Source organism: Phaseolus vulgaris, chromosome 5 (genome assembly GCF_000499845.2).
Source record: "Phaseolus vulgaris cultivar G19833 chromosome 5, P. vulgaris v2.0, whole genome shotgun sequence".
NCBI lineage: Eukaryota > Viridiplantae > Streptophyta > Magnoliopsida > Fabales > Fabaceae > Phaseolus > Phaseolus vulgaris.
In genome coordinates this window covers 24,057,433-24,129,521 of record NC_023755.2, presented here as the reverse complement: position 1 = coordinate 24,129,521, position 72,089 = coordinate 24,057,433, and the positions used below count along the sequence as shown (strand labels likewise).

At 32.1% G+C, this 72,089-nt stretch overlaps 2 protein-coding genes across 2 annotated transcripts; one reads left to right on the top strand and one right to left on the bottom strand.

The window, feature by feature from the left end:
• The first annotated feature begins 40,290 nt into the window (after positions 1 to 40,290).
• LOC137834459 (gibberellin 2-beta-dioxygenase 8-like) lies at positions 40,291 to 43,749 on the top strand. Its single transcript, XM_068642507.1, has 3 exons — positions 40,291 to 40,811; positions 41,556 to 41,877; positions 43,233 to 43,749. The coding sequence occupies exons 1-3, from the start codon at positions 40,354 to 40,356 to the stop codon at positions 43,461 to 43,463; spliced, it is 1,011 nt and encodes a 336-aa protein (XP_068498608.1). The 5' UTR covers positions 40,291 to 40,353; the 3' UTR covers positions 43,464 to 43,749.
• A 13,600-nt stretch (positions 43,750 to 57,349) lies between these two features.
• LOC137834165 (uncharacterized mitochondrial protein AtMg00860-like) lies at positions 57,350 to 67,818 on the bottom strand. Its single transcript, XM_068642228.1, has 3 exons — positions 67,777 to 67,818; positions 66,348 to 66,444; positions 57,350 to 57,687 (listed from the first exon to the last, which is right to left on the bottom strand). The coding sequence occupies exons 1-3, from the start codon at positions 67,816 to 67,818 to the stop codon at positions 57,350 to 57,352; spliced, it is 477 nt and encodes a 158-aa protein (XP_068498329.1).
• Between the last annotated feature and the right edge of the window lie 4,271 nt (positions 67,819 to 72,089).

The window sequence follows — 72,089 nt, the reverse complement described above, 5'->3', positions numbered from 1 at the left end:
GTCTCCAGGTGGCGTGGATTCTCTAAGGGACAACCCTCCAAGTGCCACGTCACCTCCACCTCAAACAGTCCAAGAAGAAAGAGATGAAGGGGCTGAGTCTGTTCCTCCGCCACTACCACTGCCTGAAGCAGCTACAGCTTCAGGTTCAGCCCCTCCCACGCCTGCTCTTGTTCCTTCTCCCCCTGAAATTCTGATCCCCCGCCCCGTCTTCAGGCAGTTGGCGCGGGGATTCACCGAGGGGATGTCGCCAGGAAACCCCAACAGGGGAGAAGGCATGCCCTACTACATGGCGGCCTTCCTGGCGATAGCACTCCACTGGCGCTCCCAGGCCCAGAGCGTTGTAATGGGGAGGCAGGCCCTCCAGAGGCTGAAACAGGAGGTGGGGGCACTGAAGGAGGAGAAACAGGCTTGGGGGCTTAGGGAGGAAGCCCACCAAGCTTCACTAAAGATGACCCAAGAGGCCAAAGAGGGGGCCGAAGCATACGCACATGAGGTCGAACAAGCGTATGCAGACCTGCTGGCCCACCTCACCTTCCACCAAATCCAGAACATTGGCCTCCAAGAGGTGGTTCGTGCCTCCGAAGTGCAGCAGAAAAAACTTGAAGAATTGTATGTTGCTCGGGGGCAGAAGCTGACTGAGGCTGAGGGTGCCCTGGCGGCAAAGGTCGAGGCCCTCGACCTTCTCCAAGCTGAGTGTAAGAGACTCCACACTGAAGCCAACAAGTTCCAGGTGGGGAAGGAGTTCTTGGACAAGCAGCTGGCATCCAAGGATTCCAGGATCGACGAGCTGGAGAGGGCAAACCAGGAGCTCACCAACGAGATGGCGGGCGTGTTCGATGAAGGCTTCAAGGAGGCCCTGGCTCAAGCATCTTGTGAGAACCAAGGGATTAACGTCTCGAACTGCGACCCTACCAGCCACATCGTTGATGGAAAAGTGGTGCCTCTTGATCTGGATGATTGAACTGCAGGCCCTCAGCCTCCATTTTTACCTTTTGTCTTTTCCTTTGCTTTTGTGACTTGTAAATATCTCAACGTTTGTAGCACTTGACCCTTCTATACATTTACTGGGAACGCAATCTATGCTTTACTTTCACTATTAATCTCCACTTTATTGCTTGCTCATTCCTGAGAAACCGAACGCCATTGGACTGCTATCTCTACTCTTAGAGCCTCACTAGGCTCTCGTATTTTTCTTGCCTTTGGCATCTCACACTTTCACACTTCTTCTTCTTCTTATTCTTCGAGTCTCCCCGGCCTTTTGGGCTCATGAAAGCCCTCAATTGGCTTTCTACTTGCTTGTTTCGAGCTCTCAGCCACTTACTGCTAAAGGCACGGCTGGTTCTTCCATCACTTCAAGATGGGAAAAAGGGAGAGGGGCCTCGTTTCTTCTCTGGCTTTGACGTCGCTCAAGGGCGAGGAGGGCTTATCTCATCTGTACTGAGTGTCCATGCTCGAGGAGAGACCTGCTCTGGGTGCCCTTAGCGTGTCTAAACACTTGGGACAAAGTCACGCTTTGGTGCCCACGCCCATGGAGAGGCCCGTATAACAGCACCGTATTGTCCATGGAGTGTCTCAAACACCAAGGCGACTTGTCTCTTATCTCTTGGTGCTTGGTGCCCACGCCTGAGGAGAGGCCTATTACAGCAACGCCGTATCGTCCCCAGGGTGTCTAAAAACACCAAGGCGAAGTGTTCCCATCTGATACCGGGGCTAGTTATTCATACTTGAGGAGGGGGCGTCCCAAAGGAATCCCTTAACCCCTGCTCAAGGACTAAAACTCCCGGATTTTACCTTATCGAACATCTGATACCGGGGCTAGCTATTCATACCTGAGGAGGGGGCGTCCCGAAGGAATCCCTTAACCCCTGCCCAGGGGCTAAGCTCCCGGCTTGCACCTTGTGTTGGACATACCTGTCATCTTGACCTCTAGGCACACGCATGTGTTCTTACTACTTGCTTCGAATTTCGATGTCTGCTCCCTATTTGGCGATGCCTAGGTTTGGCGACGCCTCACCTTGGCGACTCTTTATTCTAGCGATGTTCCACCTTGGCGATATCTCATTTCGGCGACGCCCCATCTTGGTTATGCCTCACCTTAGCGACGCCTCATCTTGGCGATGTTCCACCTTGGCGACATCTCATTTTAGCGACGCCCCCTCCTTGGCGATGCCTCATCCTGGCGACGCCTCATCTTGGTGACGCCTGACGCTGCCTTGAGTCTTTGTCTTTTATTTCTTTAGCCTTTGGTCTTACACTTTGAGTGGGAGGAGAAAAAATTGAGACAAAGTTTTCTTGAACTTCTTTTTTACTTGGGTGACCTCATTAAAAAACCCCCGAGAGGGAAAAAGAGTGTCCCCTTTACAACTTGCAGGGGTACTTCACGAGTCAGGCTGCCCTACACTGGTGCTATCACTATGGCCTTGAAGCCACCTTTTCCTTCTCTTTATCGCTGCCCCGGGTTATCGGGACCTGAGGCCTTCCCACGGCGTCGCTCCCTCCATGGTCTTTCCTACCCATGGGTATCGGGGAACCACACTGTGATTGCCTTGCTTTAGTACTGTTTGATCTGGCGATGCCCTGGTTGGGCGGCGCCTTCACCTAGGCGACGCCTTGCCTTGGCGACGCCTCTTCTTGACGACGCTGACACTTAGCGTCTCTTCACCTAGGCAACGCCTTGTGTTGACTTTGACTTTGACCTTGACTTAGTCAACGCCCGGGTACGGGACGGTACAGTAATAATACTGATGGTACCATCAGTGTTTTTGGTAGTAATAATACTTATGGTACCATCAGTGTTCTTGGTAGTAATAATACTAATGGTACGATCAGTGTTGTTGGTAGTAATAATACTGATGGTACCATCAGTGGTGTTGGTAGTAATAATACTGATGGTACCATCAGTCTTGTTGGTAGTAATAATACTGATGGTACCATCAGTGTTGTTGGTACTAATAATATTAATGTTACCATTAGTGTTGTTGGTAGTAATAATACTGATGGTACCATCAGTGTTGTTGGTAGTAATAATACTGATGGTACCCTCAATGTTGCTGGTAGTAATAATACTGATGGTACCATCAGTGTTGTTGGTAATAATAATATTGATGGTACCATTAGTGTTGTGGGTAGTAATAATATTGATGGTACCATCAGTGTTGTTGGAAGTTATAATATTGATAGTACCATCAATGTTGTTGGAAGTAATAATACTGATGGTACCATCAGGTGTGTTGGTGACGTTTGTTCAACTTATGCTCACCTTTCAAATATTTTAAAGACTCATGATCACTATGAATGACAAATTCTTTAGAGACTAGATAGTGTCCCAAGTCTTTTAGGCCCTCACAAGTGCATAGAGTTCTTTATCATAGGTTGGGTAGTTGAGGGTGACACCATGAAGTTTTTCACTAAAATAAGCAATTGGATGTCCACCTTTCAAAACACTACTCTTATGCCTACTCCTGATCCATCATACTCTAGCTCAAAATGTTTTGCAAAATTTGGTAAAGCTAATATGGGTGCATTAGTTAGTTGAGCTTTTAGCCTCTTGAAGGCTTGATCTTGCTTCTCGATCCAACAAAATGGAGCGTCTTTCTTCACTAACTCATTGAGTGGTGAAGCTAGACTTGAGAAGTTAGGCACAAATCTCCTATAAAAGCATTCTAATCCATGAAAACTCCTAACCTCTCCTACATTTTGTTGAATTGGCCATTCTTGGATGGCTTTGATTTTTTCGGGGTCAACATATACCCCATTTTTATTTACTATAAAAACTAAAAATACTACACTATCAACACAAAACATACATTTATCTCTATTAGCAAACAAATTATTGTTCCTAAGCACTAGGAGAACTTCCCTAAGGTGACTTAGGTGAGATTCTAGGCTTTGGCTATATATTAATATATCATCAAAATAAACTACTACATATTTACCTATACAATCCCTTAAGCCATGATTCATTAACATCATGAAAGTGTTTTGTGCATTAGTGGGTCCAAAAGGCATCACTAACCACTCATATAATCCAAATTTGGTTTTAAAAGCGGTTTTCCACTCATCACCTTCTTTAATTCTAATTTGGTGATATCCACTTTTAAGATCAATTTTAGAAAATATGGTGGACCCATGCAATTCATCAAGCATGTCATCTAGTCTTGGAATTGGATGCCTATACTTGATGGTGATGTTATTGATGGCTCTACAATCACAACACATTCTCCACTTGCCATCTTTTTTGGGCACCAACAAGATGGGTACAGCACAAGGACTTAGGCTATTTTAAACCCAACCCTTATCCAACAAATCCTGCACTTGTGATTCTATCTCCTTAGTTTCTTCAGGATTAGTTCTATAAGCTGGTTTATTGGGTAGACTAGCTCCCGGAACTAAATCTATTTGATGTTCAATTCCTCTAAAAGGGGGAAGTCCACTAGGGCCTTCCTTAGAGAATATGTCATCAAATTCTTTTAAAAGATCTTTTACTTGAGGAGGTAGAACACAAGTTTCAGTAAGTGTGGCAGTGCATGTAAGTGTTCCTTTACAAAATAGGAGGCTTGAAGGTTGTTCAAAGAGAAGTACTTTTTTCAATCTTGTTTTCAATTTTTTCTTCTTCTTTCTGAATAACCTTGTGGGAAGGAACATTCTTCTCCCACACCTCTTTTCCCTAAAGGCTTTTTCTTGGTTTTCTTTTTTTTTTTCTTTTTCTCTTCCTCTTTTTTTTTCTCATTTGCACTTGGTCCTTTATCACTTGTGAAGGTGATAAGGGATAAAGTACAAACTTCTTTTCTTTGTGAGTGAAAGTAATCTCATTGGTGAGACCATTGTGCATAGTTTTCTTAACAAATTGTCAAGGTTTTCCCAACAAAATATGACAAGCTTTCATGGGAACTATATCATATAAAACTTTATCTTTATAGTTTCCCACAGAAAACTCGACTTTCACTTGTTGATCAACAGTTAATTCCCCATCTTCATTAATCCATTGAAGTTTATAAGGTTTAGGATGTGGTATTAATTGTAGATTCAACTTCTCAACCATCTTAGCACTACAACAATTGTAGCAAGAACCACTATCCACAATGAGAGAACACACATTTTCAAAAACATTACACCTTGTGTGAAAAATGTTCTCCCTTTGTGTCTCTTGGTTTGTACTAGGTTGGTTATTGAGGGTTCTACATATCATCATTAACTCACCCTCACATGGATAAGCCCCTTCTCTATTTTGTTTTTCTTCTTCCCCACTAGCTTCATCACTTTGGCTACTATATACATCCTTACCTCTTAGGAATATGGTTCCCCTTTTTGGGCATTGGGCAGCTATATGACCTCTTCCAAAGCATTTAAAACATTTGGTATCTCTGTTACGGGGTTGTGGGGTTATCACTTCTTTATCTATATTTTTGGGAGTTTCCTTAGATTTCTCCTTTGTGGTTTCCTCCCTTTTATACTCTCTCTTGGGATATGAGTTAGAATATGAACTTTCCCTACGACTTGAAGTTTTCCTTAAATTTTGTTGTTCAACTTTGATACAAAGTTGAATTAAATCATTCAAGTCTCTATAGGGTAAAAGTTCAACTCTATCTCTAATCTCAAGATTGAGTCCACTCAAAAACCTTGCTATGGTGGTGGGCTCAGACTCCCTAATTGAGGCTCTCATCATATATAACTCCATTTCTGCCTATATTCCTCTATGCTCATAGTCTTTTGTTGGAGTCTTTGGAGCTTGTCCATTAACTCCCTATTATAATATGAAAGAATATGGTGGCGTCTTAAGGCTCCCCTAAAATCATTTCAATATTCTATGGGAGGGTCCTTATGAAGTCGCCTATCTTGCTCAAGGGCAGTCCTCCAATACATAACATTACCTTGAAAGCTTAGGGTGGCTAGGGGTACCTATCTTTCCTCACTTACTCTATGGCAAACAAATAATTGTTCTACCTTCATTTCCCAATCTAAGTAAGCGTCTACATTTTCTTTCCCATGGAAATAAGGTAGATCTACCCTAACCTCCTTAGTTCTTTCTTGTCTTTCTCTCCTAGCTCTCCTAGGGGGTGGTTGATAATAGTCATTAATTCTAAGATTTTGTTCCCCAAAAGATTCATCTCCCCTAGAGCTAGATGCATGAGAACTCTTTTTCGATTTTTCCCTTTCTTTGAGTTGGGTCTCATATTGCAATTGTCTATATGAAAGTGATTGAATGTCTTGTGCTAGTTGTTTTAAAAGAGACTTAATAGACTCTCTATCACTTTCACTAGAATGATGAGAATGAGAAGACATGGTTAAAGTTATGTGTTAAAAGCAATTTACCAAAAGAAAGATAAGTGGAGTAATGTAGGTAGATTCCCAGGAAAGGGAGGTGAATCACTTGGATTACTTAAGTACCAAGCCTTTCCTAGCCAGATTCTATCCTTCAAGACTTTCACAAATCCTTCTCTAAGTAATTAACTTATAGCAAAATCAAGAATGAAAACACAATTTTTATGCAAACAAACAATATAAAGCAAATAAACACTTTAAAAGAAAAATTGTTATCTAGAAAAGCTTGTAAACTAGGCGTTTCCTAAGGTGAGGCTTCTTGGCACTTTCAACCTTGAAGACGCACTCACCCTCTAATGCGCAATTAATCCACTAATTATTCAAGGTTTTAATAATTACAACTCAAAGGAAATACAAAGAAAATTGAATTGACCAAAAATTTAGAAAATCCTATTCTATGAAATCCTTCTTTTTCTTTTTGGCACTCCTTCTTTGTGTAAGTCTTTAAGCTCACTTGTTGTTGTTCTCTTGCTCAACCTCTCAAGGATATTCAACTTTATGAATTCAATTCAGCATATACTAAGTAATAAAGCTCTCACCAAAGATGTTAGCTCCAAACTTAACAATGCACCTTTGAATTACTTATCCACTAAGAAATGAGGTCAACAAAAGTTAAAGAAATAAAAAATCAATTTGAAATTGTAATACAACAAAAGGAGTTGATATATGACAACTTGAAAGAGTAATTGAACAAAAATTGACAAGCAAACAAAATAAAGTACACAATAAAAGGATAACACACAAATTGAACCTAATGAATGACACTAGAATTGGATTAACAAAACCAAAACAGTACTACTGGAATTTTGAGGTTTCAAATGCGTGACTTAAAAAATTTATGCTGAGCTGAATCTTTCAGATTTGAATTTGAATTTTAAACCACATACAACTCAAGATCTTAACTAACTTTTGGCGTTGGAATCATGCTAAAATAGTTCATCAATTAATTATGATAAATATTTCAAATATGATGCCACTTCATCGTTTATTTCGTGCTAGAATTGCACACTGTTTGAATTTGATTTATCATTTTTTTTTCTATTTCGAATTTTGCTTCACTTTTTTTTTGAACTTTTCTTCTAAATCCATAATTTCATAATTTTTCTCCAACGAATTTTAATTTCATAAACAGAAACAACCAGCACAGAAAATAGAATCCTAATCTGGAATTAAAAACAGTTTTAAGAAACTTCAAAAACACAATAGAGTTGATGTATAGGAACTTGTGTGGATCTAGCACACAAGTATGAACTCAAATCTAAAAAATAAAATGCACTAAAGGATCAAACACAGAATTATCAATCTGGACTCAAAATTAAAATCAATGAACCAAAATTATCCAGAAAAGTATTACATAGAAGTGATGACAATTTAGGATGCACATGACTTGACAAAAACATCTATGGATTCAAAAATCAAAATGACTCAAACACAACAATATGAACCAATTAAAATTTTTAGAAAAATTAAAACAACAACACCAAAACTCAAAGGAATCCTACACAAAATTGAAATTAGAAGCTCAAGAACAATTTGAACACATTGCATCGATTGGATCTGTCCAAACAGCATCTAAATCAAAATTAAAATGAAAAAACAGCAAGACATTCAAGGATACAAGATGAACAACACTTAATCATGAAGAATAACACAAAATTAAAATGAAAAGAAGAAGGCACACTTAGCTCTTGAAGAATCTAGGCTTTGGTACCACTTGATGGAGCATGCATTCATCTGATGGAAGTTTTTCTTGGAGGAGTGGCGGAAGCATCACGGATTGCAATGGACAAGGAGCTCACGTAGAGCTTGTGGATTCCTTGAAGGTGCATGCTAGGTGTGAAGAGTGAGTGGTGAGGCCATCTCACTTGAAGTAGGTGAAGAATGAAGACTAAAATGTCTATCCTAGAGAGGTAGGAGACAAATAGTGTAATTGGCACAATTTTGACAGCAATTCACTCTAGATTTAATCTTGAAAATACATGAACCAAGCACCTCGTTTTATAGCATTGGAGGACCGGAATTGGAATAGCCAAATACAAGTGAAATGTAAGCTAAATTCAAATGGAAATGACATTTTGAATTTGACACCTATTTGGACTTTTAGCACATATAACATGTGCACTCTTCTCCAAGGCTTAGTCATAACTGGCCTTTGATAAATTAGGTGTTCAAGGAACCCTAATTTAACCTAGGTTGGTTTTTAGGTACCAAATTTCAACTAAAAAAATAAAATTTCCTATTCCACTTTAACAAAAACTAAATCCTACTCTACACTAGAGTTATGGCATTTTAAACATGTACAATAAGGTTTCCCTGCCATCAGTAGCAATATTCTAATCTTCTTGATTCTTCTTGGCCATGGCTCTAGTGGTAGGCCCATATCTTCTCTTTGTTGGGCTTCCATTTGAGCTTGTCCTTGGGCCTCTTCCCTCAAATAAGGTTGAACCCACTTATACTATGAAATGTCTCTAGTTGATGTGGGATCTTCAATACACCCCTCACGCTCCTTCAGCATACAACATCCTGTTGGGAAGACCCACGCTCAACAGGATAGGCGCTATACCGTCGACCCGGCACATGAAGGTGAAGTTGCCGTCTATGGAGGGGGTGGTGATCACCATCAAATCCGATCAGAAAGAAGCGAAGAAGTGCTATGAGAATAGCCTGAAAAACAAGAGATCGGTGAGTTACGTGACAACCACCCCGCCTCCCGGTGTGAAGCCCAGATCGACGGTAATAGAAGAGACCGCCGGAAGAGACGTGGAGATGGTGGATGCTGAGCTGGGGGAGGGGAACGCCGGTCTGGAGGAAGAAGAGGCGAGGAATCGCCCTGAGGAAGCGAGAGAGCTGGGAATCGCCAGGGCGGTGATCGCCAGAGAGACCAGGCCAAAACCCGTCGAGCAGTGGCTCGAGAGAGAGATCGGGGGAAAAATCTTCAAGCTGGGAAGATCCCTGGAGGTTGAGCTCCAGGACCAGATCGCCAAGGTGATAGAACGGCATCCAGATCGCCAAGAGTAAATTTGGTCCTTAAGACACTCCCAAGGAATTTGAAAACCAAAAAGAATTTGTCCACACCCCACCAAAGGGAACCAACATGTAAGGACCAAGAAAATTAGTCTTAGAGTAGAAATGGTACAATTAAATTGACACCTGAATATTTTATTAAGTGAAAAGTCTATATAAATAGAAATTCAGTTATTTAGGTTTCATTTTAAAAGAACCATCATCTCTCTAGAAACTCCTTTTTCCTTTTCTCTGTCCTCTTTCTAAGATTTTAACCTCCTCGCTCATCATATCAACGACCGAAGTCCACCATTGGACTCTTGGTAGTTAACTCTACAAGATTGCCCGATCAAAATCTCAGGTAGAGTTAAGCTGCCCTTGAAAAATTATAGGATTTGGAGCTCTTGGTGAGCATTTGATTAAATTCAGGTAAGGGAAGCTAGTTTTAAATTTCTAATAGAACCCTAGGCTAGAAGAACTGGATGTGGGGGTGACGTGGTCACTAGTTCCAAAATTTGTTTCAAAATTGATTGTTTATGAGCAATGCAGGATATTATTTGAAATATAATGTGAATATGTTGATTTTGATATGGATGATTCATGGTAAATGTTTTTGTTTGAATTGAAAAATTTGGTTGATTTGTATAGTTGATATAGTGTAAGTTACTCTTGGAGTGAATGAGTTGTTGAAATTGTTTTTGTTTTTCTATGAATGATGGAACTAGGCAAAATTATGCAGATTTTTCTGCATATCTCACTCAAGTGAGATAATTCTCGCCCAACCGAGAATAAAATGAAAAGATGGGGTGCTCTCAGGTCCATTTTCGCCCAAGCGAGAAGAAATTTCGCTCAAGCGAGACCTAAGATGAAATTGTGGGTTTTTTCTCAAGTTCAATCTTGCTCAAGCAAGAGAATTTTCACTTGAGCGAGACCCATTCTCGCCCTAGCAAGATCATTTTCGCTCAAGCTAGACTCTGTAAAAAGAAAACTTAAAATTTTTATTTTTTTCTTTTGAAAGCCTAGTTTATTACTGTTTATTGTTTTCAGTGAAAATTCTAAGTTTTATTTAAAAATATGATTAAAGGAACTTAGTTATGTGTTTAAGTGAATTTTGAGATATATTTGGGTTGTTTCAAGGGTTTAAAATATAATGTTATTGAATGGTGTACTGATGTGTTAAATGAAGTATGAAATGAGGTGGAAGTGTGATCAAAACATAGTAATTTCAGGAAAGGGAAATACCATGTTGAGATTGTTATTAGGGTGTATTGATTTGTTAGGTTCTGTTAATGAGACGATCATGACTCTATTGATATAATGGAATCACATAAATGAAGTTATTCAGTTGGTGATAGTTGAAGGAGGTTCATATGACCTTGTCTGCAATTTGAAATATAATCAGGTCCTTCAGATCATATGAATTTACCTCGTCACATGAGATGATGAGATATTGTGATGTTTATGCGCATGGTTGTGTGGATTCACAGCTAGTAGTAAGATAGGTGCAGGTCTCAAGATGCTAATTTCAATACACGAGTCTTCCAGAAGTAGAGTCAAGTGTCTATGTGTTTTTAGTTAGTAGATGTCTGACATGAGAAAGATGAAATATGATAGACACTTGATGATTTGTGAAAATATATCAAAATTAATGACTTTATGTTGATATTTAAAGTTATAATTATATTAAAAGTTTTAAAAATAGTTAACTTACCGTATTCTTTATTTTGTGTTTGCTTTCTTTAAATTTGTGAAGATCATGTATTTACACGGGAGCAAATGATGTTACAGGTGATAGAACTCTTCAGTAAGAAACTGGAGGATGAAAATGTTTATTTTATTTTGAATATTTTGTTTTAATCTTATGTAAATATTTAAAATCCCTATAAAGAGGGATATATTTTATGAAAGAGTTATATATATTGCACATATATATATATATATATATATATATATATATATATGTTCCGTCCGGTTGACCGGGACGTCTTCGTGCACGACCTCAACCGTCAGCTGGGGTCTCCTTCCCGCTGGTTGCCCGCGGATTCCTGCAAAAAAGGGGACAAAGAGGCGCCCTAACGGCCGTGTGCACTCCGACGCTCAAGTCATCCAGCAAGAAACACCAAAAAACTGTCCACCCACGTATCTGAGCACCGCGTGTGGCACCCTGAAGGTGGTAAAAGAACTGTGTATATGTATGTGTGTTGTCTCCTTCAGGCAAAAATATTCTCCAGTCACTTGTACGTAACCTTAAAGCACGGGCAAGCAACCAGAGAGTTTCTCGTAAATTTGCCAAAGGTTCCAACCCTTTTTCCGACATTCCCAGCGCTATTTAAACTGCCCCAGCATTTAAAGCGCCTTAAAGCGCTTTTAATCTCAAACGTAACGCACTCATTAAAGCGCTTAATTACGAAACGTAGCGCATTTAAGACGTTGAAACGCTCGGGAGCCATAATAGTACCTGAATGCTCGAAAGGGAAACTGTATTGAATATCTTTAATTACCTGGCACCTGACTAGAGGGTGTTTCTATTCCGGCATGGCTGTCGTACACGTGGAGGGCCTCACGACGCCATGACCCCATCTGGGGGCGTTTCTGCCCATCTGGGGACGTCTCTACGTGTGAGTCCTCCTGCTTGGGAGTGCTACTGCGCTAGGGGTGACTTTTTGGGTGCGAACTCATGCCCCCAAGTATCTAGCCACTTACTTTGAGAGCGTATCTGCCTTTCTCTCGTACCCTGCACCCGCTTACCCTGGGCGTGACCTTCCTCTTGGGTCGTATCTGTCCCGAAAGCGTCTCTGGGGTGGCAGGGGTACTTCACGAGTCAGGCTGCCCTACCATGAGGTCATCACTATGGCCTTGAAGCCACCTCTTTTTTCTCTTTATCACTTTCCCGAGATATCGGGTCATGAGGCTTTCCCACGGCGTCGCTCCCTCCATGGTCTTTCCTACCCAGGGGTATCGGGGAACCACACCGTGAGTGCCTTACTTTTACACTGTTTGATCTGGCTACGCCCTGGTTGGGCGACGCCTCCACCCAGGCGACGCCTTGCCTTGGCGACGCCTTGTCCTGTCTTGGCGACGCTTCCTCTTGGCGTCTCTACACCTGGGCGTCACCTTGAGTTGACTTTGACTTTCCAGTCGTTGACTTTGACCTTGACTTAGTCAACGCCCTGATACGGGACGGTACAATATATATATAAGGATGTTACACAACGTTTCAAACGTGTGGCAAATCAAACCGCAAGGAAGAAAACACTAACCATCGACCAACAAGAACGGTGGAAAGCAAGGCAGATAAAAGGACTAACACTGCAAACCAGACTACAGTGAGAAATCTAAAAGAAAAAACCAACAAAACACAACCACACCTTCAAAGAATTACACCACCAAAGGAAGGAAGACAAAACCCTAATCATCAATCGCCAATCACTCATCTCCAAAGAACAATATAAAGATTAACCACCAAACTTTAGTCACCACACCTTCTCTCCAAAATCCAAGGAGAACTTTCTTTATGGTCAATTAACTAAATCATTGTTATTCTAGTCTCTTTTTTCCTTAATTTTTGAAATTGAATTTTAAAATGGAATTGCATTATGCATTTAAAAAATTATTATTTATAGTATTGCAAAATAGACCTTTGATTTGGTATAGTAATACTACACTATTAAAAAATTTAATTAACACTTAAATATATTCAAATGGAAACGTATTAATAGTTTAATACACAGATTGAAATGTACTTAATCAAAGAAATGTAGTCAAATGAGAGAAAAAAAACCATTAAATGAGTAATATATAGTATCATAATTTTATTATTTTATAAAATGATAACAATAAAATAGTTATTAAATAATAACTAATAGATCCTGTGTGTGGAAATTAAGAGCTCATGCCTGAGACAATGAATATACATATCTGTATGATATTTGTTTGGAAAAAAACGTAATTCATTTTTTATTATATTATTTCACTGACCCACTTATATATTTTTATCTCATGTTACATAATAATTTTTTCTCCTCCACCTCCGTAATATTTGTCTGCACATTTATAAATATTTTTATTCCAAAATTACTTTTTGGTAAAAAGTGTAAAATTTATATTTTTAAAATTTTTAAATTATATGATTAATATATTTTGCGTTTATAATTTAAATAAAATTTAATTTTTTGAATTGTAAAATTTAGAAGATATTTTCAAATTCAAAAAAATAATTTTTAAACTCTAGAATTCAAAATAGAAAATTTTATTTTGAATTTTAAATTTTAGAATTCTAAAATTTAAAAAGTAGGGATAAGAAATGTAAAAAAAATGAAAAAAAAATAAAAAATTATTATTCCACATTTTCTATGGAAGTGCATGAAAAAAGCATGGAAGTGCTAGATAAATTGGCTAATTGTAATCCACTTTGGATTATCTTAGACGAACTTTTTCAACAATATTTATAAAAAAAATAATAACTATTGATTTCTTTATAAATTAATAATAGTGTATGCATAAGTGAAATAATTTTCTGAATAAATTATAAAATAGTTTTACAAATTAATTTACTTATAAAACATATTTCATTATGCATATTATTTTTGAAAAAAAATTAATGTTGTTATTTTAACATATATGTTATATGAATATAATATTTTTTCAATAAAATTTAGATTTGGATTTAGTTTACATATTTTAACAAATATTTTATTTAATTTGTATCAGATGGGATAAATTGTGAAAACTCTTATTACAAAGCTCTCGTCTTTTATAGAAGAACTTAAGCTTATCTTATCATACAAAAATACTTTATTTTACAAAGATGTTATCCTTATAGTAACTTATCTTAAAATTATACTTTTGACACATCATACACCTTATTAAATATTTTCTAAATATTTAAGACAAAGTTTTAATCTTATCTTATTTAGTCAGTCATATTTACACTTAATTACTTTCTATTATATAAGAAGAATATCTATCATTATCGTAGTCTGAATGACAGACTATCTTTATTAAAAATATTTTTATGTAAATTTATCCGTTGATTTTAAAGACAATATACTTGTGAAACAAATTATTCAATTAATTATTATTATTATTATTATTATTATTATTTTAACATATATTTTATTTGCACGTAGTTTTAGTAAGACATGAACTCTTTTGTTAGCAAAATTTAGATTTAGATTTAGATTTGTATGTTTTAACAAATATTTAATTTAATTTGTACCAAACAAGTTAGTGTGTGGAAGACAAGACTAAAGTTTTGATTGGTATTGAAAATGGAAATAATTTTAGTTGAATAGAAATAAGTTAACATCATTTGATATTATTGACCTAGAGAATAGTTAATTTTAAAATTAATAAATTCTACTGTATTATTTTTCATCATTTTATTATATTTGTTTTATATATTACTAACAGAAATACATGAGTGTTTCTGTCCAAATTTTTAAAATATTTTAATAAATTTATTGTCTTTTATTTATTATAAATATTAATAATAAGTTTATAATAATTTTAATTTTATTAAATTAATATATAAAGTAAATTTACAAATGTTATTATAAATTTTATTACATACATAGAAAAGAAAATACTAATATATGATAGTACTGTAATAATAAAAAAATTTAAATAGAAGATCAAACAAAATTAGTGTTAATGGATCTGAAAAAATAATTTTTTTGTTAATAAATTTATTTATTAAATTGTTACAACAATTAAGTATTTTTTTTAAAGAATAATATATATATATATATATATATATATATATCTTAAAGGTAAAAATTATTTTATATATATAACTGTTATTTCTAAAAAAATTTATTCAATTATTTTAAAATAAAAATAATTATTCAATTATTTATTTTATTAAATAAATAATTAAATTATTTTTTGAAAGATGAATAATTACACTTTTTTTTCTTTTTTGACAAAAAATTACTATTATTATAATAACTATTAAAACAAAACTGTATTATTAAATTATAAAAATTATTATAAAAATAAATAAAAAATTTAAATTTGTTTTATATAATCTTTTGATTGTGTAGATGATTTTTTATTGGGAAGAATTATTTGAATTAAAAAAAATTTATTTAAAGGATAAAATAGGAAAAATATGAACTTTTTATTTTTTGAAGTTCAATTTTCTCTAAAATTTTAAAATTCAAAAATTTTAATTTAAAATAAATAAATTTTTAATACAATAAAAAATAAAATTAGAAAACAATGCGTGTACACACATAGAATTATCTTTATATATGTTATATATTAATTAATTTTTCAGTCATATATTTTTATTTTATTCTTTTTTATAAATATCCTTTTATGTCTACTCACTATTTTTTTTCTCTAGAACGAAATGAGATAAGATATCTTTATTTTCCTATATTTTTGTTAGAAATATGGTATGTTATTTATATTCTATTATTTTCATTTCTTTAATAAATTAAAAAAAAAGATAAATATGATCAATCAAATTCAGAAATTTGTGAGATATGGTGAATTTAGTTATTAAAAAGATTGAAAAAATTGATTTATTTCCACATAATTACATTCTATTATTAAATTGTTTATGACCATTTGACATAAAACCCAAAATCATTCCACATAATTAACTGATTGGGCCAAAGTCCATTTTATTTACGAGCTATTATCAACTAAGCACCAGTAACCTATGGTCGTAGTCACATTTCTCACTGGAGAGACTAAATTTGTTGCTAAATTCTTGTGTACTTTTAAATTTATATTTATCTAATTTTTTTAATAAATAAATAAATAATAAAAAAATTTATTTATAATTTTACCATATAAAAAATATGATTTATTGTTTAGAATCTTGTTAATTTTATTTGTTAAATTACTTCAAAAACTATATTTGCTATTTATTAGTCTGGATCATAAGGGCTAAGCCTCATTCTTCAAAGAGTGGACCTAGCCTATTCTCTTCACTTAATTCATTACATTTTTGGCAAATTTACTTTTCAGAGATAAGATTTTGATTTTTGAATTCTGGATTTTCAAATTCTAGAATAGAGCGTAATTTTGAAAATTTTGAAAAGTGATAATGTACAGGTTGAAAGTACGGTGCAGGAAGAATTTGCCTACATTTTTTAGCTCCAAACTCTTCCTTTAACAACTATGGACCCTGCTATTGGCACCCTCAAGTTACTTTTATAAACACCTACATGTAAATTGAAAAGACAAAAAAAAACTTTTCATAGTGATTAAGAGCATCTCCGAGGCAAGCATCATTGATTAAAATTCGCAACCCGAAAATATTCCCTTGTGCTTACTTTTTAAAAAAAAAGTTAAAAATTGACATAACGAAAATTGTTTTCAATGAATTTTCTTTTTGAAAAAAAAAATTGTATAATGAAATTAACTTTTCATTGTATTATATGCTTCCATTTATTGAGATTTTTTTCATGATGAAAACTTTTTTTATTGCATCATTTTCCAGAGAAAATTCAACACAACATATGCAAGCGTTTTAAAAAATAAAAATAAAAGCTTTCATGTTAGGTATTACTATGTAACTTGACATCACAGTTATGCTCACACCTCAAGTAACAACAATCATTTGCCATCACATGGAAAAAAATATTATTAAAAAAAAGAAAAAGAAAAAGAATACAGAAATATGGGGGGACTAGACCAAAACTCAAATGTTAAGAAAAACCATACAAAGGTAGACTATATCTATTCATAAAGAATTTTAATAACATACTAGATGGTAGCCTATTATACCAATGAAAAGATTCTCTATGAATAAATCATAAATTAACCAACATATCAACACACACATTCTTCAAACTATTCTCGTAGCACTTTCTTGCCATCTTCTGATAAGCTTTTATAGTGATTACTCCTCCCTCAATAGAAGGCAGTCTCATCTTCATATGAGTCGTTGAGACTACTGCTCTCAACCTGATGGCCTTCATTTGGATCCCAGTGGTGCTTGCCTCGTGTTCTTCATTACGTCATAAAACTCAAACACAATTCTGGATGGGATCTGTCTGTCTCCTCTGGAATCTGTTCTACGTCCTGTTGCACTAGAACGTGGCTCCGTTGAAACAGAGGGGGTTCTACCTGTTGATCACACTCCGACAATCAAGTTAGTAAAAGCTTACTAAAATTAGAAAAGTATTCAGTTTCAGTCTCAAAAACAACCTCCCTTTACCTGGGATCTCATGCCCCTTTTATAACTAATCTGGTAACAACTTTCTCTCATGAGAATCTTATCTCTACTGAAAGCATAAAATAACAACAGAAAAACCACCTAAAACACTTATTTATGATAACAGATAAAACACTTATTTATCTTTTTATCTTAACTACCTTTTCTCGGCTGACCAACATCTGGGTCGAGCTCATGACCCACTTCTTGGGCTCAAACACCGAACTGACCTCCCCAAATTCTTGGACCGATGTCCCAAGCATTCCTGTCCAGTACAAAAATATTTTTTTTAAAAAGTTAAAGTGAAAAAATGGGATTTAAATATAAATAATAGGCCGTGCCAATAGCAATGCTCCCACCACCGTAGCAAAATTAAATTATGTTTATTTGTTTTAATTATTAATGTTTTCAAATTAACTAACTTAAGGGTAAAGTTTATGAAACTTTAACATAAATTAATTCCTGCATATCATCCACCAATAAATAAAGTAGCATTTTGTTTCATTTAGTATGTTATCAACATAGGTTTAGACATGAAATTAAATCTCCAAAATTAGCATTATACTTGACTTCATGTTTATTTTATTTGTTTCTTCATTCATTTATTATCGGTATAGAATTATAATTGGTAGATTGACAAACTAGAAATAAAAAAAAATATAAATATTATTCATTTAGTTGTTACTAAATATATATTCTTCGATTTTCTTTAAAATGTTCAAATGATTTTGTCCCAAATGAAATCCTGTAAAATCGAGCTCAATGTCCATGGTTTACGGGGTGTAGTTTATTTGTTCTCAAATAAATTAAGCAATAATTTATATATATATATATATATGATAATGTAAAAAAATATATATAATTTACTAATATGTTTTCACTAATTTGCAATAATTTAATAAAAATTATGTAGTTTATTCTTCTTGAATGTTATATAATTCTTGTTAGTTTGAGGCGTCATAGAGTTTGGTATTTTTATCTATGCCTTCAAAGTATAGATAAAACATCGTAGTTATCTTTTATTATGCATTTTGTTTTTAAAAAAAAAACATAAGATAAAAGAAAAATTTGAAAATATTTTTCTAAAAGACTCTATAAAGAGGAAGTTTCATAAAGTAAGTCATTTAAATTCTGTAATATATCGAAAAAACTAATTTATAGTATCTATTAGCTTACGTTATTATTAAGTAATTTATACTCAATTTGACTGTAAAGAAAAATCTTACAAAATATATATATATATATATATATTTTATATTTTTAATTTAAAATTGTATATAATAAACTTATAATTTTAATATAAATTAGTCTTTTTATTATTAAAATTAGACGGTGTTTAGAAAAACAGCTAAAAATCTTTTAAATAGTTTTAAAATGTCACATAATACCATTCTATATTGAAATGATTATTTCAAATAACTCTTAATGACTTATTCAATATAAGTTATTTATAATAATTACTTACAACTAAAAAAATATTATTTTAACTTGGATCTTAATTAATGTATAAACGAATTTTTTAATTTAAAATAAGATTTACATTAAAATAACATTTTTATTTTAGAAATTCGTATTGGAGATGTTGTTTTTCATTCAAGGTTATAGAACTCTATATATAAAGAATGGGAAAGAGTTGGGGATTATTTTAGCAATAAAGAAAGAAAAACATTAATGTAAGGATCAATATCATCCTCCAAATGATTGAACATTGGAATCTACCAAACCAAAGCTAAGCACCAATAAGAAATTAAGCTTCTCCCAAGAATAAATGGCGACTTATAAGAAAATAAAACATCATGTGCAAAAAAAAAAAACAAATATTGTAACACGCATATTTCAACATCTAACTTTTGTATGCATGTCTTTCACTTAACAAACTATTAAGGAATGGGCCTAAGTGAATCAATGCTGCACTATTAAAAGCGAATGCATGTTGACTAAAGTCAACTTTCGATACCTTAGGGGAGCATAGCTACATATAAGAAGTCATGGGTCCCATAACATATATTTTGGTCCAGGTTTCACACATATAAATATGCATCTTTATTTTATGATGGAACTAAGGAAAGAATATGTGAAAAAGAAGTAACAATAAAATAAAGTGAAAATTATATTTTGAAAGTCGCATGATTTTTTATAAAAAATCAGCATTTTAAATATAATAAATATATTAAGATTAAGTTACATTGCAATGATAAAATTACTTATATATTTATTATAAAACACTAAAAAAAAATTAAATTTATCTACGAATTATTATCTACTATTTCTATTTTTATCTACAAAATTATTACTCATATATATATATATATATATATATATATATATATATATATATATAAATTCAACATGAATTATTATTCACAAATATATTTATTCATAAATAAATTCGGTCTTATCCATAAATTATTATTCATGAATGGTTAATAAAACTTCAACATTACTTTTCACAATTTTTTTAATATTTGAGTGAAAAATAAAACATGAGATCCAATAAAAAATGATATTCTTTTATCACTTTCTTTATTAAAGAAATAAAAAAAATTCTTTTATTCCTTTATTTGTAATTTTATCTACACATTTTGTTTTAAAAAAAAACTAATTTTAAATGTCATGATACAAACATAAAATATTAATAGTCACAAATTTTAACTTAAAAATTGTTCTTTTGTATTTTACTATTAAATGTATATGGGATTGATATTCTTCACAACAATTTGCCAACTTTAATATTTTTATGTAATAAATCATGAATAATTTAGAATTACTAAAATATTAATGTACGAAAAAATATTTACTCATTGAATTTGACGCAATAATTTATATCTACTGTTATGCTAGAATAAAATAATAGAAAGAAAATACGTAAAATTTGATTATATTAAACAATTTTCTGAAAAGAATATGTAAGTTGAAGGATATGATGTCTCAGATATTGAAGTTGCCGACAACATTTTATGTGAATGGAATGGCAGCATCGTTGTATCAGCAGGGTTTCTTCCATCTTTGGTCCTTCAAACCTTCACCTGTTCTACATTTTGCCGACCAATGAATCAATGAACTGTTTTCTTGTTTCTTTTGATCCTATCTATTTATCCATCATTTCATTTCTTACAAACATTTTCTTCTTCATTTCTTTCAAACATTATTGAACATATGTTATATTCCATGTGTATTTTTACACACATAATAATTCGTTTTTGAAGCATGTACTTGCATTTATTCTACTGTTACACTAACATTATTTCGCTATTATTATGCAGAGTCGTAGAAGATTCAATTATTTTCAAATAGGATTCATTTCTCGATCACTCACTATACACAAATGCCTGTAATACATAGATATTGCTTAGTTCTTCTTCTCTCTTTTTCAACGCATGCATTTGGCACAGTATTTAAAGTTGATGATGACAATATACAAAGATAATATTAATTTTATGAAATAGAAAATATACAATTACAAATATTATGTTGATGACTCTGTAAAGAATGTAACACAGAAAAACCACTTGCAATTATATTTATTAATAAATTTTCATATATTACATGAATGTTTTTATATTTTCATATGTTTTTAATTGAATAGAAAAAGCAGTATGATTGTGCATAAAATTAAATATGAGGGGAAAGTAGGATACGTTCTCTAATGGTGATGTCAACCATCAGAATGAAGAGTTGGAAGGGGATAATGTAAGAGGGAGAATGGTGAGAATTCCTTCACTTTGGTAGTATGTCTCTCTCCGCCTACAGAAGTAGCCACTTAACATGGTTTTCTACAAGTCTATGTACTTCTTTCTTTGCTGTCACCAGTTTCAGTTCATGCATTTTGAGTAATATCTGTGTTGGTAATTCCTTTATGTTTTAGCCTTATCAATAGGGAAGGGACTTTGTTTACTGATTTTTTTAGATTAATTAAATCTTGTTTTTAGATTAATTAAATCATAATATTTTTTTTGTGTTAAGGTTGAAATATTTTTAAAATGTTTTATATTTATCATTTTTATATAAATAAAAAGAATATAAACTTAATTTCTTTTTAAATGTGCAATGAGACAGACTAAATATATGACCCAAGTTCATCACGTGGTAAAACAATATCGGTAGCAGATGGTTATATTGTATTTAAGTTTAATAGGCAAAAACCCACTATTACACCATAAAAAAAAACAATAAAACCACAACCTAGTCTAGAATATTTGGGTAAGCAATAAACTCAAAATTTTCATTAGTTTTGTTTAAAAATTTGAATCACCAGTACTTATTATTTTTAATTTTAAATGTTATTTATAGTATGGTTTTAAATGTAATTTATAGTATAGATCAGATAACATGTGAATTGGAGAAGTTTATTATGAGATTATTTAAAAATATTTTATTTTTTATTTGAAAATGTAGCAATGAAATAAAATATATTTACTGTTTAATGCCTATTGTATTAACCGGTGTTCCAAGATTGATATTTTTGTCATTTTGGTATTATTGATTTTATTTTATTATTCATATTTATTTTGTTGATACATGTTCATAAATGCTAGTTTTTTTTTTCATTATACTTACTCATAAAATATTACAAATATATATAATAAGAGTTATATCATATTAGTTTTTCATGAGTCAACATGTTAGAATATTGAACATATTTTGCTTGCACTCGTATTAGAAGTACATGTGAAATAAAAAACATGAGAAAGAGAGATTTTTGTAAGCTTTAAATATTAATCTTAATAGACTTAACATACAATACACACAATAGGGGGGCGGGGGGTTAGGATTTAACCTACAACCATAAGACTCAATCTTACTTCATCAAACATATGAATCCATATTCCACTTTAGATGAACATCAAAAGTTATTTAGAAAATGATTAGGTAATTGAGTATTTCTTATTAAAACATTAGTAGAATCATAATTTTTGTTAAATATTGGTCATTTATGAGCTCACCCACTAGTACAAAATATGTTAAATATGACACCCTATAAAGACGGTTATGAAAGAACAATCGTAATAAGAGAGTCAGTGGCATTGTTGTAATTTTTTCAAATTTGCGCTACTTATAACGACGGTTCCCGCCTGAACCGTCGGTATGTGTGTGTTTGTTGGAGATACAAAGATGGTTCCTAGTGAACCGTCATTATAAGCTAGCCTGACACTTTAGCTACACTGCATGCGTGTGTCTCACTTCATCTTCCTCTCATTCTTCACTTTCCTTTACTGCACGATACACTCTCATTCAAACCCCCTTTCCACTCAAACCCTACTATTTTCTTCTCCACACTCGTCAGAGCCCGTCGCGCTGTCGTCTCCCACCGCACTAGTCGCATAGTAAAGACGCTGCTCCACCGCATCGTTCGTGCCTCGTCACCGTGCGCTGTCGTCGTCACTCGCCCCGTGACCACACATGCCGTTGTTGCCGCACTCCCCCTTGATTGCTCGCGCGCACGCTGCCCCCCCCCCCCCCCCCCGATCGCTCGCACACATGCCCCTCTGACTGCACGCGCGCGTCGCCGGTCATGAAACCATCGACAATTTTTATTTAAAGAGTTTTGAATTTGTTAATATTTACGTTGATGCTGAGAATGCGTGCCAACCCTTCACCTCCGCACACCCACACATCGCCAGCACCTCCATTATAGAAGGTTAGTATATTTAGGGTTTAGGATTTTAAATTTTTTAATAAATATTTGAAATGTTTTTGTTGATTAGTTAATAGTAATGTAATAGGCACAAAATGGGTCTTGAGAAACAAGATGGAGGAACAAGGTAAGGTATCATCACTAAAATCAAAGCAAGGTGTTTGGTTTGCATGATTGAGGCAGGCAGACCATATTGTAAAATTCATTAAAAATAGGTAGAAATTGACTTTTTATCCAAATTTTTTTGTGGGAACTTGACTTAGTGTATATTTGATGGAGGAGTCCTCAGATTGAAGAGAAGAGTGATAGATTTGGAGTTGCCAAAAATTAGTGGGCAAAACTTCAAACAGTCATAACTTTTGATAGAGAAGTCGGATGGAGACGCGTAAAAAATGAAAGTTGTTCAAAATGAGGTAATGTTTTCGAAGGAGATTGGCCCCACCAAAATTCCAAAATTTCATCATTTACTTTCATTTTTATTATTTTTAGCATTATTTAGGTATTTTTTTAGGTATTTTGAGGTTTTAGTTGTCATACTCACTTATCAGAAAATTATGAAATTTTCCATGATGTTTTCTAGTATAAATTAGAGATTTATCAAATCATTATGATTATATTACATTTACGAATTTATTACTTATACATTACACTATATAATGTTATTATATGTGTGTTCTAAGATGAAATCTTATTATTTCAGTATTTATTCTGGATATAACATGTTGCGTGGAAGGAAAAGTGTAAGTGCAAATGAAAAGAAACTCACTTGGATTTACTTTAAGGTAACCATGTATAACACTTTAGAAAGTCATAAAACTTTTCCATATATTTATAGAACATTTTGTAGAATTTCATATTTAAATTATGATATTACATGTACTATTGTTTTGAAAATTTGATATTTTATGCAGATTAGAGTAAATATATAATAATAAAAAAAATTACACTTATAATGACGGTTCTCTATTAGAATCGTCTTTAAAAGCACTTATAACGATAGTTCTAGTGGAGAACCGTCGTTATAAGTGTATTTTTTTTCAAAAAAATTATTATTATTTGGCATAACAACGACGGTTCTAGAAACGTCGTTAGAAACAACTAATTTATAACGACACGCAATAACGACGGTTCAGGAACCGTCTTTAGATGTCCCTTTTAATCGTCGTTAATGAGCTTTTTTGTACTAGTGACTTGATGACTTTTTACGGCAAGTGCACCGTGTTTGTCAAAAGTAATAATTGTCCCTAAGGACGGATATCGATCCCACAAGGAACAGTGAATTATCGAGTACAATAATCGCTAAATATAAAAACAGAACAATTAAAAGAGTTTTGAATTAATTGTGTTGGCACTGATCAATAAGAAAACAAACAAAGAATTAGTTGTTTCAATTGGAAAAATAAGGATTAGTTTCATCTCTCTCACTCTCAAGTATTTTGATTAGCATGTTAATATTAAGTTCTTTGATTGAAATTGATGCCCGTATAAAAATCATTTATATCGATTCCTCGCATATAAAATCCTTAAGAATGTCCCCTAACTATCGATCCCTCGCATAATTATAAGAACAACTTAGAACGAAGCTCAGACGTTTAATAGCAATTAATATTTCAAGTCTATTCCTAGCACTCAAATATGTTAAGTATTGTTGGTTAGGTCCGAACCCTAAAAATACCTCCCGGTCAGATTTAAGATTCTCAATTTGTCACGGAAAATTAAAAGTAAAACAACAATACCAATAATCAATCAAGAACTGAATATTAATATATAAAATATCACCTCAATACATAAGAGTTTGAGTAGATTACTCTCAATCCCAAAGGGTAGAATTAGCTACGCATACTTCTATCACCTTCCATTCTCCCAATTGGGTTACAACTCACTCTATGGTGTTTTCCTCTCAATCTGGCACCCTAAGGTTGAGCCTCTAGCCCTCTATTTATCCTAGTTTTCTAGGGTTAGGTTGTTTATTGTGTCGCGCTAATGGGCTAAATGATAAAACATAAAAAAAAGCCCAATCTTCCTTTGCATCTTTTTCCATTCTGGGACCTTCTATCTTTATCTTTTTAGCTTAAATCATTCATCTTTAATCCAAATCTCCAATCTTCCTTAGAAATCTGCAATTAACACCAAATTTGGGAATAAAATACTCTTATTCAAATAAAGATCATAAAAAATGTAAAAAGGTATAAATTCATAAATTAGGGATTATTTTATATGTAAATTAGCAATAAATCCTCATAAGTTCCTATATTTTAATATGAAATATTACTGAAATTAGACACTTATCATGACTAATGAGATATATACTCATTATCTAACCATGTTAAGGAGGTATCAAATTGTCCCAAGTTTGGCCTATGAGTATCCTAGCCTAGGACATTATTTTGAACTATCCATACTTGGTAACTACTTCCTTATACACCACCATCCCCTCAGGCATTAACACGATTTCAACTCATTGCGACAAAACCTAAAATTCTTTCTCAATTGATATACTTTTTTATATTTTCAAGGATCAAATACTATGGTGTCTATTAAAAATTTTCATATTTGTCTTAACCAATAATTTGTACACACTATTCAAAAGTATAAAAATAATAATAGAGCATATATGTAAGTTTCTTTTATCCAAGTTTATTTAATAAAAAAAAATATTTATTATCAGTTTATATGTATTTCTTTGAATTCAAAAATTATAATATTTAAAATAATACAGAATAAAATTAAATTAAAATTAAAGCAAGAAATTTAGAAAAATAAATAGATATAGGCAATATACCACAAGCGAATAAAATAACAAAAATATAAATTAACAAAGAGACTTAATGTGTAGCTGGAGATAAATTAAATGACATAAATATAAATAAATAAAAAATCACTATGTAACATAAATTAAATAACATAAATTTAAATTAATAAAGAGGATCAATATAGATAAATTAAATGACATAAATATATATAAATGAAAAGGACTAGTGTAGAAATTAAATGACATATATATAAATAAATAAAAAGGATTAGTATATAAATTAAATGATATAAATATAAATAAATAAATAGGACAAATGTGTAATTAGAAATAAACTATCATCTAATACACTATCATCATCCTTTTGATCCAGTTCCTTTATCTCCCTAATAATGCTTCTTTTAACTGTATTTATGCATCCAAACACGACATGGTTCCATTGCTTAAGATCATATTTTAAAAGTTTCATCTTATCTTTGAACCTTTTAAAGCCATTGCCTTGAACATGATATGAAATTTCCTTAAGTTTTATGAACTGTTTGCAATGGGGCCATTTTTTAAACCAATTCTCTAATACTAAAGTTTTATTTATTCTACTTTTAGTAGTTTTATTCGCCCTAAGTTACAAGGAGAGTACACATTCACAACCATTATGTGTGATTTTGTTCTTAAATGTTCACCAAGAACCATAATAAAACCTTTACCTGTAATATGTCTATCACATTGAAAAGCTTCTTTGTGCCACATGGTTAAAATGTCATCCCTACTTTGTTTTCTCCCTCATTGTGTAACCACCCTACATTGTTGTTTTTGCTTCTTGTGTACACATTACTTTTTTGTTCCTCCCTTATTCCTCTTATGTTTAAGTTTATAATTATCATAAAATTGTGTTGTTCCCTCCTAACATGTTACTCAAAAGTGTATGTCCATGGTTGAAAACTTACGTAAACATGCACTACAAGAAAACACGAGATTAGCTACCTTTGAATAGTGTTGACTCTTAAGGACACATATAGAGTCAACTAAGTCGATTGTAAATGGAGGAAAAAAAGGCTAGTGTCAAATGCGTCGGCTAAAGGGACGCATATGTATTGGTTATTTGTGTCGGTCTAGTCAACGCAAACATTGTTGAACACTTATGTATGGACCTGGCCGGCAGAGGCATGGTTAAACACTTATGTGTGGGCTTGACAATTTTTGCGTCCGTGTGGCCGATGCATTGTATGTCATAAATTGTGAAATTCAATTTCCCCTTTTTCTTTCATTCCCAAATTTGAAAAACCTAATCGCATTTCACTCCTCTCCGCAATGTCTCCTTACCAACGTTTTTCCTCATCTCGACGGCGTCACCGTCGTTCGTCCTCTTTGTGACGCTCCATTCTCTTTCCTCTCCGTGATGACTTTGTTCTTCGTCCTTTTCGTGGGGCTCCATTCTTCATCTTCTTCGCGAAGCTCCATTCTCCCTCCTCTTTGTGGTGCCTTTGTTCTCAGATAGGTGATATTTCTTTCCACCATTTAAAAATTGTCATTTGAGGTTCTCACCATTTGCTCCATTTCTTCATTTTTCAACTCCCATTTTGTTCTTCCGCAAGTACACCTTCACACCAACAAGTGTCCATTTTCTTCAAATATGTGAGGTCCTCTGAGCTACATTATGATAAGCAAAGTGTGGTGAGGTTGTAATATTTTTTTAATTTGAATTTTGAATGGTTGTTATAAAATTGCAATAGATTGAAGAGTAAGTCATCTGTGGGATTGAAAGGGTAACAAGGTGCTTTGATGTCTCCAAATCCAAGTGGATTGTTTGAAGACCTTGTTGTTGGTTGTGTGTGTGTGTCTTGTGTAGTTTGAATTTGTTAATCCACTTTAATTGACGATCCAAACGTTGTTTGATTTTAATCATTTTGAAAAAAAGATTTGTTTTCAAAGGAAAGTGAACAATCAACCTGTTGAAATTTCGATTCAATCGGTTGTTTTACACTTAGTGTATTTTGAAAAGGATTTGAAAAAGCTTGACTTTGGTTGACTTTGTTGTCAAACCAATTCAATCGATTGTTTCATGTTTTCAACGACTATTTTTCTGAAAACCTTAATAGATTTTTGTTAAGTGGCTTTAATCTGTTTTAGCTAATTTAAAATTGTTTTGGCTCTTGCATTAAATGCTTTGACCACCTGATTGAAGTTTAAATGAGTTGTTTTACGCTCTTGGTCTCGAATTAATTCAAGAGAAATTATTCAAATCAATCTTCCAAGATTGCTAAAAGCTTTGGATCTTTTTTGAGACTGGAATATGATTGTGTTGTATTCATCTTGCTTTAATATGTGATTGCACTACAAGAAAATCATAAAATAAAAACCAATTTTAGATACTAGAAATAATTAGTTGTTGTAGTGACTAAATTAGAGACCATTTTAGAGACTAAAAACATTTTTGGTTTCTAAATTAGTTTCTATTATTGTTAAATAGTTTTTAAATTGGTATCTAATTAGCTACCAAGGTTTTAACTACCAATTATTTAGATTCTAAATTTGGTAGCAAAAACCTTGGTAGCTAATTAGAAACCATCTAATAATAATAGAGAAACTAATTTAGAAACCAATTTTTTTTTAGTTTTTAAAATGGTCTCTAATTTAGTCACTATAGCAACTAATTATTTTTTGTTTCTAAAATTGGTTTCTATTTCATGATTTTCTTGTATTGTTGTACCCAGGTGTACTCTATTCCTTCTTTCTTAACTACTGTATTTTTGTGAGAATTGTTGTTTTGTAGATTCAGAGGTTGTTCTGAAATTTGTGGTGTATTTGCCAAAAGTGGTGTGTGTTCTTGAAGGGTTCAAGATCACCACTTTGGTGTGTTGTGTGTAATCAAGGTTTTTGATTGCTTAGTGAATTCTCAGTGGTTGTTGAGGACTGGATGTAGCTCTTAGTAAAGAATGAACCAATATAAACTCTTTGTGTTGATCTCTCTATCCTTTCTCTCTTTTAAAGTTGTTTTTTGTTTTGTTTTTAAAACTGTTGGTATAAACAAGCGATTGTTTCGCAAAAACAATTGGTTGATTTTATGCAATCACATTAAAAACAGTTTTGAACTTGGCTGAACTGATTTCTAATTAGTTGATTCCTCATTGTCTTTCAATCTACCTTCAATATTTGTGAAAATCTTTCATAAACAATTCACCCCCTTTTGTTTAAGCACTACAAGAAACAAGGTAAATGGCGTGGGCTTAAGACAGACACAAATAGCCAAAAACCTACACAAAATCATTGTTAGTGTAGGCCTAGTGTCTCCGAAAAGATGGAAGCTAATACCTTGGATGCAAACATTTTTGTGTAGGTCCCAACAGCTGACGCAATTTGAGTAGGCTAAACCTACTCAATATGAACACTTTTTGAGTAGGTTAAACCTACACAATGTGGACGCAAGTAGACTCACTACGTCATCTTGGCCGCCACAAAGTTAACACTATTTTTTTATAATTTTAGCTAGCGTAGGTTTAGCCTACGTTTCTTGGATGCTAAATTAAAGTCATGAATGAGTTTGGCCGACACCATAAAGAAATAATTTAAAATGTTACTGTGGGTTAGGTCACACAAAATATGAAATAAAAGAAAATGTTAGCGTGAGTTACACCCACGCAAATTGTGAAATATATATATAAAAAAAAGATATACAGGGTAGGACATTTTTAATATTTGTAAATGTGAATGTAAAGCATTTGTGTGACCCTTTCTCTTCCTCTGGAGCTTCAAGATTTACCTCACTCGTCGGGTATTGCACCTAGTCATTTTATGGAGTTTTTTCTTGGACATCTTATGTGTGGTGTTCCTGTGGTCATAGGCAAAAACTGGAGTTTCAAGATTTGTGGTTAGATATTAATTTAGCGAGTTTAGTTTGGGATCCACATGCAAAGTTGCAGTCTTCCATGTGAGTGATGTCTCAGCAACAAAACCAAAACCAAAACCAAAACCAAAACCTAACTATGGTTATGCAATCTGGAGCTAGTGTTAAACCCTTCTCAATAAAACAATATGTTCTTGGTTGTGGTCACACAAATATCTCTCAGAACTGGCCTTTTGAAGAGAAACACTTGCAATTGTGTCTTAAAAATGGTCTCAAGTTGGAAGAGTTGTTGCCACCACTTGAACCAGGAAAAACTTCAAATGATGATAACAAGAAAGAAACTGATTCATGCAATGTTGAAGTGCCACAAGGCATTGATGATGAGTGTAACTACAAAGTCAGCAACCACCCTTCATCGCGTGAAGAGGAAAAGCAATCAAATCATCAAATCTGCAACAAAAAATATGCCAATTTATCTCAACCAGAAGAGACATGTACCCTCTGAAATTAAACCAACGTTCATAAGAGCAGTCCAACAGTGTCTCCACCCAAGGTAGTGAACCTAAACATAAAAGGCGTAAAGGGAAATGTAAGAAACGTTCCATGGAGGATATTTTAGTCGTAACAGTTGTTCAAACACTCCTCAACTGCTCTCACATGAATGAATTAACATTTGCAACAAGTTCAATATTTTTAGGAAACCAGAAATCAACTTCAACACATAAGAATATTTCTAAATTTAACTAACACATGAATAGGTAGTTGTGATGTCGTAATTCAAGGTTAAAAATAAATAAAATAAAAGCTAGAAGGTAAAGATTCAACCAAAAACACAAGTAAAATGAACATACTGAAGTGCATTTTTTGCAACTTAAGATACAAACTTTGAGTGGCAACAACTACCAATTTAGTCCTGAAAAAATGATAAGTGTTTCCAATCAAGCTCATAGTATATGAAGAAGAAATGCAAGGGCTAAGAATGGATTAAAAATAAATACAAGATGTTTCAATAACTGCCACAAAAGGCAAGAGAAACCCAACATAAACTATGGTAATCAATAACGCGTTTCCTCCAAAAGAAAAAAAACTTTGCCTAAATCGAATTCCATGAAACCTTATTTTGTGGGATAGAAAATGAAGAAAAATTGATAGTGAATGGAGATAAGAGAAGGAACCCACAATCGAACATCGGGACACTGAAAACCGTTCTTGGCCAAGTAATGCTCCACCAATTCATCAGGTATCTAAACAAAGAATTAAATTGTGCAAAATGAGAAATTGGAAGAATAGAGAAAAAAGTTATCGTGGGAGTGTAATCCATTAAGGAGGCGAGGAAATCAGAGAGAGCGGCATCATCCTCGCCTCTTCCTTCACTCGATTGTTGCTTCATCCTTCTTTCTTACCGATCAATCGCTACTCAAAAAAGCTTTAGAATTCACTCAAACAAGTCTGCGACTTCTCCACCACATCCGCAACGCGAGTCTTGACGTATCTCGCCCCCAAAGATGGTGGTTTCGAGCTTCTACGACCAAATCAGAGCACGACGACGTCGCGGTCCACTACGAAGCTCCGAAATTCTCCAAACCCATGCAGTTGATTCGCAACGCTAAGATCATTATATTGTCATGAAAGCTGCGACTTGGTATTCATGGATGGAATTGTTGCAAAGCAAAAACAGAGAGAAGAGAAGAAATAAATGGATGGAGGATTAGGGTTAGGGTTCGAGAAGATGACTTACTGTTGATTCCGATCTTGAACTTGCGTGATCCACTCAATTGATTGGAAAATAAAAGGAAAACGAAACAGAAAGAATAAAAAAGTGAGATGGTGAGAAATCGAGAAGAGTTGAAAACAAATAGAAAAGGGAAAAGGTGTGGTGGTATCCAAGACTGGTTGGTTGGAGTTGGAAGAGAAGACTGTTTTGGGAGAGTTGAGAATGAAAAGTAGTCACACCTACGAGACCACCAAAGGACCCGTGAAAGCTTACCTCATTTCATTTTGTGCGATTTTAAGTTATGTGTGTTAATTTTTCACCATCATATTACTAAACTATTATAAATTTATAATTTCTAAAATATTTTGCGTTTCAATAAGCCTTCATCAAAGTTAAATTAATTTTAAAAATTCTGGAAATTATTTAGTGGTGGCCTAACCTACACTTAATGCAATTATTTTTTTCTCCAAATTTAGTGTCTCATTTGTGTTTCCTTAACCGACACAAATAAATTAATTTTACTTAATTAATTTTTACAATTATTTACGTGGGTTTTTCGTGTGTTTGACCGACATATTTTACTTTTTTTCTTGTTCACTTTGCATAGGCTTAACCAATGCATATAGCGTTTGTCTGTTGACCCACACTTTTCATGACAGCTAAATCTTATTATTTTTGTAGTGAAGGCCTACATTTCTAACAGGTGGGTGTCAGTCATCGTTGTTGAAAGAAGAGTTGCATAATTTTTTTTTCCAATTTGTTAGTTTGGTGATCCTGCCGACAACTCGAGCGTGGAGGAATCGCTTCGTAGCACTCTCTGCCCCGTCTACGCGACTGTGTTATCTGCAAAATCACCCTCAGAACCTTCTCTAGGATCTCCAAACGCGACCTGCAAAACACACAGACGGCGCCTCTAGCGGCCGTTTGCACTCCGACGATCAAGTTAGATCACAGAACCACCAATGAGAAAAACTAGTAGTGTGTGTGAAAACTCTTCCTCTCTCTTTTTTTTCTCTCCTCCTTTTGAATCGCCCCCTGATTCTCTTTTATCCCTCCCTCTGTATCTGGGCCTAACAGAATTCTGTTATGCCCCTCTGGCATGTGTCAGAACCCTGTTATGCTTTTCTGAGACAACGTACCTCCAGAATCAGTAGAGTGTGAGTGTCTGTGCGTGTCTGCGCGTCTCTGCGCTTGGCTGCGCTTGTCTGTACCCTTAGCGGTACGGAGTGCACCTTTATCTGGACCGCGCCCTTCTCAGATGATGACACGTGGAGGCATGCAACTCACATCTATCCATACACGTGTCACTACTTGAAGGGCTCTAGCGCTTCTCTTTGTGTGCTAAGTTATTCCCTTGCGGAGTAACTTAGCATATTTTTTCCATCTGGGTAAATCGCATACTCTCAGGAGAACGCCAGGTGTGGCTGGTCTAGGCACACTCACCAAGCGTTGCTCTCTGCGTAAACGGCTTACCCTTCACGGTGTCACGCACGTAATGGGTTGAGGGAATAACCAATCACTGACCGGTTTGCTAGCTCCCTCAGGCCACTCTCGTGCACGATTCCCTGAGACGTGCTCATGCGAGGTCCATGCGTAACGCTCTCGCTGGGAGCCTCAGTCCCAGTTTAACTGCGTGTAACACGGGACCCCGATGACCATGCACCCGATGACTGATCAGTGCTCTATTGCTTCTCGCGTTCTGCCCCCAGGCGTTCATCTGGGAACTGGTCTGTTGGTGGCCACTTGGTTACTGACCACCGATCACCGTTCTGGGTGATCTGTCCTCTGACTTCTCTGCCGCCTGATCTGTCGGTGGTCACTTGGTTAGTGACAACCGATCACGTTCACCCCGATCTATCTGTCACCTGGTCCACGTGTCACCCTGCGAGTGGTCCACGTGGGTATCTTCTGCTGACGTCATCGACTACCGATGACCGACCGGATCATTTGGTTATGGATTAATTTTATGTAATTTTGCATTTTATACTATAGTTTAAATAACTCTTTTCCAATTTTCGATTTGGTTATGGATTAATTTTATGTAATTTTGCATTTTATACTATAGTTTAAATAACTCTTGCTTCCTTTTTAATTTAGAATTATAATTTTATATTTTATTTAATAGTTATATTTGAAATTTACATTAGTGAGTTCTGATTTTAATTTTAAATTTTAATGAATTTTGGAATTAAATTTGATGATTTAATGAATTTAGAATGGTATTACTTGTTTAAATGAAATTGTTATATAGGTTCAAGAATTCCAACAAACAAAAATTTTTCTTTTTACAAACATCTAACGCCAAGCAGCTTTGTTATGGATTTAGCATCAGGTACTTAATCCACATATATCTGATGTTTAGGTGTCGGTTTATTACATTTGCGTCTGTTTTTATCAATGGTAATGCACGTTTTGCATGTAGTGGTGGTTGTATTGTGATTTCAATGTGCAGCTTGTGTGGTATTGGTTATTAGCATTTTTTTTATGTGACTGAAATTAAGGTTTGAAGTTGGTTGGAAAGATATTAAGAAAATAATAATTATTAAATTATATATAATTATTGTATATAATATTGTATGATATCGTATCTAATTATATGTAATTAATTTAATAATTATAGAATTTCATAATTAGTATCTTATCTAATTAGATTGTAATTTGAAGAGAGAAACTTTTTATATATTTTCTATACATGAAGTGATGTAACCACACACATAAGAGAATAAGAAACATATCTTCTTTTTAATGTTTTTTTATTATTTTCTTATAAAAGAATTTATTGATTTTGATATTAATAATTTAAGAAACCCTCTACTTGAGAATGCATAAACGTAGTAGGGAAATGAGTGAATGTTTTAGGAATAATAATTTGGTTTGAGAAATAAGATGTGGTTGAATAATAAGGAAAAGAGGCAGTGAAGTAGTGTGTATAATGGGTTGGTGATGGGAACTGGCGAACTGAAAAACGAAAACCATAGGAAGTTGGATTGGCAGTTAGGATAGATATGTTTTGGTGTGTTTGTGTGTTGTGATGCGTTTCTGACACAAACAATTCCATGGCCATCCAATGTGACCAACCTACCCTATCTATCCTTCATTAATACTGTGCTTCTCTACCTTGTGCCATTTAATTATCACGTGGCTCATCATCATCCCTACCCACTCATGTTTTTCAACTTTAAACCATAACATCAACTCTGTGCCAGTTGCTTCTTCATCATTTACTTTTTGCTTCCAATCACCTTTCCATCAACAATTTCTTTATATTATTTTTATACAAGCACAAAATTATTTTATTAAAATAATATATATATTTTTAAAATACACTGAATATGAATTATTTTATTTTTTTTATTAATTTTCAATACATCCATGGTGATATAAATAATTTAAAAGTTGGATAGTTTGTTTCTTTTTACTTACAGTTGTTGATTGTATAACCATTTATAAAATTTATCCTAAAATAATTTATTCTCTCTTTTTATTTATTTATTTATATATATATATATATATATATATATAATTAGATTATCTTACTTAAACTGAAAATTTATATTTTAAGAAAATAAATTTAATTTATCTAAATATTTTTTTTAAATGTGAAAAATTTAAAGCAAATCAATTCAAGTATCCAAGCACAAAATTAGGGAGTGTGTTTTAAAAAACAATTTGAAGAAATTTTAATTGTGTTTTAAAAAAGAAGATTTTGTAATACTGTCTGCATGTTTGAAATAATAATTTAACATCATAAAGAAACTGAAAAAATAAGTTGCTTTATGAATTTAAAATTTTGTTTCGAATCATTATTTTTTTTCAGCTGCACGATACTTTTTATAATTAAGAATTAACTTTTTATTACATCCAAAAAAAAATAATTATTTTAAAAATATTTTCGGCAACCCAATTAAAAATTGAGGGTGAAATTATAAAAGAATTTTATTTTGAAAATTAAAATATGATAAAAAAAAATAGAGTGGAGAAATATAAAGGAAATTCCTTTGACCCCAATCCTTAATGAGTGTCTGGTATTCGTGGACCAGTGACCCCATTTTCAATTAATTGCTCGTGGGGATCACTATATGCAATTGCGAATGAAAGGGATTTCAACACTTTTTAAGTATACGTGATTTTAAGGTTGATTTTAACATATATGATTAAGAGTTACTAAATTTATTAATTTATAATTATAGTATATTTAAGAGTTATTAACGAGAAATTTAAAATTATATTCAGTTATAAAATAAAAATATGTAAAAATATTTACGTAAGTAAATGATAAAAATTTAAAAAGTTTAGGTAGAATAGTAATGTTTTTTTTTCATATCTTTTTTTTTTTAGCTTATTAATTTTGCATTAGAATTTCAATTTACTAGTCCCTCTAAAAATGTCACCGTATTAGTTCCTCCAATAAAATAAAATAAAAAACTAGAGAAACTTATATTTTAACGAATTTCCAAAGGTTGAGTTCCACTCTTTTTTTTAAAACTTAATTTTAAATATTATTAGGGTGGTTTTTTTCAATAAATATATAATTTTTTTATCATAAAAAAATAAATAAAGTAGAATATTGAAAGGATGCGCAAACTAATATATAAAACATCTTAAAAATAAAGTTTTTATACATAAATATGTGTACAAAGAGTTACAATTTTAAACCATATCTCTTAAAAAAAAATATAGTAAACTTTGATAGTTGCTCTCTTGTTTAATCTTTCATAACTACATAACATACACTAGCTAACATTGAGCATACATTACAAGAAAATCATTAAATAATAATCAAATTTAGCGATAAAAAATAATTAGTCAACATTAAACATATATAATTTTAATTAATTTCATTCTTTGTTGATGAAAAATCGCATTTATTTTTTATATCATTAATAATTTTTAAGAATAAAATTGTATCATGAACATCGAACTCTAATAGTGAACAATACCTAATTCAGTTTAATGACTATTCTAATTGATGTGATTTAAAAACATTGATGTTGTTTGTAGAAAAAAAAAAATTCCATGTTATTCCTACTGGTTTTAATCTTTATTAAAAAAAATATTTAGAAATAAGATAAAAGTCTGGAATTAAGATCAAAGATAAGTTGTAAACATCCTCTTTCATAAAACCCATAAGAGATCTTAAAAGACTAAATCATTTCAAAAACATCTAATTTATAAAAAAATACCTTATATATAATGACTTGACATAATTATACTTCTATATATCATAACAATTATTTATGAGGATATAAAAAGGAGTTTAAAGTTTCTACTGTTACGTACTCTTACCCATAATTCTTAACTAAAGATTTATTCAAGTACACCCAAAAGTCCTACATTATATAAAATTTGATATCAAAGTAAATTACCAAATTTTAAAACATAAAATACCTCAAATAAATCTTAATGAACTTGAAGTAAAAATAGTTAACTATCAATATATTATTTTTTAACAATATTAAATAAAAATTAAAAAATAATAAAGAAACCCAATTGATTCAGAATTTCCAATTGTAAGGATTATCGTGTTATTTTATTAAATTGATAATTTGAAGTAAATTTAATTAGCTATTGTAATTTTAAGAAGTAAATTGGTAAAAAGAACATTATCCCCTAGGTGTGATTTGTGTGCATATTTGTTTAACATTCTCCTGATCTTCTTTGCATATTAAAGTTGGTATCTGATAATAATTAAGAAATCCTTCAAGTAATTAAGACTACTGAAAGTGAGGTTAAAAGAGGAAGCAAGAGCGTGGTTGGGTCCCCATTAGTTTGTTTTCTCTCCAAACTTATAATGTAAGTCCATTGTCGGGATCAATTGTGGTACGCTCCATCAATCACATCACTTATTACTTCTTTACATCTTACATAACCTAATTTCTAAATACCATATCTCTTATTTTATTTTCTCTCAATCTTATCTCATTTTATAAATTTTATAACAATCACGTTTTTATAACTCTTTACTTATATTTCAAATATAAATACTATTTTTTCTACTTCATACAAATTATAAAATACTCGTGAGAGAAAAAAGGGGACATAGAAAATGTGATCGTGAATAAAATACTAAATTTCTCTTACTTTTTTACATAATTTGTGAATTTTTTGTTGTCATTTTATACACATACTTAACTTTTTATTTTATTTTATTAAAATAGCTAATAAATTATTCAAGGATGAAAATAGATGCAATCTACTTGAAATGTAAGAAGCTAGAGACATGAAAGCAAAATAATTATAGTCTTATGACTATTCAGAAAGACCTTTAGTAAGAACCAAAATGAAGTAAAAGTTTGTCTAATGATTAGCAAAAAAAAATAAAGAACTATGAGTTATAATTAATCTCTGTTGAAGTATTCTAACTAGGATCATTATTGAATTACTTTAACTCAGATTATAAGGAAGCAAATTCTTCTAAAAAACATAAGAAATATGGAAATTATTTACAAATTATTATGTACTGAAATTTATCATTGATCAATATATTTACCCATGATCTTACCTACAAATATTTGAGTCTTTCAGTACAATTCAAAATTATCTACAACATATTTCATCTATAAATAATTTGAACGTAATATTTTTTTCATTATTTTTTTGTGTGAAATTAAAAAAATTCCAAATTCTTTCATATGATTTTCATTGATAATAATTTCTACCCACGCATCACCCTTTTCCCATCTCTCACATTTTAATGAATCTTCTAAATGGCCAAATGATCTCTAACGAATCTCTAAATTCCCAATAGATTCCTAATGGAATCCTAACAAAAATGTAAATCCTCCTTATCCACCAAAACACCAACAAAACCGTAACACATAACCTTCTATCTTGGATGTTTAAAGTAAAATTAAAAAATTTATATTAAAATGAGATACTAAAAAAAATGAATAAGAATTTTACACGAGACTGAATTATTATATTTTAAAATCAATAATTAGAAAAAAAAATCTTACGAACTTTAAATTCCTACGTGACAAATTTTATTAAGGACTTACTATTTTTTTCTATCATATTCAAATCTTTATTATCTAGCAAGTGTCACATATATTATATAGATATTTAAATAACAATAAATTTTATAAATTAAATTTAGATTAAAGATAATAGTCTATTTATTATCAATATTAAATATTAAATATTATATTAAATATACAGAAGTAAATTAAAGATAATAAACCTTCAAAGTTTGGATCGAATTTAAATTTTTTTTACTTGAATCATGATACACAGTCTTTTATTTATATAGAGCATTAAATATAAATTTATAAAAAAATCAAATTAGGGTTAATTGAGATGATGGTGGTCTTAAAATTAAATTTAAATAAAATATAATGGAATAAATATCTTTTGACACCGTTATTCAAAAATTACATCCACACATATACTTTTATTAATAAAATATTATAATAATTGTTTGAGGTGTAAGTTGAATGTAAAAATGAGAGAAGATTCTCAAATTATCATTACTCAATATAAAATTACAATATAAAAAAATAATATATATTGAGAACTCATATTTTTTTTATTATAATTCTAATATTATTATTTTGACCTTACCTTCTATACATTTTTTACACTCTCATTTCACAACCAATAATATTATTATTTTATTTTAAAATTTTATTTATATTTATTTCTATTAATTAAATATAATATTTTATTACTATAAGGGATGACAAAATAAAAGTGAGAGAAAAATAAATGTGAAACAAACTTTATTCATATATAAAAATGAAAAAACCTTGTTATTACGAAGTGGACTTTAAGCCTAACTCAATCTCACCCATTTATATATTATGAAATGTTCTTATCTCTAGTCGATGTGGGATCTCCAACACACCTCTCACGCCGAGAGTGATAGATAGAAGCTCGTGCGTGGGACTATATATTTTGGGTGGTCCGATAGCGGCCCGATAGGGGGTGACACGATAGGCCCAACAAATACTCGCTAGGATAAGCTCGAAATGGCTCTGATACCATATTACGAAGTGGACTTTAAGCCTAACTCAACTCCATAAAACCAGCTCAATGGGATGAGGTTTACACCCACTTATATACTATGAAAGGCTCTCATCTCTAGTCGATGTGGGATCTCCAACACTTGTTTGAATAAATCTTTTATAATAATATATATATATATATATATATTAATATTACTTCATTTCACAAATCTTTATAATAATATAATAATATTTTTAATTAAAAATTAAAATAAATATAATGAAAATAGTAATTTATTAAATTGTTAAATAGATGTTTTTAATGTTTATGGTGTTAACGTATTAGTGCTCTATAAAAATATCTCTTTTTGATATATCAAGAATCTAATTTAAAGAAAAGTTGAATTGGAAATATTTTCAAGTAATGGTATTTGAAAGGAATAGAAAAGTTGTGAATTAAAAAATGAAATAAAAAAAGTGTTTTCTCGGTCATTTAAGTTGAAATATATTAAACTTTGATATCTCTAAATACTTTTGAGCTGATTAAGTTGTCTGTTTTTAAAATGAAAAGAAAATTGGTTATATGTAAAGTTTTTTCTACTTACAATCCTCAAATTCCCACTTTAACTAAATATTTTACAGATGTAGCTAAAGCTAATTTATTTGAAATCTTCTTTCACTTAAAACTCTAGGACCAAAACATAAATTTCACTCAATCATAATATAAATAAAATTACCTTTATATTAAATGTATAAAAACTTTTTAAGTAAACAACTCATACTAAATGTATACGTTTATATATTTCATTTCATAAATATTAAATAGTTATAGTTTTTCTCTATGAAAAGTGTATTTAACCATACCTAGAAGTTACAAAAGTGTATTTCCATCCATTTCTAAGGGAATATATGTGCAACTTCGGTTTTTGAAAGGTTAATTCCAAGTATTTGGAGAACTCACTCTATCTCAAATGGATTATGAACCTCCATTTTTTGATGTCTACAAGCCCCTCCTTCTACAAAACTCGCACGCTGTTGGTGTTGATGTTGGTGGCAGTGGCATAAGAAACGACAAATCCGAGTGGTGTGAGCTTCCTCTAATTGATCTAAGCCGGTTAAGCCTGGACCATGTTGAGAGGGAGGAGTGCATGAAAGAAATAAGTGGAGCTGCGAGAACGTGGGGGTTTTTCCAGGTTCTGAATCATGGGGTTTCACAAGAACTGCTTCACAATCTGCGGCATGAGCAAATGGACGTGTTCCGCAACCCTTTTGCAACAAAATCCAGAGAAAATTTCTTGAATTTACCTCCCAGAAGTTACAGGTGGGGCAATCCATTTGCCACAAACTGGAGCCAAATTTCATGGTCAGAAGCCTTCCACTTGTTTCTTCCAGATATAGCTAGGATGGAGGACCAGCACCAAAGTCTCAGGTATATATATATATATATATATAGACACTGCATTGTTAATTGTGATCTAATCTTCTCAAATTCTGGTTGGGAAAGCAACTGCATGTTAGGGTCACAGCATGCTGCAGAACATGGAATGGTAAAGATATGAGGCTTGAATTAATGTGGGGTTTGGAACTCATTCTCTCTTCTGTTATGTTAGCTCAAAGAAAAATAATGCCAAGGAATAACTTTATCAACTATGCTTTTTGAATATAACATGTATAGTTTATTAAAAAAAAACTGTGACTCAAATATTAGTACTTATGTAATGTTTATCTGAGTCTGAAAGGTACGATCTGTTGTGATCAAACTATTTACAATCTCTCAAAAACCTGAAAGGCGTGGATACTTTGTGGTTGACCTATTTGACTGGATAATCTATATTTTTTCTGATATCTTAACAGCATGCACTATCCAAACAATAAATCATTACACAATTAATGTAGATCTTTGTTGTAAAGTGTTTTTTTTTGCTTGTTTGAAGAAAATGATGGTGGCTGCCTTTTGCACATAAAGTTATTATTGCATGTACTTTGAGGCAACAATTGAAGGTGACCAAACGTTTGTTTATGTACGTCTCTTTTTTTATGATCTGTACGATGGGTTTATTTGGAGTGATGAATTATTTTACAACCTTTGAGGACCACTGAATTGTCTTTACAGTTTCTCTTATTTTACTTTCTAATGCATAATTGTTCTAACCAATTGTGATGGTAAATCTAGATCAAGTATTGAGGCTTTTGCATCTGTAGTTGCTCCACTGGCAGAAAGCTTAGTGCAGATTCTTGCTCAGAAACTGAACATCAAATTCAGTTATTTCCAAGAGAATTGTTCAGCAAACACTTGCTTTCTTCGGCTGAACAGATATCCACCATGTCCACTCCATTCAAGGGTGTTTGGCCTCTTACCTCACACTGACTCTAGTTTCCTCACTATACTGAACCAAGACCCTATTGGGGGGTTGCAATTAATGAAAGATGGAAAGTGGATCGGTGTCAAACCTAACCCTCAAGCACTTGTTGTTAATATTGGTGATTTATTCCAGGTAATGATCTCACCATTCTCATTACTTTATTCTTATGCAATAACAACAGCTCATAGTTTTGCTATGCCTGTCAAATAGCTTGTGGGAGAAAGTTTTGGTTTAACAAATCTTGAGAGAGACCATGAATTTTAAATGTGATTAAGTATTAATTGAATTTAAGATTAATTTCGTAATCAATCTTAAGTGACTGAAACTTCAATAAAAATATATCAAGTTTGGTTAATTAGAAATAGAAAACCCTAATTATACTAGTTAAAAAAAGTTGTGATGGAGATAGTAATGAAATTAATAAGTAGGAAAGAGTATTTTCAAAAGGGCTATTATTTCCAAAGGAAATATAATAATTGGAAATTCCTCCATTTACTTTTCTTATATCACCTTTGACATAACTTTTCAGTTTAAGCGATTAGTTCAGAGTTGAATCTAAGTCCAACACACGTATTAGGGAATCTAACCATATGAAGGATATCTTTTTTGGTTGAGTATATATGAAGGATTGGTCGAATTTAGGAACTAATTAAAAGATGTAATGATTATCTCTGTGCAAATGTAAAGAATCATTAATAAAATAGGTATTTTGTTTTCATACAGGATCACTGGGTCAGTCACCTAACATATCTAGAGAATTAAACTCTTTCCAATAGGTATAAAGGCAATGAAAAAGAAAATGCAAATATTTTTATATTTAACATGAGGAAACTCTCATCATCGCTCTTAATTTTAGAGAATATTTTCAATGTGTATATGAAAAGGCCAAAAAATAAATATTTGCAGATAATAGTTTAATCTGGTGAAGTTAAAGTTCAGAAGATAGATAATATGCAGCATACGATACTTAAAATGCAGAGATTATTCCACAAGCAAGAAAACATGTGGAAGAAAAAGAATACACGAAAATCATTAATGACCTCCCAAACAAGGATTGTATTAGGTAAAAATGTGGATGTGATATATATTCTGGGCTATCTATCTATCTATCTTTTAAGATAACTCATGTCTGTGGGTCCTTTGGAGAAATTAATATCTGCATAAAGAGTGATGAGATAAATTTGAGTATACATACACACAACTTTTCCCTTAATAATTTCAAACACTGGTTTTACCTCAGTTTGAATTTCTTACTAGTAACCAATGAAAATCTTCCGGCAGACCAAGGTGGACAAAAATGGGCCTAATCTACATCAATGATATAAGCATGAAAAAAAGATAAAAAAGAAGGGGGGGAGTGGATTAAGAGTCCATGACAGGATGTTTACAACAAGAACCCACCAGCTACTAGGTTGAATTAGTTTAGAAATGATGAAATATGATTACTAAAGAATTATAATAGTGTTTTGATTTAATGATATGTGCAGGCAGTGAGCAATGACATGTACATAAGTGCTAAACACCAGGTGGTGGGAGGTGAGAAGGAAGAGAGGTTCTCAGTGGCATATTTCTATAACCCTAGGAAAGATGCAGTGATAGAGAGCGAGATGATGCCAGCAGTGTACAGAAAGTTTAGTTTTAGAGAGTACAGAGAGCAGATAGAGAAAGATGTTAAGGAAACAGGTGATAAAGCAGGGCTCTCTAGGTTTCTCTTGTAGAGAGACATAGTAACAGTGAGATCCCAGGAAATATGTATTTTATCATCAAAAGTAATAATTCAAACCTCCCATGTCACATCTCATCATGCATTCCCTCGTCTGGGACCACATACCACCCCCCCAAACTTCTCATCTCCCAATCATACTTCGACAAAACTTCCTCTTTCTTCTGCACCTTCAATCATGTCATTTCTCACTTCTACTTCTATACTTTTCTGTCCCCGCTATAAATATCAGAAATGCTACTTTCTTATATCAGAAGATGAAACATCCTACTTCATCATTATTATTTATTTAATGTACTTTTCAAATTTCCTTTTCTTGTTTTAAAAAATCTCTTTTTAATAGTTATAATTTAGTATAGAGTTCTCATTAAAACAATATTAGATAATAATTAAATTTAAAGATAAAAATAATTAGTCTAAATTAAATATTATTTTAAAGACTAAAAAATTATTAATTAGTATTAAAAGTATCTTTTATTATTAATAAAATTTATAAAATAATTTTAAATAGATATTTAAATTAATTACTAAGATTTTAACTATTAATACTATTAATATCTAAAATAATAATAAAAACTAATTTTTAATTTATAATAATTAATTATTTTAATCTTTAAAATTAAATTTTATTAACATTACAAATATACAAATGTATATGATTGGGAGATGAAATGTATATTCATATGTGTTTGAGAGAGAGAAGGTTTGAATATCTTAAATAATGTGTTACCAAATTGAATCAGCATATATATCAATGAATTAAAACTAGTATTAGGATTTTGAATATTTTGTAATTGGTCACATGCTGATAAGATATGTTAATGAATTTTACCTTTCATTACTACTACATAGGACAAATATACTAAACGGACCTAAATAAAATAAATCCCAAAGAAAATGCTTCTCAACTAAATATAATTAAGATGTGTTTTTAAACTAATCTTAATATATAGTACACTATTACCGAGTGTTATAATGAAAGAAAATGAATATGGACACACTATGCTAGAGCTAGAATGGTAATTTCATTCTACTTTGATTTATGTGAGTTATAAATTTAAAAACAATGTTAGAAAGAAAACATAATTCTTTTTTTTTTAAATACAAATCTAGCATTTAATGCTCAATTTGGAATGCTATATTATTAATTCCTCTCTAAATATCCATTTTAGTTTTTAAGAAAATAAAGGTGAAAATAATTGATGATTTATTAAGAATTAATTTGTGCAAGAATTTTACTTTACTTGCATACTAAAAATAGGGAGATTAAATATACATTTTTCTTATTTTTGATAAAAATATTAAAAATAGTACACTTTAGTTTTAAAAATATGTTTAAATAAAAAAGAAACATCTTTCAAATCTTTAAAAATATCTATTATACTTAATAAGTAAATCTTTATTCAAAGAAAATGTTCAAAATAATGTTGAAGAGGTAAACATCGAACTAGACATTAATAATTCTAGGATTTATTAGAATGACACAAAGTGGATATAACTCGTAATTTTTTTTTTATATTTTTTTAATATTGTAAAACAAGTAGCATAAATTAATTAGAAAATGCATTAATATAAATGTTAATCATAATTATTTCAAAGTTAGAGGTTTTTTTTTTCTCTCACACTAGTGCAGAAAGACTAAACAAGGGTGACTATTTTACATTTACAAGGGCGGCTATAGAGCTGCATTTGATCAGCACGCATTCGTAAATCGAAGAGATACAAGTGCGGCTTTATAGCCGCATTTGTAAATACTATTTACAAGGGCGACTATTTCTGGTAGTTGCACTTGTATATGCTTCTGAATTAGGATTTAGGGATAATGCATTTACAAGTGCGCTTATTACCATAGTTGCACTTGTAAATCCTACGCTGGATTTATAAGTGCGACTATGGTAAATAGTCGCCCTTGTAAATAGTGGTGTTTTTTTTAGTACAATCTGTTTAATGCTAATTCTCATATAAATTAACCTGTTCAATTATATATACCCAACCAGACAAATACATAAATTTAGAGAATCAAATATATATTGATCAAAATGTACATTACAAACACTAATCAAATTACATATAATCCTTACACTATTGATCAACTATCCTAAAGTTATAAAAATTTATGAAATATGTGGACCAAGAATGTCTCACATATGTTATGGCTTCCAAACTCATTGGTACTTCTTTCGTGAGGAACTGCATTTCAAAATAAAGTTTACATAAATTAGTTTTAAGATACATATATGTTCAAGAATTACAAAAATAATTTAACATATCATGTTACCTCTTTCCAACCATTTTTAATGCCTAGTCTTACAATGGTAATCTTCCATTACATAACGTAATAGCCACACTCATAGCTTCCTGGTTGTTTATTACACTATAATTCAATAAAAAGTAAAAGTTAGTATATTGATAAACAATGAAAAAAGAAAGAAAAAAATTACAAACCTTTATTCTTATCCAGTTCAAATTATTTGAACTGAATCGACCTTTTAGGATGTTATATCCACGCCATGAACTGGTTAAAACAAAAAACCTCGTTAGTAGATGGTTAATTAGTAACATACAGAGTTAAGTTTATAGTGTACTTACGTATCAATGATATTCTTAAGATTTGGGGGTATCTTCTTGTGTAGGGAACAAAACCACACATCAGTCTTATCAACCATTGATAAGACAAGTAACTGCCAATGACGCCTATATCATCCATGAAAAGAGTTAGTAAATATTTAAAACATGAAATAGTAATAATTGACGACATCTAATTAAACTTACTCATTAATATAAGGGCATAAATAAAAAAAATTTCCCTTTTTTTCCAGGGTATTAGTGATGTATGATCGGGTCTCAGTTGCCTTTGCTCCAGTGGGATTAATATATGCATGATCTAAGAATCTGTACACATTTTCCTTCTCCTCAGTGAGACAGACTCCATGCAAAAACCTACAAGTTATTAGTTAAATCATAATCAATAATTATTTAACATAAAGTAAATTGAAATATAGGTAAAGATACTTACATCATAAAAAGTTGAATTATATTTATATTGAACTCCTGATCCCCATATATAAATTCTAATAAATCTGTCATGTACATGTATAGTGGCAGTTAAGTGTTTATTTGAAAAAACATATCATCCCAAGACTTCAAAAGGATCTTGACCAATCTGTCTAGCAACTAGAGCTAAGGAAGCTATAGGATCGTCAACCGGAACCTCATGCTTCTTTTTCGGACTTGGTTTCCGACGAGGTTTCTACAAAATAAAGAACATTTGTATTAAATTATATGTAATATATAAATATAAATATAAATTAATATAATGAAATGAAATTATTACGTGAGGTTCTGGCATAATTCGAATGAGGTGTCTGGGCCAGACAACGAATGTCTAAAATGCATCAGCCACAGTGGTTACCTCATCTGAAGGTAGTGGAGCACGAACATCAGGTACTCGTACTTTTTCAACTGTTACCTTCGCCACATCAGGGGAGAGAGAACGTTATGTAAGGTGGTGACCTCTTCATAGACTTTTCCAAGGGCTACCACCTAAGGAAGCTTGTCGCCCACTACCAGTAACTCACATTCCCTCGTCTACCCAAGGATATCCTCCCCTGATGTTGTAGGAGCCGCACAACTTCCCTTTGTGCTATTGGGAGTGGGACTAACAAGGGGTTGAATCGGCTCAGCACAAAGTTGTTGTGATAGAAACTCTTGTCGCATCCAATCATTCTCCTTTCTCATCTCTAGCCGCATCCGATCAGTCTCCTTTCTCATCTCCTCCATTAATTCTTCATGTATCTTAGTCTTCATTTCTTCTTTACTCTCTTTGGAGGAGGAGGATGACTGTCGTTGTGAAACTCCAAAATATAGTTTAATTCCAACCCCTTGTCCAGCTGCACGAACACGACTACAGTGCTCAGGTCATCCAATTGCTTCAACCAGGATATCGTGACGACCTTCAGGAACAAAATTACCTCGGGATTCCAAGGAATCCTGCAAGAGACAAAAATCATATCAGTTTTTAATATAATTAATGCTTTAAAATAAATGAAAAAAAGCTACAAATAACTTACAATTTTTTCGATGATAAGCCCGAATTGCTCAGAACTTGGTGCACCCGACTTTTTAATTCGGGCCCTCTTCCATTTTACATGGCGAAAAGGTGGTGACGGAGGAGAAGTGATCCTTGTTTCCACATTCTCAGACGACGTCCCTTGTCTAGATTGCTCCTTTTCCACCATCAGTAATTGCTCAAGCTTTTGATACCCCGAACAAGATAGTACGTGCGGGGTAACATTCTTCAAAGCTATCTCTTGAGCTTTCTTCTGACGATCCTGTCATAATTGAAATAAACAAAGTGAACTAAATAAGACAAACTTATTAATGTTATATATAAAAAAAATAGTTAAGTAACTTCACTTACAATTCAAGCCTCATTTTCACGACTTTCTTTAAAAATACGACATGTTTTTTCATCAATATGTTTGTACTTTAAACATGGATTTTCGTCTTTAAGGTCACCAAAAACATATCTCGAAGTCAGTCTTAACTTAAAGTGACGAAATTTAAGTCCGATATTGGATATAATCTTTGATCGAAGCGGTTCCACATCAGGAATTTCAAAATTTGCCTGCAAAATAACATCACCAAATTAAAATTAATCAATGAAATTAAAAAGCATTATATGGTAACAATAATAATGTAAAGTTTACCGGAACATCCTCTCATATCATTTTTCGATCGACCTCTGACACCTCATCCCATGAATTAATCAAAATGGAGAGCCTCTCACGAGAAACAACTCCAAGATAGCTCATAAACTCATTTGCATGAGGACCAAAAGTCATTCCAGTGTTGACGTCAATGTCAACACGTGTCTTCTCACCAACAACACATTTCAATGCAAGACGCTTCAATCTAGTAGGTCCTCTGCTGCCTCGTCCGGATCGGGATCTGATTGGAGTCTGATCGTCATCCATATCTGTGTTAAAAATATTAGGTAACAAACATTAGTTAATCTGCATCGAATTAAAATCATATAAAACAAATACATAAAATTATAAATGCATATTTACGGGTTGCATGTGGGTTGAATGTTCATATGTAAATTCCTTCATTATGGTCTTTACGGGTTGCATGTACATCATCAAGTACATCGTCATCTTTATTAATTATCATTGGTGTGAATGAACAGGGATCACCATTTTCAATATCATCTATGGTCTCCCCTTGTTTTTTCCCGTGTAAAACGACATACCAATGTTCTAACGTAGGATCTTTCACGTAGAAAACCTAAGATGCTTGTTGAACCATTATAAATGGCTCATCTTGATACCCTATCTTTCGAAAGTCCACTAATGTGAATCCTGATTCATCAATTTTAACCCCACTTTTATTGTCAACCCATTTACACTTGAAAACTGGAATGAAAAACTTAGTGTAGTCAACCTCCCATATCTCTTCTATAAACTCATAGTATGCCATTGATCCAAGTACAAGATTTGTATCTTTCAAAGTCGAAAAATGCATTGACTCGGCTTCAAGACTAACACCAGAATTTTGAATTGTACTCTTTTCCTCCATAGACTTTGTGTGAAATATACAATTATTCACTTCGTACGCTTTACATGAAATGACATTAAACTCCAATCCAGCAGCCAACCAGGTCAAGGTCCCTGATTCCGTTGAATCCTTTAACACCTCGTCTTTAAACCAAGGCATGAAAGTTGTATTATGTTCCATCAAGACCCATTTCTCTGCTTGTCTTGGGTTATTTGCCTTCACAATGGCTTTATGAGCTTCTATGTAAGCTATAACTTCATTTGTGTTATTCAATATATACAAATGTGCTTGCAAGACTTCTGATCAAGATTTGCTTACAATATTCACACCGCGTAAACATTTACTTGTAAAACGCCTGTGATGCCATGAATTAGCTGGAAGACCTATTGCATTTGCTTTTGACATGTACTCTGAACAAAATTCAATACTTTATTCAGCTATGTACCTTTCAATCGTTGAAGCTTTTGGACGATAATGATTTTTCACATAACCTTTTAAAATTTTCATATATCGCTCAACAAGATACATCCATCTTAAGTACACTGGTCCACAATCTAACCTCTTTTACCAGATGCACCACTAGATGAACCATGATGTCAAAAAAAGATGGAGGAAAAAACATCTCCAATTCACACAAGATAACAACAATTTCATTTTGAAGTTCATCTAGTTTTGATGGATCAATGACTTTACAACAAATGGAAGAGAAGAATGAGCACAAACGGGTTATGGTATTTCTAACATTTTTTGATAAGATCCCACGGATAGCTACCGACAACCCAATTAACTTCAAACCTTGCATTGACACTAGGCTCTTCACATTTGAGGAATGTCCTTGTGACACTTTCACACCTTTTAGACATTGACAAAAACTAATTTTTTCATCTTTTGACATGGTGTAACAGGTTGGGGGCAAATATGTACGCTTACCCATTTCTATGGGTGCCAACTCGCCTCGTATGTTCATCTCAATCAAATCTAAACGAGCATTTAGACCATCCTTCGTCTTCCTTTTAATGTTAAGAAGTGTACCAATTAATCTATCGCACACATTCTTCTCAACATGCATTACATCTATACAATATCTGACTTCTAACCTCGACTAATACGGAAGATCAAAGAAGATTGATTTCTTCTTCCAAATGTTTGTCACAGATGACTTTTTTTTTTTACTTACCGAAGGTGTAGTCTATGTTATTTACCTTTTCGTAAACCTCAACACCAGTTAATGGAATTGGTGGACCACTAGTCTCTTGGTGCCCATTAAAGGCATTTTTCAACCTCCGGTAAGGATGATGACTTCTAAGAAACCTCTAATGCCGAAGATATATTGTCTTTCTTCCCTGTTTCGATTGTTGAGAAGATATATCAGTGTCTTCTTTGCATATTGGACATGCTTTATGACCCTCAACACTATAACTTGATATGTTACCATATGCCGGAAAGTCATTGATGGTGCAAAATAACATGGCATGAAGCTTGAAAGTTTCATTACCAAATTCGTCAAATACTTCAACACCCTGGTCCCACATTAACTTCAAAAATTCAATTAGGGGACTTAGATAAACATCTATGTCATTCTTTGGCTGTTTCGGACTGGATATCATCATAGACAACATCATGTATTTTTGCTTCATGCACAATCCAGGAGGTAAGTTGTAAATAACTAGTAAAACAGACCATGAACTGTGATTTGTACTCATATTACCAAACAGATTCATTCCGTTTGTAGCTAAACCAAGTCAGATATTTCTTGATTCTTTACCAAACTTTGGAAACTCATCATCTAATTTCTTCCATTGAATAGAATCAGCTGGATGTCGGTACATGCCATCACATTTCCTCTCATCTGCATGCCATTTGAGATTCTTAGCATCGTTTGGGTTTGCAAACAAACGCTTCATTCTTGGAATGATGAGAAGATACCACATAACCTTCATTAGGGGTCCATGCTTTTCTATATCTTCAATAGTATCATCATATTTTTGTTTCAACTTATAACGTGATAACCCACACCTCGGACAACTTTTCAAGAATTCAAAATCTTTCCGGTATAATATACAATCATCAGCACATGCATGTATCTTTTAATACTCCATACCCATTGGACAAAGAATCTTTTTGGCCTCAAAATTACGATTAGGTAGAGTATTTCCCTCTGGAAGCATATCCTTCAACAACTAAAGCAATTTCGTGAAGCTTTTATCAGTCCATCCATTTATTGCCTTCAAATTCATCAATCTTAACACCGCCGACGACTGTGTGAAGTTAGTTTATACAAGATACAATGGAGTCTCTGCATCGCTTGCCATACTTTCATATCCATGCGCTTCTGCAAAAGACTCAGCTCCCGCATCACGAATCATGTCCTCCAATCGATCAACATCTACATCATCATGTACTGCATCATCTATGGTGGACCCCACATATTCTTTAGTTACACAAACATGTGGTAAATTTAACAATTCACCATGCCATGTCCAAGTTTTATAAGATTGAAGAAACCCATCACATAGAAGGTGCTCCCTCATTATCTTAACATCCGGTATCCTTCCATTTAAACAGTTAACACACTGACACCTGATCTTTGCTCCATCATGACCAATATTAATCGCATTACGTTGTGCAAATTGTATAAATTCTTCAACTTCTCTTTCGTACTCATCACTTATGCGAAGAGAATTAATCCAATTTCGATCCATTCTATTATGAAATAGTCATGCAAGTGATTTTTAATCAGTGTTCTACCTAATGTGTTTGCCGAGGGTCGAACACCATCAGACTTAATACCAGCACATATCAATTGCCGAGGGTGTTCCACCCTCGGACTCAATACAAACACGATAATTCTATTCTAAACTAACAACTAACATAATATAAATTAAAATTAAAATAAACACTAAATAATATAAATTTTAAAGAATAAAAATTATAATACATAAAAAAATTCATAACATTAAAAAAAATAAAAAAATACAACCAACCTTGTGTGTGAAGGCAACGTTGCCAAGGTGGCACGACGGTGGCAGCAGACAAAGCGGTGGACGCGAAAGCAACGATAGAGCACACTAGCAAGAAGAGAGGAACCTACGAAGGCAATGCAACAATATCAATGAAGGCAATCCAACGGTATGTATGTACGAAAAATACATTGGTGAAGAAGAAATAGAGCTCACAAACTTACCACGAAGGCACAAACACTTCAAGAAGAGAGGAACGCGAAGCGCAAATGAGAGCACAGTCCAAACGCAAAACGCTTCTAGAGAAAGAAAGAGTAGTGAATGACGCTCTTCTAAAGTGAAGTTAGGGTAAAAAAGAGTTACGAGGACGGCTATTTGTAACAGCCGCACTCGTAAATCAAGCGCTTTGATTTACAAGTGCGACTATAATAAAAGCTTCACTTGTAAAACAAGCGCTTTGATTTACAAGGACGGTGCGTCTGTTCGTTAAACCGCACTTAATAAGGAGCCCTTGTTTTACCTTTCTGCACTAGTGTCAGTTTTTTTTTTTTTTTTTTCTCATCTCTTTGTATTTATTTGTAAATTTGTTCTGTAACTGCTATAGAGTTTCCGTGAGAATTTATTTTAAGTATATTTTAACTTAAGAAAAATTATTTAATAGATTAAATTGGACATTAAATTCGGAAATAAATGAAACTCAAGTCTTACGTAACTTTATCAACAAATTCAGTTTGATTCTTCTACCTAAAGACTAATCAAACTATATTTTATATAATTGGTGGATGTTATAGTTTCTTTATCTATATTTATATATAAATAGAATTAGTTTATGTTTTCAATTTTTTTTCATATTTTATTCTTATATTAATATTTAATTTTATTATTTAAATTTTTTATATTTTATTTTCATATTAATGTTTATATTAATATTTAATTTTATTATTTATATTTTTTATATTTTATTTTCATATTAATGTTTAATTTTATCGTCGCTCTTTCTCACTTTATTTTTCTTCTTTCTCAAATATATTGAAACTCAATAACATGACTCTTTCTTTATGTCTTTTATGGATACACATAGATTTATATTTCATATTATATTTCATTTAAATAAATACAAATATATATATATATATTAATAGTAAAAATAAAAAATAAAATGGACGGAGATTCCCAACTAGTCATAATAAATAGAATAAATGTCTTTTCTAAATTGAAATTATGCATTAAATCCTAGCTAATACTTTAACTAGGGGCCACCTAAAGGGAATTGTGCATCATGGCAAAATGTTCTAATCGATAAAAGTAATCAATCACTGCCCAATCACTTCCCTTTGGCATCAATCCAAAACCATAAATACATATGAAAGAGTTCCTAAACAAATCAAATGTAGATACTCTTATTTTTTTCCTCAACCTTTGTCCCTAGATATCTATTTTCCTATCAATAACAAGACACATATCCTATCTTCTATGATTCGTGGGATCCTTCCATTAACTAATCAATTACTCATTAACTGTTTTTTAAGAAATAAAATAACTAATATTTTATAATATGTAAGTATGATGTATAAAATAAAAGCCTGTTTTAATATATATATTACATAATAGATATTGTTTTTAAATATATAATTTATATTATAATAGAAATTTATGATAATAACACAATCTTTTAATAATAACTCCTAAAAACACTTTTATTTAAAATAAAGCTTTAGATTTATACTATATTAGCAAATTTTTAACATTTTTATGTGTCACAAAGAACTCATTAAGAGCTTTTGATAATTATCATGTGATTATTGAAAATTTTTAAGAAAAAAAATCAACAACTCTTTAAAAGATGGAGAAAAGTTCAAAATGTGGTCGTAACTAGAAAACTTAACTAGAGAGGCCAAAGGTTCAACTTTGTGAGATTCATAGTGTGAAAAACCCAAAGGAACTCGAGAAACAATTAGACACCATTAGGATTGGTAACATGAAGATTCATGTTAATATACCAAAATACTATAAAAAGTATAAATATAATATCTTACAAAAAAAAAATATTACAAGAAAATTATTAAATAAAAACTAATTTTAGGGACCAAAATAATTAGTTAATATTTGATTAAATTAGATACCATTTTATAAATTAAAAAAAATTATTGATATCTAAAGTAGTTTCTATTATTAATAAAAATTTATAAAATAATTTTTAAATTGGTTACCAAGATTTTAGTTACTAATATTTTATATTATAAATTAGTCTTTAAAAGATTATTAGAGACTAATTTAGAATATAAAGTAAGTAGCTAAAACCTTGGTAACTATTATAGACTAATTTAGAAACTATTTTATAAACTTTTATTAATAATAGAAATCGCTTTAAATACGAATAATTTTCTAGTTTCTATAATAGTATATAGTATCTAATATAGTCAATATAATGACTAATTATTTTTTGTTTTTAAATTCGATTAGTATTTAATGATTTTGTTATAGTGAAAAAGATAAAAGTGCAAAGGAGGAAACTAAGATGCAAAACTTTTGTCAGTACAAGTTTTTTTTTTTTTAATCAGCGGTCACTAGAAGGTAAGGAAAGGAAGAACAATGACAAAAACAAATGGTCAAGTTGCAAGCAATGAATCGAGTGTTACTACATGGATGAGAACAAATTTTGGAGTGAAGGAGGAGGAAAAAGTGTGGCTTGAAGACAACTATGTAGGAGACTGCATACAACTTGTAATATTGATTCAATATGAGAGAGGTTAATTCTAAATGCGATGAAACACATATGGGTAAGGCAGTTAAGGGATGGTACTGTGATATTAAAGAGTGATGAGGGGGAGCGCAGTGGCAACGTAATAGAGCAACATTGTGAATGATTTTCGATTTTCATTGAATTTATCATCCTTTTGTTTAAGAACTTGATAATAAGGAAATTATATGGGTTAAGGGCAGAGGGTTCCAGTTTCCTACAGGGGCATGCGTGTTTTGAGAAAGCACCGGCAGTAATGGATACCTTGGTATCAATTGATAAAGCAATTAAGAATTGGGAAGAACTTGAACATGCAAGATTATGTGTTTGTCTACTCGATCAGATGTAAAAACTATAAAGAAGATGAGAATTAATGGCATTATATATCAGTTCTTGATTGAGGAAGAAAGAAACTATTGTGCATTGTCCATGCAGTCATTGGAAGAGGAGACATCATCAAAAGAATGACTTGAATTGCTTGAACCAAAATCTTACAATTAAATGAATCAATATTAAAGGAGAGGGTAGATGAAACAACCCAAAATCAACACCAATACTAGAAAACAAGGAATTAATAACGAAACTGAAAATGTTTATTCTAGTGAACTAAACGTCCACCCCTGTCTATTGGTAAGTGCCAAAGGTTCCAACAAAATTAAAGGAAACAAAATAAGAGATTCTTATTCTATGCAGCTGTAAACCTAAGGTTTCCCATTGATCATAATCTCAATCACCTGTGAAGAAGGTTAAGCAATTTAGAAACAGAGGAAGATGCAAGCAAGGCAGGAAACCATTCAGAAGGAGGGAAGGGACTCACGTTTTGCCTGCCCTCTCTCTTGCTCCCCACCCCTTATATTCACGTAGTCCTTTTTTCATTTGGGCCCAACCGTTTCCTTTTGGATCTTCTTAATCCATCCACTTATGAGAAGTTTGTTACACCCTCTTGGCCCACATGTCTCTAGTGACGTGTATTTTCATTTTGGGCATATTGTTGCGTTGTATCATAACCCCCCTCCATGAAATGGACCTTGTTCTCAAGGTCCACTAATTGTGGCAACTGGTCATGCAACAGTTCGTCTGGTATCACCTACTGGTGTGGGTCTTCAATACATTTTTTTAAAAGTGATATATGAAATATGGGATTTATGCGGACAGTCACGGGAAGCTGTAACTTGTATGCCACCGGGCTTATGCGTTCAAGTATGGGGAAATGGGCCAAAAGACATCATACTCAACTTTTGATTTTTGCGTGAAGCCACATAGATTTGGCGATATGGTTGGAGCTTGACAAAGACATAATCTCCCACAACTAGTTACACCTCTTTCCTTTTACCATCTGCATAGGCTTTCATCTTGTGTTGTGAGCGATGCAAATTATGCTTAAGTTGATCCAGCAACATGTCACACTCCTGTAACTGTTGGCTTACAATGACTTCATCATTGAGAGAAGATGTATACCTTAAAATCTGTGGGGGGTCACGACCAAATATTGCACGATACGAGGTCATTCCTATTGCTGAATGAAAAGCAGTATTATACCAATAGGTAGCCCATGGTAGAAGTTTATACCAAGATTAAGGGGTGTGTTGAGTGAAGCACCAAAGATACATTTCCAAACATCTATTTAAGACTTCGGATTAACCATCAGTTTGTGGATGGTAAGAAGAACTCATAGCTAAGGTTGTTCCTTGAGATTGAGGTATTGCCAAAACTTACTAATAAAATTTTTGTCTTAATCTGAGACTATAAAATGAGGTATGCCATGAATTTTGAGGGCATTTTGGACTAAAACGCCAGCCACCATGTGGGTTGTATGCGAAGCCAGAATGGGTATGAAATAGGAAAATTTTGAAAGTCTATCAATGACCACCATGATTATTGAGTACCCATGTGACAGAGGTAACCCTGTAATGAAGTCCATCGCTATATCTGCCAAATTTGAGTAGGGATGGGTAATGGTTGAAGAAGTCCAGCCGGGGGTTGAGTGACATATTTGGCTTGTTGACATATGGAACAAGATCGAACATACTCCCTAATGTCATGATTGAGGCCCTTCCAAAAAAATTGAGCGGAGATATGGGCTAAAGTACGTTGAATGCCAGCATGACCGCTTATGGGTGAGTCGTGAAATTCTTTAAGGAGTAGTTGTTTAATATTTGACTAAGCTGGAATGAATAACCGATCTTTCCAAAACCATAAATCATCGTGCTTAACCAAGAATTTAGGATCAATGGTGGTTGTTGGAAATTCTAGCAAGGGATCATAGTGTTCTAGTTCGTGACGCAATTGGTGGAGAAAGTCAAATTGGAGACTAGAACAAGAAAAGAATGCTTGGGACAGGGCATCTGCTGCTTGATTATCTTTACCTCGTTTATATTCAATCGTAAAATCAAACCCCAATAGCTTTGGAAGCCATGTTTGCTGCACTGGTGTTTGAATGACTTGAGCTTGCATTTCTTTGAGACTTTGATGATCCGTTTTGATAACAAATTTGTGACCAAGTAAGTAATGACGAAACTTGGCAACCACCTTTGTGATGGCATGCATTTCCCTAGCGTATGCAGATTTTTGTTGCATGCGAGGTTTCAATTTCTTGGAAAAAAATGCTATATGATGATTATTTTAAGTAAGCACAACTCCAATCCCAAGAGAAGAAGCATCAGTTTCCAATACAAATAACTGACTGAAATTTGGTAAAACCAGCACAAGTGCATGTGTCAATGCTATTTTAAGAGTAGTGAAAGCTATTTCAGTATGTGCAGACCAACGAAAAACATCTTTCTTCAACAGATCCGTAAGTGGTGCAACAATAATGGCAAAATTCTTAATAAACATGCGATAATAGCTGGTGAGATCAAGGAAAGCTTGAAGTTGTTTCACTGTAGTGGGAATTGGCCATTGTTTGACAATTGTGATTTTAGATTCATCCACATGGACACCCTCCTCTGTAACCACATGACCTAAATATTCAATTTTTAAAAAAGAACATTTGGAGAGTTTGGCGACTTAGGAGTGTTGGTGCAACAATTTGAGAACCTGGGACAGATGATCAAGATGAGTAGTCCAGTTTGGACTATAAATCAAAATATCATCGAAGAACACAAACACAATTTTTCGTAGAAAATCAGAAAAAATAGAATTCATGAGGGCTTTGAAGGTAGCTGGGGCATTTGTCAACTCGAATGGCATGACTAACCATTCATATAAACCATGATGCGTTCGAAAGGCGATCTTATGGCGATCGGTAGGTTGCACCAATATTTGATGATAGCCAGAACGCAAATCTAATTTGGAGAAGAATTGAGCTCCAAACAATTCATCCAATAATTCATCGATTGTGGGCATAAGAGACAAATCCTTGATGGTGACTGCATTAAGGGTTCGATAATCTGTACAAAAGCGCCATGTACCATCGTTCTTTTTCACTAGTAGCATTGGTGAAGAGAAAAGACTAAAGCTGGGTTGAATGATACCTTCGGCCAACATCTTCGTGACCAATCGTTCAATCTCGGTTTTCTGACTATGAGGATAGCGATAAGGACGCACTCACACTAGGGTAATATTGGGTAGTAAAGGTATGACTGTGTGCACGAGAAGGAGGTAATCCATGAGGTGGTTGAAAAATAGTCTTGTATTTATGCAGCAACACCCTGATGTCAGGGTCTAATGCAAAAGGTAAAATGCACTAAGTTGAATCAGATTCCTCTAGAGAACTCAGTTGTAACGTGTATAATTCTACAATTGCACCAGTCACCTGCAAGCGTTTGAATTGATGAAACTGAGCGAGACTAGCTTGGCTGCTAATGTCGCCTTGTAATGTAATTACAGCGCCATCCATATAAAATGTAATGAAGCGTTGATTATAGTTAACCAGATGTGTGTCTAGCGTAGCAAGCCATTAAGTGCCCAAAACCAATTTTTGCAGCAGCAATTGAAAGTAAATAGGCTGAAACTCGTAAGCAATGACCTTGAATATGATTTGGAATGTTATGAACTTGACCTTCACAGGCCAACTATTCCCCATTCCCTACTACCACTTGAAACAAAGGTGTTGGATGAACTGTTAACTTGAGAAATTTGACAAGTCTAGGTTGTATGAAATTATCCGAGTTGCCTCCATCTAGAAGAATTTGGGTTTCTATCTTATTAATATACCCTGTAAAATGGATTGTTACTCTGGCTGCTGTGCCCTTCAAAGCATGGTACTAGAGGTGATCATCGAAGCCATATCTGGTGGAGTGATTGCGGCTAATTGAGGATAGTCTAACTCAGCAACAAGGTCGTCCACTTCTTTTGTCGCTTGCAGAAGGAAATAGTGTTTATTGGCACACTTATGAGTTGGAGAATATTCATCGCATGTAAAACACAAGCCCTTTTTTCTACAAAATTACTGGTGATAATTTCTTAAGGTGACTAGGTTTTGACGGTGTAGGCAAAAGAGGATAAGTAAGGTTGGATGAGGGAGGAGGTATGAACGTTTTCTCCTAACTTTGGGATTTGGGGGATATAGGGTGATAGGTTGATTTCAGGGAGAAGGATGGGTAACGAGGCCGAGGTGAAGGAAAAAGAGGAACCGATTTTTCCTCAAACAGTTTGGCTAACACAATTGCCTGGGATAAGGATTGAGGTATCCGTTCGATAACCTCTTTTCGCAAAAAGTGTGTCAAATAAAATCATTGACCATAAAAAATATGCATTCATAGGAGAAAGAAGTGTATTAAACAGTTGGTTGTTGCAAATGAAGTGATGGATGAAATAAGAAGGAAAAATAGAGGTGAGATTATCCTAAAAGTGGATTTTGAGAAAGCATATGACTCGGTAAATTGAGATTTCCTCTACTATTTGATGAAATATTAGGTTTCAGTAAAAAATGGATTAAGTGGATAAAGAGTTGTTTGGAATCTTAGTCTGGGTTAATGGTAGTCCAGCACAAGAGTTTAGTTTATGTAAAGGATTGAGATAAGGGGATCATGTAGTCCCGTTTCTATTTTTAATAACAATAGAAGGTTTAGTCAAGAAAACAGGAAAAAAACATGTTTTAGAAGGGATTAATGTTGGAAACAAAGAAGGTAGGAGTAAATATATTGTAGTTTGCAGATCATACAATCATTTTGTGAGGCTAAAAATCAAAACATTCTAGTAATAAAGAGAATTCTCCATTGTTTTGAACTTGTGTCTAGACTCAAGGTAAATTTTTATAAGACTAAGATAGAGGGAATAAGGGTAAATTAAAACATTTTAGGTTACTCTAAATTATAGTATTATGGTAATTCCTTTTACATATTTAGGTCTACAAGTAGAAAGAAATCATAGAAGATGCAAATTTTGGCAGACCATGATAATGAAAATTACGAAGAGGTTAGCAAAATGGAAGGCAAAAAGTATATCTTTTGTGGGGAGAATTACTCTAATAAAATATGTCCTTTCAACTCTACATATTTCTTTTTACCTCTCTTCAAAATGCCTTCTAGAGTCAAGAAAAAAAATTAGAAAAATTCAAAGGATTTTTTATAAGAGAATAACATGGTTAAATGGAAAAAATATTTGTAAGCCTAATGAAGAGGGGGGTTATGGGTAAAAGATATAAAACTCTTTAACTTCCCTACGTTATATGCAAATTCATTGTTTAAAGAGATTACTCTAGGGGAGACTATCATCTAGAAAGAAAAATATTTAGGAATGGAACATGAAATGGAGACGAGAATGGTTTGAGTGGGAGAAATCACATGTGTTTATTTTGATGCAGAGCTAAGAACAATGTGTCCTAGATAGAGAGAGGGATGATGTTTGACTTTGGAAGAAATATGAACACTAACATATACCGTGAAATTTTTATACAAGAAATTACAAAATGGATTAGTAGGGAAAGGTGCTAAATTGTACATTTTTTTTTAGAAAATCAAAGCTCTACCATCTTCCCAACATTTTGTATGGAAAATGTAATTGAATAAAGAACCAACGAGAGATAATCTACTAGTTAGAGGGATAGAAGTGAAAAACAAGATATGTGTTCTATGTGGTAGGGATGAAGAGTCAGTAAGCAACCTATTTTTTAGCTATAAGTTAGTTGAAAATATCTAGCATAATGGTGATGTAGACTGGAGTTTCTACGATATATCAAATCTTTCAAGTAACCATTTTTTTTTTCATTTTAAACTCCTATGATTAAGTAGTAAAGGTAACTATGGGTGGAAATGTATGTGGATCGCCATAATATGGAATATGTTAGATCCACACAAATAATAACATCTTTAGGAAATGTAAGATAGATGTTGAGGAGGTATCCACCTTGGCACAAATTAAGGCTTGGGCTTGGATCACTAATAAATATCTAAAGGCCAAATTTACATATTTTGGTTGGTTCTTTACTCCAACTACATGCTTAAAATATCTATATGCCTAATTTGATTTTAAAGGTTTGAAATGCTTTTGACAACATATTTATGAGGATTAAATTATAAGAATAATGACATCAAAAGAAGACTAAAGGAAGACAAAATAAAAGAGTTTATTGGAGAGTTTTTGTTCAGTGCCATACATGGTTGGTTTAGATTGTTGGATGTTATGCCAAATTTGAATACATTGTCCCAACCTTATTTCTGGTACTATCTAAACTATAGCCTTAAAATGTGGAGGATCAACATGGCTAGGTAATCTTATAAGGAAGTTTGGGAGTTAGGTAATATGATAAGAAGATGGGACCTTATCTTTTGTAGTGATCTTTTTGTTTGGTTGCAAGAGACTGTATAGGTTTTGTTACTATGCACTTGTTGTTGCAAAGTTTTAGTTTGTGTTAGAGATTTGCTTAATTGTGCAAGATAGGCTCATATTGAAAGTAGTTTTTGAGGTTTAGGATGCCTTTTTTTATTTATTTTGCTTTGTTTATTGTATATATGTGTACACAAGTTGGAGCATCTAAATACTTTATATTACTATAATTTTTTGTTGATAAAAAATTAAAAATTTAAAAGATATGCTTAATAATTATTAAGAAAACAAAATTTAAGTCTAAGTCAACCATATAAAATTGACTTTGTAAGTTAAGATTTATTTCCACTTATATAAAATCGATAATAAATAGATAGTATCAGTTTTAGGGTTTAGGTTATTTCCACTTATGATTAATGAATAGTGATGCTTTGTAAAACTAACTAGGTAAATTTTAATAGATGATCAATGATCACCTTGTTGTATTTTTAAAAATTTTTAAGGGACTTAATTAAATCTTAAAAATACCATATTGATACCATATTGTTGTATTTTTAAAATTGAAAGAGTTATAATTAAATATTTTATTAATAAATAGACAAGTTAAAAATAAATAAATAATAAAATAAAAAGGTAATGACGACAAGAAGATAACGTACCGATAAAATACATTTTATATAAATTTAGACAATTATTTAAATATCTACTAATGATCGAAACAAAATTTGTTTGTGTTGTGTAGAAATTGAGAAGATAAATATTTCTTCATTTAATCAGACACTTAAAACTCTAAGTTTTTAATTAAATAAACATATGTAAAAGTAAATGATACCTTGTTACATTATTTATTAATACTAGACACTTTCCATTGCAGTTCTTGCTAGTATTTGGATCCACACTTTTCACACACAAACCAATATTATATATTCAAAGTCAATTATAAATTAATCTTCAATCTGTTTTAAACAATTATTAGTTCAATTGAATATAATATTATATGTTAAAAAAATTAAAAAATATATGTATTCAAATTTCATCTTAAAAAATATGTGTGCTGATAAGTTGGCTAATTTAGAATTTATTCATAGAGAATCCTTTCATTGGTATAATAGGCTTCTTAGAATTCTTTATTAATAGGTATAGTTTACCTATGTATCGTTTTTGTTAACATATGAGTTTTGGTCTAATCCTCCCATATTTTTGTATTTTCTTTATTTTTCCTTTTTTTAATAATATTTTTTTCATGTGATGGCAAATGATTGTTGTTACTTGAGGTGTCAGTCTAACTCATATGTCAAGTAACATAGTGATGTCAAGTAACATAGTGATGTCTAACATGAAAGTTTTTTATATAAAAAAAAACTTCATCTTAAAATTCACTTCCAAAATGATATGATAGTTTATCTCAAACTACTAAGAGGGAAAAGTCTAACTCAACATTATAAAATCGGCTAAAAGATGAAGTTTGCACCCACTTATATATTATGAAATACCTTTATCGCTAGTCGATTTGGAATTTCCAACACACACCCCTCACGTCGAAGTCGTATGTGAACTATATATTTATGGGTGGTCTCATAGTGAGTGACCTACTAAGTCCAATAAACTCTCGATAAAATAGACTTTAAATTATTCTAATATCATAATAAGAAGTGAATTTAAAGTTTAACTCAACCTTACAAAACCGACTTATAATATAAATTTTGTTATCACTTATATGAAATGTTCTTTATCTCTATAGATAAATCTCTAATATTTATTGAGTTTATGATATTCCTAGTTAACAAATTACTATTCGATCACTCAATTACCTTTAATCTCACATTTAAAATGTCTCACCCACCTTTAATCTTATGTATAAGATGTCCAATCCTTAATACCTAAAAAATTAATTTCTTTATATATCAATCTCATAAGATTAAATTAAACTTAAAATCAACTTCTAACAACATTCTCACAAAACAAATTATAATATATTATTGTAATAACTCGCACGAACATAAAAAAAAAAATCTACAAGAAGTCAAAATAGCACAAATTAAAGCAACTCCTTTGTCTTTTCAAAACAAAATAAAGAAAAAACACACGTTAATGGTGTACTTGTTGCAACCCCGTGACGTCCTTCTTCTCGACCACCACCCAATGAAACGTTCTTAATAATTTCGTCTTCTTCTCACAAAAAATTAAAGCAATGGAATCTCACTTGGTGATGTCTTGTTGTCCATCCTCACTATAAACAAATTCAAGTCACATTCTGTGGTTGGGATTTATACAAAAGTTGGTTCCGTGCTCCATGATCACGATTGGATAACGTAGGTAATGTTACTATTTTCTTTGTGTTTTTAGTTGTACTAATACTGTTAACTCTCCTTTTTCATGAAAACCAAAGAAGTTTATATATTTATAGAACCAAAGGACACTCAAATTCATATGCATATAATATAAATTTTCAACTCCACACAAAAAGAATATGAACACATTATTATACAGATTTTTAAATATCTAAAACATATCACTTGACGAATGACAAACAAATACATTGTTCTTTTGATGTGATCCAACTCAAATCTAATAAATTTATTAGATTTGATACCTTATCAAGATATATCATTTCCCCCCTTTTCAACAAAGTTTAAGGTTGAAAACTTAAAGCGATTGCCAACTTCCTATTATTTCCTTCCTTTTGAAAAAGGTTTACAATGTTATAATCAATAAGAAAGAAATCAATAGTTGCTAATCCAATCAATATATTGATGATGTGCATCCACATAGAGAGATAGTGTAAGAGAGAAAGAAACAATTATTAGAACCTTCTAAAATAATATATTGCAAATAGAAAATATCAACTCTTCTTTTTGATAGTTTTCTAGTTTAGGATTTAGGGTTTATATTTGATAGCATCTCCTTCATCTGAATGAGTTTTTTCTTTGAAATTTGGGTCAGAGTTGGTAGAAACTATTAGAAGTAATGTGTCAAAGAGGTCTCCATTGGAGTAATGGATTCCTTGGAGTTGTCACGAAGAGTGTGGAGAGTGATTGGTTCGACCATATCACTTGGAAAGGTGAAAGATAAGACGAAATATGTCTATTCTAGAGAGGTTTAGACAAAAGAGTGTTTAGGCTTGCAATTTGACAACATAACACTCATATATTTGATCTATCTTTTCGTGAGCCAAGCACCTCAATTTATAGGGTGAGAGAGCTGAACATTTTGGAGCTAAAATTTGAAAATTCAAAACAAAAAATCTCCAATGAGAAGGTGTCGTACGGAGTCATACTTTCCATGTTTAGCTCACACCTTCTATGTTAAATCCTCTCCACTCCTAGGCTGTCTTGTGGACGTCCATGTGCTCCATGCAAGGGTAATTTTCGTCCTATATTATATCCTAGACGTTCTAGGTTTACATTGGACTTAAAGAAGCCCAATTGTTACCCTAACTAGTCACTTTTAACCCTAATTAGACCTATTATACTATTAGCCCAAATACAAGCCTAAAAACCTATGTTACTTGGCCTAAATATTTGGTCCAATTATTTTATTCTTCTAGGCCCAATACATGGACCATGAAATCCTAAATAATTTTATACAATTTATTTAAGCTAAAACTTGGCCCAAAAATAATGTTGACTAGTCAATTGAAACTCAGTCTTCTTGTGTTCTTCTGACCAAAACTCTAGTTTATGATTTTATGAGTTGGAGGTCTTATTGGATATTCTTTGTACATTCCTTCGTCCTAGGATTGTCCTCTTGATTGTGCCTAAAAAAATAAACAAAAGTCCAATTAGACCCATATTTGCAAATAAGTCCATAAACAAACTCTAGGTCTTCATCCTCCTTATTATGTGGTTGGATGTGGTTGGGGGCTGTGTCATCATCATCATCATCATTATTATTATTATGATATCCTCCTTCAATATTAATAAAATTTCTAAATACCAATTTAAATAATAGTTTCTATTATTTATAAATTTTATTAACTAATTTTTAAATTGGTATTTAATTAACTACCAATGTTTTAGCTACCAACTAATTTAATATAATTAATGTTTAAATAATATATCATTCAAAATTCAATTAATTAACAGAGTTAAATATCTTATGATGCTTACACATTGTCACGTTACTATATATAAGGATTGTGAATTTTATATAGATTTATTGGTTTGTGATATAAATTTTAAATATGCATTGTTTGCTTCCTTTTTATTTTCATTAACTTATTTTTTATTGTTTAAGAACTATGATATGGTCTACATTTCTCGCTAGAAAACTTCTTAACTGAAAAAACTTCAATCTTGTCCAGTTGAACAAGTGCTTATTCTTCATTTAGGTAACTAGAAGCATTAAAATTAAATTGTGCAATAATGTGCAATTAAATTAAATTATGCAATAATATGTATTTTTTTTTGTTTTTTTATCAGCAATAAACAATAAATTAAATATGGACCACTTCAAGGATGATCTAATCCTTATATAGATCCTCACAACACCAACTCCAGAACTACTTGACAAAATTACATCACTTAACCAACCTCATACAAACCATTGGATCAAGACACCAGTCAGAATAGAAAAAAAAAAAACAGAATGTGACTTAGAAGTAACCTAAGACCAAACCTTTAATTGAATCATAACAAACATTTCTAAACAATCAACCACCTCCATTTGACTCCATATAGTCCAAACAATTTCTGCATTCAAAAAACAAATTACGACAAGTCTCTTCCTCCACCCCACAAAGACTACACAAAAGGCTTTCAACCACAATCCCCCACACGTTTCTAAATTGGCCCTAGTTGCAATCTTATTTTCCAGCACCCTCTAAGTAGAGACAACTGCAAAAAACACACTTTACTCCTCCAAAACTTTTTATACACAAAGACATTCTTTCATTCGCGTGTCTTCCTTAAACAATTGTAAGCAGAATTCACCGTATAAACAGGGAGTTCTCCATCTTTCCAAACCCAATTGTCCTTCTCTTCCATGTCAAAACTCAACCCTTGAAGACCCTGAAAAAAATACACACCAAAGATTTTTGTCATTCAAATAGACTCATCCTCCAAATTAATTGCCACTCCCTAAAACTATTAATCCATTTTTCAAGCTCAACCATGATAAGAACTAAGGGAGAACTGTGATGAGATAGGGTTTTTTATTCAAATTGAGATATATGATAGTATTGATGGTGCAGGTGGTATATTGGGTTCACTGTTGCAGTATTATTCTAATAATCACTCTTGGGTATGCTTGAGCAGTTTATGATTTTATTGACTTATCACTGATTTGCATTTTATTGACTTATCACTGATTTGCATGAAAGTAACTTCAAATAGTCTACCCCATAAGCGTAGAATAGAGGGTGGATATTGTTTAAAAAAATTGAAATCTTAAATAGAAAAAACCTCATTAAGATTTATACTAGATATGAAAAGAATGTTATGGTGCAGATAAAAGATATTTATATTATAATTTATAGATAGTTGATGAGTGAAATGTTGGGGTAGAATAGTTATATATTCATGAGGAATTTCCCATGCACACGACAAACTAATAGGTAGTCCAACCCGTTTACCAACCAAAAATTTGATTTATGAGAAGATGGCCATATATGTACTAAGTATGATTAAGAATAATAACTAATTTATTTGGGAACTATTCTGCATCATCCCCCTAACTAATGTTTAACTGAATAGGATTAATTAGAATAAAATTAAATTTTTAGGCTTTTTTATTTCAATAAACAATAAATTTTACTCAAAAGATTGGAACAAAATTAAAATTCTTAATATCTATTTATAAATACGATCAATTAAATAAAATTAGAGTTTAATAAAGTTAGATTTTAGGATATTAATTAAATATTTTTTCCTCTAAAAGAATAAAAGAATATAGAGATGCGAATAGGTAGAATTGGGAGAGATAAAATACTTTTTTTTCCTAAAAAATATGAAGATACAAAAGAAAACACGGGTACAAAAAGGAAAAGCCTTTTATTTCCTTTAAATTTTCATATTCACTTCAATGTTTAACCATATATATAATGAGATAAATCCAAACACAGGAAGTTTTTAGACTAGCTAGTCCTAAAAGATAGAACCCAACACTGGTGGTTCCAACAAAAGAGCTTATACCTTTCTTTGTTAAAAAGTAGAAGAAGAAAACCTAATGTGTAATTTGCTAAGTGTGGATATTAGTTCTTGGAAAATAATCAACATTTGCAACAGTTTCTTAAAACAATTAACTATAAAGGCTCTAATTAATTTATGTATCAAAATATTTACATTTATGTAACATCAAACTTAAATTAAAAAAATAAGTTACTTCTTAAAGAATGTAATTACCTTCTTCTTCCACAAGCTTTCTTCATCCTTAACATAAGTCATTATATCGTTAATACTCTCCGAACCCAAGCCCCATATTAATATTGCAATGAAACTGTTGAGTTAACCACTAAATCAGACAAGTTCTTTGATCATATTATCATTTTTATTATACTTATTATTATTAATATTATTCATATTATTAATATTATTACTAATATTATTATTATTATTAATATTATTAATATTATTACTAATATTATTATTATTATTAATATTATTACTATTATTATTATTATTAATATTATTACTAATATTATTATTAATAATATTATTATTATTAATATTATTATTAATAATATTATTATTATTAATATTATTATTATTAATATTATTATTATTAATATTATTATTAACATTATTATTAATATTATTAATATTATTACTAATATTATTATTAATAATAATATTATTATTAATATTATTATTAACATTATTATTAATATTATTATTATAATTAATATTATATTCATATTATTAATATTATTATTATAATTAAAATTATTATAAATATTATTATTAAAATTATTATAAATATTATAAATATTATTATAAATATTATTAATACTATATTCATATTATTAATACTATATTCATATTATTAATACTATATTGTTAATATTGATAATAATAATAAGTATAATAAAACTCATAATCATACTAAATCATTTGCTTGGTGTAGTGGTTAAATTTTCTTTGAGTTATCAGAAGGAACCTGGCTTCGAAATAAAGGGGTGCCCTAGCGGCCGTTTGCACTCTGACGCTCAAGTCAATATTAGGGCAAAGAGACACCAAGTGTGTATATTAGCTTCAGTCTTAGAAACTGCCTGCCTTACTAGGGTTCTTAGCACCCTTTATATAGGCTAAAACTAGGGTTTACCTTTGTGTTGTTACCCTTGACTAGGGTTCCTTGGAAAATGTCCTTGCACCACTATTCATAGAATCTTAGCATATCTGGCACATGAACTTCCCTTAACTGGAGTGCAACGAATGACAGAGTGGTCGCTTGGGTACCAACTTGTGCACCTAATCTCTAGCGCCATCTGCTTCATGGTGCCCTAAGTATTCACGTGTCATGCATGTAGCTTTCCTGGAAACCCTAACCCTAGTGGGCCTTAGCGCCTCCTAGGATTATCCACATGTGTTGCTCCTTCATGCGTCATACACACCACATGCATAGATCCTTCGTCACTCAGGCTTCCCACATATCTCTTGTCTTTACAATGTGGCCCTCTACAACGTCCTGACGACCGATGTCCAATCTCCTCCCTCCACTGGCGAGGTTCGATATCAATCTCCAATATCGGGCTTAGAATATCAATCTCCAAAGACCAACCAATCCCCTGGTGGGTACGTCTGGGGTCCACCTCGTGGCTCCTCTTCCATCACCAAGCATCGGTGTGCGATGTTCGAGGTCAGTCTCTGGGTCGATGACCGAGGACTGGTCGGGACAACAGTCGCAAAAGGAATCATCTAGGTAACAAGAACCACCCAAGCAATAACAAAATGAAGATATTGATTATGCGTAGACTATTAGGAACTTTAAGTTTTCGATCTTGGATTATGTTAATAGTTTGTTTGGATTACAAATTATATTTCAAGTTCACTTGACTTCACTTATGAATTATGTTATTTTTACATACTTTTATGATAAGACTTCAATTTGGTTATGTTTGGATTTGAAATTAAATGTGTATTTTATTTTACGTTAAGTGTATTGGATGATGTTTGGTAATACATTGTTCAATAGTACATATTGGATGTATATAGGATATGTTGAATATTATACAGGTGTAAAACATTTAAAAGCAATTCATTTAAATCCTTGAATTAAGATTTTGATAAGTGTAGGATTACCTACAGATTTACCTATGGAATAGAGTTTGTGAGTAATGTGTGTAGATTTTACCTACGGACTGAAGTTGGTGAGTATTACCTACGGACTGCTGTTGGTGGGTATTACCTATGAACTGCTGTTGATGGGTATTACCTACGGACTTATGTTACCCACAGACTCATCATTCGTAAGTAAATTACTTACGTCCACATTACATAAGGATTTTCTTTCGTGGATAGTCTGTGAGTAATACTGATTTACTTACAAATTTTTCCTGTTATCTATGGATTTCTTCTGTAAATAAATCAGTTTTTTTTTTTCAGTGGTTATCGATATTAATTTTTATTTTTTTTAAATCCTTTATTAGTAGCATATTTTTGTTATAAATCATTATCAAAATCTTATTGATAAAAAAAATAGTTGTCTTTTAAAAATTGCATATCTAAACAAACAATAGACTCGTTTTAACTCGGTTTTATAGTGAAAAAATGGTTAAAGTTGTTTAAAATGTACAAGTGAGCAAAACTGAATTGGGTTGAGAGAAACTAATTTTGAGTACGAATTAAATGTGATCATAAACCTTAAACCTTCATTTCACATTTTAAAGTTTTAAAATAAATATATTGTACTCAAAACTAGCTGTGAGTAACTCCAAAAGTAGCAAAATAAGTCTTAACATTTTTAAAATTGTATTTAAGCAAATAGTTAGAGTTGTTTAAAATGTACCTCTACTCCTATTTATAAGGGGGAAACTATTTTTTCTTGTTTCTGTTTACATGAAACATTGATCTAAATGTTTTTTCGCAAATTAGTTATTTGTTTTTTTATAAATGAGAAATAGTATGAATGGATAAAAAGTGAATTGGGAGCCAAACATTCTATTACGTGAATCAAATAAAAGAAACAGATCTTGAATACACTTACCATTCTAATCTAAATTTATCATTATTTAACATGGGCATAACTCACAAAATCTTGGCTATTTCTTCCTGCACCTCCATAGTTTCTCCTTACACCCCATAAGTCAATTGAAAAAAAATATTTTTTTCTTAACAAATACATTTTGGATTCTACAATTTAGAAATGTATTTCTTTCTATTTACATCTCTGTAGAATTTGAAAGATAATTTTGGATCCTGAAATACCTTCTATATTTTATAATCTAGATTTTTTTTTTAAAGTACATTATGGATTTCAAAATCTGAAAGGTATTCCTAAATTCATAAATACCTTCCAAATTCTGTAATCTAGAAATACCTTTCAAATTCTATAATTTAGAACTTTTTTTTTTAAGAAAATCATTCTGAATTATAGAATTATAAGCTATTTCCAATCTAGAAATAGCTTCAAAGATTCTATAATCCAAAAATTTTCTGGATTACTCATTCCAAAATGAAAAACATTAATAAAATAAAGGGTACTTTTATATGTTAAGAAGTATGGGTGTCAAAAGAAATAGCCAAAATCTGTCAATAATCTAAAATATAGGATTTTTACAATGTAAAATCTTTCAACACCTCCACAGTTTCTTCTGGCACCTTCATAAATTTTTTAATTCCAAAAATATCCCTTGCAAATAGTTCTATGGAGACTTTCTTAATTACACAATCGGAAGTATACTGAAATTGATTTAATGTATTTTGGATTCTACAATCTAGAATACAAATTTGTATTCTAAATTCTATAATCTAGAATAAAAATCATAATTTATATTACAAATTATAAAATCTATAAAGTATTCCTAAATCTAAAAATACCTTCCAGATTTTATAATTCAGAGAATGTGTTTTGAAAGAACTCATTCATGGATTGTGAAATCTAGGGGTTTTATGGATCAGTCTAGAGGACCTAATTAACACAAAAGTGGCAAATCTCTCTAATGTAGATTGCACCTCCCTCAAAAGGATTGCGCAAGCACTCTGAATCCCTCTCAAATAGAAGAAAATGCTCCACAAATGGTGAAGAACTGCGAAAGAGGTGTCTTGAGGTAATTGTTGGTCAACGAGTGAAGAAGATGAAGGGAGTAGGGTTTTAAGGTTATTTATTTATTTCATTAAGGGTAAAATTTTATTTGCACGTGATCTATGGGGTGAAGGAAGGAGGTATGGGGTAAGACTTCATATGGCATTTTCTTCATGCACCTCCTTCCTTTTTTATAAAAAGTTCAATTTATCCTTAAAGAAGTTATATTTTGAATTGTATAATTTCAAAGGTATTTTCTAGATTTTAAATATATTTTTAAATCTACAATTAAAGAAGTTATATTTTGAATTGTATAATTTGAAAGGTATTTTCTAGATTTCAAATATATTCTTAAATCTACAATTCTTAATACAAATTATATTATGAATTGTAGAGTTGGAAAGGTATTTTTAAATCCTCAAATATCTTTCAAACTCTACCATTCGAAGTAGATTTCAAAAGGTCTTCAGATTAT

Coding starts and splice junctions, on each gene's coding strand:
- LOC137834459 (XM_068642507.1), top strand. CDS start 40,354: ATGGATTATGAACCTCCATTTTTTGATGTCTACAAGCCCCTCCTTCTA. Junction 40,812..41,555: donor GACCAGCACCAAAGTCTCAG/GTATATATATAT, acceptor TGGTAAATCTAG/ATCAAGTATTGAGGCTTTTG. Junction 41,878..43,232: donor ATATTGGTGATTTATTCCAG/GTAATGATCTCA, acceptor TGATATGTGCAG/GCAGTGAGCAATGACATGTA.
- LOC137834165 (XM_068642228.1), bottom strand. CDS start 67,818: ATGACTTATGTTAAGGATGAAGAAAGCTTGTGGAAGAAGAAG. Junction 66,445..67,776: donor AAAGCTTGTGGAAGAAGAAG/GTAATTACATTC, acceptor TATTTTTTTCAG/GGTCTTCAAGGGTTGAGTTT. Junction 57,688..66,347: donor GGTGAATTCTGCTTACAATT/GTTTAAGGAAGA, acceptor TTGAATATTTAG/GTCATGTGGTTACAGAGGAG.